This window comes from Indicator indicator, chromosome 14 (genome assembly GCF_027791375.1).
Source record: "Indicator indicator isolate 239-I01 chromosome 14, UM_Iind_1.1, whole genome shotgun sequence".
Lineage (NCBI taxonomy): Eukaryota > Metazoa > Chordata > Aves > Piciformes > Indicatoridae > Indicator > Indicator indicator.
Window position 1 is genome coordinate 16,324,928 of NC_072023.1, and position 72,089 is coordinate 16,397,016.

General features: G+C 38.1%; 1 protein-coding gene across 1 annotated transcript; it reads left to right on the forward strand.

Annotated features, from left to right (window-relative positions):
* Positions 1 to 24,868: 24,868 nt before the first annotated feature.
* SYT10 (synaptotagmin 10) lies at positions 24,869 to 55,449 on the forward strand. The gene is made up of 7 exons (XM_054386706.1): positions 24,869 to 25,019; positions 36,943 to 37,300; positions 43,329 to 43,893; positions 52,138 to 52,258; positions 52,617 to 52,788; positions 54,263 to 54,392; positions 55,378 to 55,449. The coding sequence occupies exons 1-7, from the start codon at positions 24,869 to 24,871 to the stop codon at positions 55,447 to 55,449; spliced, it is 1,569 nt and encodes a 522-aa protein (XP_054242681.1).
* The last annotated feature ends 16,640 nt before the right edge of the window (positions 55,450 to 72,089 follow it).

The window sequence follows — 72,089 nt, forward strand, 5'->3', positions numbered from 1 at the left end:
ATTCCAGCTTCATGCCCTTCTCAAATGATTCATTTTCACTTTATGGGGTTTTAAAAAGTTCTAGCTTCAGCTCTTTCTTGGCAAAACTTTTCTTTTAAGGATGCACAGCTAATATGGGAATGAATCTGTTTTTTGTCTAAATCAGCAAAGCTCCAGCATCGCAGTAGGCAGTATATTGACTTATGAGAGTTGGGCACATCCCATAGTCCCTGAAGTTGTCCTCATTGTATGACGTAAAGACAAATCAGAGTTAATGTGCTGTACATATGTCTGAAACCAAAATTTGTCCTATTATCATAGAATCATAGAATCAACCAGGTTGGAAGAGACCTCCAAGATCATCCAGTCCAACCAGTCACCCAGCAATATCCAATCAACTAGACCATGGCACTAAGTGCCTCATCCAGTCTGCTCTTGAATGTCTTCAGTGATGGCAACTCCACCACCTCCCTGGGCAGCCCATTCCAATGGGCAATCACTCTCTCTGTGAAGAACTTCCTCCTAATATCCAGCTTATACCTCCCCTGGCACAACTTGACATTATCCTGACATTCATCACCACTTAGTATGCCCTGTCCATCTTAGCATTGTTTCTCGATTTTATTAGGTCCAGCAAAATTTGTAATTAATGATTGGTTCCATTTGTTTTCTGGCACTGTATCCATCAAAGGAATATTTTTGGATTATACTTATTTCTCTACTTGTTTCCATCTCTGTGGTTTAGTGAGCCTGCATTACCTCCAGAACACTGATGACAAGACAGTAGGAAAAATGTCTTCAGCTTCTGGTGTTTTGTAGTCATGACTGCTTGTAATTCCCTGGAAGCTGTGTATGTGCACGCTCATGGGAAGAGCAAAATATCTGAGCATAAAATTATGTCAAAAATAATTTTTACATTCTTTTAAAATTTAATTCAGATTTTACATTTTTAAAAGCACAGTGGTATTTAAACAGGTTTAGAAATTAAGGGTTGATGCTTTCCTTACTCATACACAGCATGCTCTTGAAAAGAGAGCAACGCAGTTCCCCCTAGATGTTAGGGAAAGCAATATAAGCTTCTAGATAATATGTGAGACTAGAAGGAGTAGCTTATATTCTGTTCTCTTTCAGAGAAAGCAAATTAGCATTTCCAGTGAATGTACTCAATGCCTGAGGCCAGATCTTCAAGAGCTCTAAAGGAGTGATCCTTTGCCTCAGTTTCTGATGTATCAGTCTCTAACATCTTCTTGAAGCTTGGCTTCCCACAATTATGTAGCTAGAGTTTTTCTTTCCCAGGATTTTTAAAGTGTAACTATAACCTGAGGTTATTCATGCATTTTGCAAAACATGTCCTTCTCAGCAGCACTTGGAGGAAAGGTCCTACATAGCATGATCCTGAAGTGAACACTTTATTTATTTAGCAAGCCCATTGCCAAATTACATATTCACTTTGAATATTCCTATACAACTACATGTTTAAGGTACTTAAATACTTGTTAATTTGATATAGAAGCTGACAGTAACACATGATTTCTGTTGTACATGAGCTGGCAAAATACAGAATAAATGGGAATATTATAGAATTCATATGTTCTTTATATTGGATAACCTACATATCTATAGTATCATTCATTCCTGTTTGACACATTCACTCTTGAAGAACAAGCTAGTGAAACATGAGCATAAATATTAAAATGCAAATTATAACTGAGATTTATCTGTAACCCACATACTGATCACAAGTCTTTCAAGAAGACACTTGAAGAACCTCTCTGCATATCATCCATAAAACAAATGGTAGTTGAACATTTCATTTAAAAGAAGGCAATAAACACACACAGAGTCAATGCAATATAATGTAGGTTGATGAGATGCCCCAAGTGTTGAAGCTATAGAGAGAATAGGCATCTTAGCTTGGTATAAACTCCTGAGGCACCCACATCTTCAGGAAGAAGCTACAGCTGGTGAGAATGAAAGGGTCTTGCCTCAATAAATGGAAAGCATTTTCAAAGCATGTTAGGGAGTTAAGTGCTGTAGAGACTCCCTCATCTTTTTGCTGTAGTACAACAGAGTATCACTCCCATTTTTCACTCTCCATCTCTGTAGTGCCTTCTAGGAATAATATTAGGACAGCCACTACAAAAGATATCACATAAATGAAGTGGAGGTGGGTAAGAGTTGCACGATAAGGGGCCTTATTCTATGTTCACGACCTTGACTTCTCCAGAACATGACAATTTGTGTATGTAAAATGCTGAATTCTCAGTCTGTTTTGTGGGATGAAAATTCTCCAATGGAGAAATGAGAGAAAACATTGTTAGTTCAAATTCATAATTTCCATTCCTCTGCATGAAAATTACCTGTCAAGAGAATAATAAGGCCCTTCATTGTGCCTCTATCAGTATACAGTGCTGCCAGGTATTCAAGGGGGAAAACTGAGCAAGCTGACCTTATTTAAACTTCAGTCTGCCTGAATTCTGAAAAGCACTTACACCTGTAAAATGGCATTCAGTGGATAAAAAGGGAGAGGACTGAAGGGATGAAGTTTTCCTGTCTTTCCCTCTAAAGTGCCAGTTATTGCTCAGATTGCACTTTATTTACAGAGCCTGGCAAGCCATAACCTTGAATACCCAGATGCTTACCACACAGTTACAAAACCTTGCTTTGTAACTGACTAGGTAAAGGCACTTAGGCAAAATCCAGACTCAATTTAGCTTTACTAACGATTTGATTTAAAACTTTCCTCCACTGGTCCTGGCAAAATTATCAGTCCCCAAATAATGTTTCAGGGCTGAACACAAACATGACTCAAAGGTCCAAATCAACAGTTTTCAGAGCACTCCCCCTTCAGAACAACACTACTCTTCGATTATGCCAAGCAAATCTTCTACCAAATTCCTAACTGTTGTGTTTTAATCCTTTTACTTAGAAATTCAATGTGATGTTTCTGTGCTTCTTATGGAGAAATCGGGATTGAAAAGGAAAATGCTGACAGCTCTGTCTCCACTTATAACTGCTGTGTTGTTTGTGAAGTCGTGCCATTCAGCACGCTAGTTCAGGCGTGGATGCACTCTTCTGTATCAATAACAGAAGGGAAGAAAATAGTGATCTCCTAAGGGACAGGAATTAAACCTTTTGGAATGACATGATCTTAATACAATGCTGTTCACTGACTCAAACTGGCTGAGACTTAGCTCATCCATGGCCTTAAACATTAAATGAGGAATCTACACAAGGCAAAATATACACTTTCCTACTGATAAACCCTCACAGTCAAAAGAAATATTGGAACTGCCATTCATACCTAATCAGGATATCTTTAAAGTTTTTATAACTTTGGCTGCTATATCATTGTAATTTCTACAATGGTACTTAATGGAATGGTCCTTACTGTGATTAAGTTTATTTGTTATTAATAATATGAACGCTTCTTTTGTCTTCTCCCATGTTCAGTGTCTCTAAATCCTGATCACAGCAGATACAAGGGGTCATAAGATGAAATCTGTAAATACACTGAGTCAAAGGAATCATTCCAAGATAATAAAGGCAAAAAATAAAAGTAAAAATCTGGCCAAGTATATCAAAGGTAACCAAACATAAAATTCATTGCTTCATGAAAACACAGCAAACTACAAGGACCAGCAGACCTTCTTGAAAAGATAAATGAGTGGGTAACTGATCCAGAAACAAAACAAAATGAAAACAGCCTTTACCAGGAAACATTTCAAAAGTGCAGAACTACCCAGAGATAGAAAACATTACACAGAAATGACATCTTCCCTTCAAATGAAAAAAAAGTTTCATATGAACAATAGGAGCTAAAAAAGTAAAAAAATCCCAATCCTGGGTACAGGACAAGATATTAAACAGACCTTGGGAAGGAGATAGACTTTCTATGTCAGATAAAACATTAGTAAAATGAAAAATAATTTTGAAAAGATTAATTTCTAAACTTGAAAAATTAACTCAGTTTTACTGCATCCTTCTTAAGGTATAAAGAGACTGTTGCTTGAGAAAACCTGCAAGTAGTTAATTAAGGTTTTTTCCTATTGCAAATACAGCTAAAAAAAAAAAAAAGGATTCTTCTTCTGAAAAGAGTGGCTGATCCTCCCCATTTCCTTTACCCTCAAAATTAAACAAATGCAGCCGTTTTGTTTTGTTTGAAATGATTCAGGTGACGGTTGTTTTTGTAATCTTTTGAAGCCTGTATTTTCCCCCAAATTTTAACCCACTGTGGATTCTGCGCTTTGGGACATGGTCTATATGTCACTGTATATAAAACACAGTAGCAGATTGATGTGAACTCATAACTATGACACTTAGCAGATAAAATACTACTCAGCTGCCTATTATTCTCAGAACAAAAACAAATGGCACTCTAAAGATGCCTTCCTTCAGCTTGGAACTGTGAGGCAAGGAGTTCTATGTATAGACACATAAAACAAAGTCTACAAAATGCTGCTCTTCCTGTACTGGTTAGATTTGTAACTGGCTTTCCAAGATGATGTTCCTGACCTTTTGTGCCACTAAGCATAGACTAAAAAGACAGCAACAAAGTCACAGACTCCCCAGCAAATGCTGTTGGATTCCTGTAGCTGGAGATATGAAGATGCAGGCTCTCAAAGTCAATCATGACTCTGAAGTAATGCCCTTGCATACTAGTAGGCTGCACTTCAGAGGCTAATATGGTTAATGTGTCTTCCTAATTGTCTAGAAATAGTTGAATGGTCTTGCTCACAGTGCAGAAGGTGAGGAGTTGCCTTTGGATACTACTGATTGTCTCCCTGTGAGCAATTTTTCTGTTGCTGTGATGAAATTTTAAATCCCCAACACATAGATATCTTCTGGAGTACTTACAGATCATTTGTATCTTGTCTTTCCAGGTTCTTTGTTTCACCACAATCCTTCAGGGAGAAACCAAAGATCAGGTTCCTGACCATGTAATATTACTCACTGTGGTTTTTGTGTTGAACATTGCTCATGCACCTTTTTTTTTCTGAAGTGTTTTAAAGAGCTTTCATTAAATCAGTGAAAATTATTTGCTTGCTTCTCAATTTTGTTTATATTTTAATAGTCTATATTTTCCAGCTTTGTAGAAACAAAATAGTATAATAGAAGAATCACTTCTTTATTAAAAGTCAGTCTAATATGTTGTGCATATTTTGGATACAATCCTACCCCAAAGTCATTTGATTCTTGTATTTAATGCTATACAGAAGTTGTTAGGTCTGACTTTTCCTAACTCTGGTGTGACAGTATATTCTGTTCTGTTCTATACAGCAAAATTTAGATTTTATTGCAGTTCTTCCATAGGAACGTTTTTTAAAAGCTGTCAACTTCGTTAATCATTTTGCAGAAGCTATAGAGACAGAGCAGTCTTTTTTTTGTTGTTGTTTCAATAGATTGTGACAGACATTATTAATTACCATTTAGGCATAATCTTTTCATCAGCAATACTGCAGCAATTTAAAATCAAATGATAATATATAGCATATTATGTATGCCTGAACCTGGATTTTCAGGCAATCCTGACTGTTCATTTAATGGTAGATAGCCCCAAATGCAGTGGTTGTGCTTTCAAACCATCATCCAGTTGCAGCAGACATCAGTCAGTCCTGCACATAGGATCATGCATATGCATGGTGTGATTTCTCTGTGATGTCATTTAAATGGAGAATTTATAGACAGGTTATCCGCCTTATCTCCTTGCATGATTTATGCTACGTGTGCAAGACAGGTATCACTCAAAGCACAGTCTGACTACTGCTTCATATCTTTTTTTCCCTGGGAATGATCATTCCCAAAAACTCTAGACTGGTACTTGGAGAAAAACTGAGGGAGAAAAGTTTTCTAACTCATCTTCTTTTCCTGTCATGATGCATAGTCTGAGCATTTGTTATTTGCAGTTAGAAAGATTTAGCCCAGATATGCAGTTGGATCCTGCAGCTGCCAAAATGTCTAAGAATGCACCCTCAGTAGGTCTTCACACAGACATTACATAAAACTCATCTTTGCCTACTCTATTTTTATTTCTAAATACTTTCTACCTTCTAGGAGAGCTTCACTATGTTTATGTTTCTGAAGAAATGCTCCAAGCTCCTGAGTATGTTGACACTTCAGAAAGCATCAGAGAAGGCATTATTAATGCTAATAGAAGTCTCCACATAAAGTAGGAAGCAAGTTTTAAAGGCAGAATCTCTACAGACTTTCTTCTCCTGACTTTTGGAAATGTTAACCTCCTCACTAGCACTGCCCAGTTCAGTATATACTCTTGCATCTATAACATGGTTTTAACCATGAGGCTGCAAAGTATTTTTCCCTCTGCTTTTCTGCAGCTTGATCTGGACCTGGCACTTTGAATAACAAGTACCTCGCGTGGAAACACATACACCATTTTTCATTCATTTAAGCAGGGAGGTGATTCAAGACAGCCAGCATGGCTTCAGCATGGGCAAGTCCTGCCTGACCAACCTTTCCATGATGGGGCAACTACATCAGTGGACAAGGGAAGAAAACCAGGTGTCATCTGTCTGAAATTTTGTAGAGCCTTTGACACGGGCCCCCAGATGTTTATGACCTGTGGAAATATCCTAAAAGGCTTTATTTCAGAAAGTGTTATTTCAAGGCAAGCTTTATATAGAATTCTAAAAGACAAGATATTAAAAAAAAAATATTTAAAAAAAGTGTGTATGAGTAATGTACATATTCATTCATTACACAGGAATGTATGGAGTGTATTTTCTTGAGGTACATGTCAGCAAAAGGTTTGATCTGAACCCTGGGAAATAAAAGGTGTCAAATTTAATACATGACTGATTTGACACTGCATGGTAATTGTTCTGCTTTATGCTTACCACTCAGTGTCTGAATCTGTAGAATACAGATTGGGCAAAAAGATAGCAGTGCAGAAACCAAGGTTCTGCAATGGCTTTGTGCTGGTGAGTTACTGTACCTGTGCAGAGATCCAGCAACAAAACATTGTGTAGAGAAATTTGCAGGATACAATCTCTGTTGTTTTGCTAATACACTTTGTTTAAGAATTAAGAATCAAGATTTATCCATATAATGAATGTTGTTTGCACCTTTTGTAATTCCATATGCGACCAAAAAACTCAATGCTGTTGTGGCCTCCATCAAAGCTTGTGCATATTCTGAAACGTTTTTGTGGGTGCGAGCAGTGACAATTTCTCTGTGTTCCCACTTTTATTCATTTAGCTAAGCAAGTATGCTATCTTAATAGAAAAACTCACATAAGATAGTTTACAGCTGTGGCTGGATGAGAGCAATGACAGACAAACTCAAACAGGAAGAGACATTTTTAAAAATAGTATTTTCAACAATGTGAAATCCATTCTGATAGGAAAAAAATAGGTACAAGTCTAATCTCGGTATTTTATTGTATGGCTACAGTACATGGCATTATGCAAAAGGAAAAAAAATCCAGCAGCCATTAATATTTTATTTTTCAAGTAAAATTAATCACTTTTCCTGTGATTATTCACATAAATGTTTATTAAAACAGTCCAAACCTGTGTTTTCTCTTGCTGAAAAGACATGCAGATCAAATTAGTCCTGAGCAAAAAGTGTAAAAATGTTTCTAAGAAGATTAATTTGCTCATTTTTGTGTTTGTATTTTGAAGGAAGCTTTTTTTTTTTTCCAAAAACATATAAAACATTCAACTTTAAGGGACCATTGAAGAACACATTTTAAATCAACCAACACAACACAAAATTCAGCTATCAAATGCTCGTGATAAACTGCCTCTGCATAGTTTATGGAGCAAGAAATACTAATGAGAATTTTTAAGATGTCTGAAGTATATAGATCTTAGCCTGTTTTGGCTATGCCTATATTACAAATAGTACAGCACAGTAGGAGAGCCCCACGGGGTGAAACCATTGGTGCTGAAAACCCAGTACCCACATCATGCTTTTCAGGAGGTTTAAGCTGGCCCCCTGATGAATGAATGACTAATGAGTACTCATTAGTGGCCGCAGCACATTAAGCACACTCCTGGATCTCCTCTTCCAGGTTCATTTCTTTGGAAAGGAATCCAGTTCATAGCTTTGAAACTACCCTAAGATGCAAACCAAAGCACAAAGAAAGGACACGGCTGGAATTGCACTCCTGATCCGAAACAAAAACAAAGGTTGGACATGCCTTATATGAGCATTGCATATCGTCAGAATTTATAATGTAAGATACTTCTGTGCAAAATAAACCCCAAATGTCAATGTTTCTATTTAGTATTTAAATTGTTTAAGTAGTTCTAAGAATCACTGTGGTAGTCTAAAATACAAGCACATATGCATAAACTACTATATGCATATACATATTTCAAAGAGCATAACTGTGCTCTTTTCAGGCTACAGACTTCTTCAAACATAATACATACATTTATAAAATACATTTAAATGACTTTGTAATACAGTGATTTTTTTTTTCCCCTCAATAAAGCTGGAGCACAGACTAGCTTCATTTTATGAGAAAGAGCATGTTACTTTAATTTCACAATATGTATTTTCTGACATGGAGGAGAGTAACACAACGATCTTTCTTCTGGGATGATCTTTAAAGTCAATATCTAAATCACTAGGTTATACATTTCAGGAACATAAAACCCTTGAATTATGTCATACAGTGATGCAGGACTGGCTAAACCTTTAGAGTTAACAGTATGGTAGATTAGCTTCCTAGCATTTCACCTCCAGAGAAGTGCCTTCAGATTCTGGCACCAGTTAAGCTCAGAAATTAAATGAGTTTACAATTTTCCGGCTAATACCTAGTGGTTAGTCTCAAAGAACTGGTATCTTGTTCAGGATGATTACCAGCACCAGTTTAATAGAAACTTATCACCAGCACAGCAGGGGTAATGCAGAATTAGTGAGGTGTACTACATGGCAAAATAAATTCATAACACCTATAGCTGAAGTCAGTACTTCTAGTCACTGAGTCTCAAAATACTGCACTAATGATTCACCTTAGCATGACCATTTCTCGAGAAGTCATATTCAGTAAAGAGTTATCATGCAGATGGAATTTGTTTCACCTTCAGCAGATCAAATCTGAATCATCCTTTGGGAAAAGTATAAGAAAAATAATGTCCTCATGTAGCTCTTCTGTAGAAAAACAGTCTTAGCATTCCACATGAATAGACAATATATTTAAAGATATAAAATTATTATTTGAAGAAATAATTAGAAATCTGTGACTGGCATTTCTTTAGATATATGGATATAGACAGACATCCCCCTCCACCTATTTTCTAGGTTTAATCCAGACATAACAGATAATAGGTATTAATCTCCATGTAAGCATGGAAGCCTTTCCTCAACAAATACTCACTAAACCATATATTCATGGAACACTTGTGTGCATGAAAGTTATGGGCTCAGGTTAGTAAACATTAATTCACAATTATTCATTTTATCAACTACAGGTATATATTTTAAGTTCAGGTATTTCTTAGATAAAATTAAAAGCACAACCCCCCCATAACTTCTCTCTTCTATTTATAAGAAATTTTTATATTTATATAATGACTACATGAAAGCCATCAAAAGTTTTCATTCCTTAAATTTGTTACATCTCACATGCCCTTGGAAATGTATTGTAAATGACAAAGTTTGATTCTTTTCTCTAATGTTGTTTAAACTATTAGCATATTTACAGAAACTTATTTGAATCTACAGCATTTCTTTATGAAATATAATCAAATTGCTTATCCAGATCCACACAGCATTATTTATTTATTTTTTTAATAATAGTGCAACAGCCACATTCATTAGAGTTATACTGGTATAAAGGCCAGACAAAATCAGCAAGGAATCAGGACCCTATTTTCTTTATTAACAGATCACTTTTTGCTGTAAACAAAGCCTTAATATTTTCTACTTTGCATATTTTAAATTATCTGTACCAAAAAAAGGGAATAATGTCTATTGCCAGGACCTACACTCGCTATTCATTATGCCTGGAAAGAAAGGACAGGCTTAGTTCATTAAAAAAATTGTTAAATTTTTTATTAGATCCTAGCTAGTTAATCTGTGGAAATGAACAAACTGATTTGTCTCCAAATTTAATAGCTTTCTGACATCTTGCTGTGAAATGCATAAAAATGTGCACAAGGGATGACTCAAGTTTTGAAAAGTTTTATTTTTTCATACTGTTTATCATATGAAACAGATGTAAATACACAGTAGTCTTGTTTAAGGCACGGGAGGTTTCTTTTAATGAATATCTCACATTATGTTTACTGTCTTTTATACATTAGTTTGATCTATGATTTGATCTGAGTGCCCTCTACTGAAAAGTAAGATGAAGTGATTAATTATTTAGAACCTAAAGATGTAACACCTACAAAACACATTAGACAGCTATACATTATTAAAAGATATATGTACTGATATATTGAAAGGCTTTAGAGCAAAATGACTGTTTCAGAGATAAGGGCATTATGCATATGCATACATATATATAATAAAAGGCAGAGTTTGTTCCTTCTGCTTCCAATTTTCTGAAAAAATATTTTTCTTTTATCATCTAGGATTATATAACAGCACAAATCCAGTACATTTGTTGAGTAACAGACATCCCTTGAGAGCTTGCTTCAAACTCCTGGAAGTCATTTAGAATCTTCTCATCAGATGAAATATCTTTGGACTGGTCCTAACTAAGTAATGTATATTAATCAGTTACACAGACAGCTTCAGGACTCTTGTGATACTATAGGAAAATAATAAACTAAGAAAGCCAAAGCAGCAGGTGGTTGAAATTTGGACACTGAGAAACCAATTCTCAATGTGAATATGGATGTTATATGTGTATATATATTAAAAACGTGCACATATCTTTCTCTGTGACAGGTAAAATTAAATGTTCATCTTGAATGCTAATTGGATTCTTACTTCAACCATCTTCCCATCAACTAGGAACCATCACGACTCTCCTCAATTGACACTAAACAAAATTCAGAATGTAAAGTGCTGCATTATTGTATTTTTAAAGTGTTGAATGAAATATTATTTATAGTGTTTTAACCAGTACATTAAAAAAAAATTTAAAAGTCTAAAAAATTTAGACCTTTTTTTGTTCCAAAACTTTCATTGGGATAGTTTAGATGTGCATTCCATTTCCAGGGAAGTAATTTTTTATATGATCTAACATTGCTCCCAGCCAAAGGTCATACAGATTTTTGGTTCAGATGATTGAAAAAGCCAACAAGTTATGATGCTTCTTCATCATACTGGATAAGAGTGGAAGCTGTCTAGTTCCACCAACAAAAATTAATGAGCTATAGATCCCCTGTCAATACCATGTAACCCCACACTCTCTCCAACATGCTGCAATATATCACCAGCTCCCGAATCAAAACTAAGTGCCTCTGAACTTTATCAGCCAACTTCACTAATTTTCTCCCTACTCAATACACAGTGTCAATCTCAGCCTCCAGGTCTAGCCTGTTTTACTCTTTTAGTTCCTGTCTTAAAATTACCTTTTAAGCAAAGTTTGCTGCTTCTGAGTTTTGGGTTTTTTACTAGTCAGAGCAGACATAAATTTATGCATTCATATATTTCCCTAGTACCTACCTTTTCTTTGATTCCATCATTTCAAATGTTTTTCCTTAGTTTCCCTGAAGAACCTCTTCTGGTTGATAATTCTCATCACTCAAGCTGTTGACTGCCTACAGTTCATATTCATGCCAGTCTGTCTTCTGTTTTACACTTCCTTTTCCTTAGACGTGCTCACCACATATTATGTAAACATTGTGTACTGCAAGTTTTCCACATGTTTTATAATAGATTCATTAGATGTCAGTCTCTGTTACCTCTGCATGCTGATTTTTCCATGAAAACCACTTGCAGTTCGCATTTGACCATTACTTCCATGAAACATACCAATATAAATTGATTAGTTCACTAGGTCCCAGTCCTACTGTCCTCTCTAATGGGCTCACCTTACTATTTAGGCATTATTTAATGTTATCTCATTTATGAAAACCGCTACAAAGATAATTGCTATTTAGGTTTGTTCCTCACACAAAATGTGTGTAACATATACACAGGTATATTTGCAAGTGTGCAGACACACACATTTATTTTATTCTTCTATCAAGGCTGTTCCCATCCAACCTATTCCAGTTCATTCTTGAACAGATTTACCACTTCTTAGAGAGCACATCTATACTCATTATAAGTGATTCCACATAACCACACGGCAATACCAGCTGGATCCATTGATATGTTGCGTGGGTAAGATTCTCATCCTCAGTTCCAACGCTGCTGTCATTCAGGCAGCTTAGCAGACTAATGAATTTCTGGTTCTTTCTAATTTCTCTAACACACTGCCATGCAACACCTAGAATTGGTGGGTTCAGGGAAAACAACAGACTTCCAAAGAAGTAGTTCTCCTTAGTGAGCAAAGGTTGCAATTGCAAAGCCGTTATATAAACAGTGGGCTCTCTACACAGCTTGATGCTGCCAGTTGTACATGCTGCCCACATGGGCCTATGTACATGCAGGAAATGTATTACTTTTTGACTGTTAGGCTTATGAGACCTGCATGAATCAACTGTTCATTGCACAGACAGCTAGGCACTGCCAGGGAGCTTTAGAAAGTGGTCTCAGCCATGTTACCCAACCCTGCTCCTGTATGATAGCTCTACCAGAGCACACTTTCTCAAGCAACTTAGAGAGAAGAATGCCTGTTTCCTGGTGAGGAAAGGCACTATGCAAATACCAGTATCTATATCAGTACTTAAGAATCTAGTTGCTAGAATAATCTTATGGTCCACAATGGAGCCTCTGTGTGTTCTTTCATGTTCCAATCACATCCTACAGAACTCAGGCATGATCGCTCCAGAGGAAAGGAAATTAGGCAGGTAGAACATAAATTGTTTCAGTTCTTTCTCCCAAATCAGTTCCATTGCCACTCCATTTTCAGCCCTACCAGCAAACAATTATTCTGCCTTTCTATGGCAGTCTGCCAAAACAGACACTGTGTGCAAGTGGTCAGTGGAAGTATTCTGGCTTCCCAGATGAGTAGCTGCAGGAAAAGGTTGTGCAAGGGCATTTTAGGACTCTCTTGTCTTGTGATTTCCATCATGGATGATGTTGGTGCTTTCTGCAGGTGTCATTATTTTAGCAGACTGAAATTATAAATCACAGCATTGGACTTAATGTCTTGCAGAGGGTGTCATGTGTCTGTCTTAGCTGTCACTCCTTCGCAGTCACTGGAGAAGAACAGGTGTGCTAAGGGACAAATTTAGTTCATCTTAAGGTAGACAAGTAAGGGGGCTCAGATAAATCAAGGTACCATACCCACTTCTGCCCATAAGCTATAAATCTACAGTATAGATATCTAAAAGACTAATTCTACTCATAAATTATTCTACAGGTCTATTGCCATAGGTCTTAAGCACTTGTGAGCTGTAGTTTCAAGCATATCTTTATCTGATGGACTAGCACAATGGACTCACAATCTGTTCATGTATTTTTAAGAAGCTTTTAGAAGTTCATGTAAAAGCTTTTAAGTTTGTCCAAAAAGTTGCTTTTAATTTAATCTCATTTTGCTTTAAAACCTGCATTTGTAAAGTTCATAATTTCAAGAGTTTTCTTCCTAAGGGTAACATTCACTGTTAAGAAAGGAACACAAAGTACTCAGTGTTGACAATTATTTGGCAGTGATTCTACCCTAAAGCTGTGGCTTGATTTCTGACTCTTACAGTGAATGGGAGGATGCTGTAATTAGAGTACTCCAGATGTTTTTTCTCAGTCAGTTAATATGTGACTGACTCAAATGACCATTTTACTATTTTATCATGATATTTACTGCCTTTGAGTGTGTGTTGTAATTATATAGAAAAGCTTGCATTTTTAAGAGAAAAAAAAGTACCTGTGACATCTAATTCTAAAGAAAAAAAAAAGTAGGAGGGCAATTTTCCAGGTGTAGATTTTCTTAAGGGACTTTGAAATGGTAAAACATCCTCCATAACTCTGTAATGTTGCCTCTCAGATAGGTGTTTTGTGAATGAAATACATATTACAACACCTTCCTGTAAGGACAGGGACCAGGTATCAAGAAAAGCTGCCTGTGAACCTTAGGGAACCACATTTTAGAGACTCAGATGTACTAGCAAGAATGTCTGGCTCTGCTCCCACCACTTTAACTTCGGGGGTCACTATAATTTATTTATTTAAATACTGATGATATAGATATAGATACAGATATAGATATAGATATAGATATAGATATAGATATAGATATAGATATAGATATAGATATAGATATAGATATAGAGATGTAGATATAGATATAGATAGAGATAGAGATAGAGATATAGATATAGATGATACAGATATAGATGACATAGATGACATAGATAATATAGATATAGATATAAATATATACATATAATTAGATATAGATATCTCCTGGGTTTGGTGATGATAGGGTTAGTTTTCTTCACAAGAAGTTGGGACAGCCAATGGGGTATTTGATACCATACAATCCCCCAGGCTCACTATATAAGGGAGGGGCTGGCACTGGTGTAGCAGCAGTAGTTTGACACAGTGGGGTTTTTGGAGCATGGGTGTCAGGTGAGCATATCATATTTTACATTACTCAGTTTTCTATATTGCTTCATTATTATTATTATTATTATTATTATTATTGTTATTATTGTTATTATTATTATCATCATTCATTTGTTCTTTGTATTGTTCCCCTGTGCTCAGTAGTGGCAGGGCCACACCTCAAGTATTGTGTTGAGTTCTGAGCTCCTCACTATAGGAAGGACGCCAAAGTCTTGGAGCGTTTCCAGGGAAGGGCAACAAGGCTCGTGAAGGGTCTGGAGCACATAACCTGGTGCTGGGCTTGTTCAGTCTGGAGGAGGCTGAGAGGTGACTATATTGCTTTCTACAACTACCTGAAGGTAGAGGCTACAGTGAGGAGAGGGCCAGACTCTTCTTCTTCATAAAAAGCAACAGGACTAGAGGAAATGGTTATAAGGTGTGCCAGGGGAGGTTTAGGTTATATATTAGGAAATACTTCTTAACTGAAAGGGTTATCAAACATTGGAATGGTCTGCCCAGGGCAGTGGGGGAGTCACTATCCCTGGGGGTGTTGATGTGATGTGTGGATCTGGTGTTTAGGGACATGCTTTAGTGTTGATCCTTCGGTGCTGGGTCAAGAGTTGGACTGAATGATCTTTGAGGTCTCTTCCAACCATAATTTCTGTGTTTCTGAGATTCTGTTTTACTAAACTTTCCATATCTCAACCCATGGAGTTTTGCATTTTGCTCCCAATTTCCCTTTCCCATCCTAGCTGTGCAGGGGGGTGCTAAGTTGTGTGAGCAACAGTGTGGAGCTCAGCTTCAGCTGGGCTTAAAGCCATGACAATGCATGATGATGGAATGACAAGTTAGAAATCCTGACATGAAATATTAATAAGAATATTCATGATTCAGCCACCTTTGAAACACACAGATTTACATGTCTGTTACTCTGTTGCTATGTTACTGTTCTATATCCATATCCATTCCAACATCTGTGTCTACATCACAGGACTCATATATATGTGGTGGGTCCATGTGTTTAACATATTCAAATAAGCTGTAAAACTCCATTTTTTCCATAAACATAACATTTAAAAAAATAATAAATTATAGTGCACTTAAAATAAAGTAGACCTGATATAGCCTTTACAAATGTTAAAAACTGTGACCTCTGGGCAAGTTCTGCTGCTGTCAGTTTCCTCAGTGTTCCATAGAACATGACACTGGTAAATATTGCATTTTGAGATATGATAATGAAGTCAAGATGGATAACCAGAGTTTGGGATGGAGTAGAGGAAATCAGCATTCCTGGCGTTTATTTACACCATTTGCAAAACCTCAACTATTGTACAAGGAGGAGTCCACCAGGGCATCTGACTTCCTGCAGGCCAAGGGAGAGAGAGAAAGCAAATCTTCAGAGAGGTGGAGCATGCTTCTTCGAGTGCATCAGATTCCATAAGCAAGGCTTTGCATGATGCTAACACATTGTCTTTCAGCATCATTTCTGGATTATTCCCTTGACTGAAAAATAAACAGAGAGATGGAAAAACCGCCTTGAAAGGGCTGATTATGCAAAATTGAAGTTGTGTTAATTAGAATTACAAGAGATCAGTTCCTTTCTCTCACTGAAAGAAAATAAATAAATAAATAAATAAATAAATTTACATATTATTAGAGAATAGAAAACACCCTTCTAAACCTAAGGCAATTTAGGCCTAACATGACCTAGAAGGAAAACAGGCTCTCAGATTCAACACATGATATATCACTTTATGATTGGGCACATTGCTATGGTCCCATGGTCTGGACACCGTATTATGCAGCAATTGTTAAAGCATAAAAGACTTGGGCACAGCAGGGAGAATCTGATTAAGTATCAATTACCCAGAGGTACCACTTTGGTTGAAGATGGCCAAGGAGTACTGTGTTCCTGCTGCCACCACCAGACCTTCAAAGAACACTTCTCACTGCACAAGTAGCAAACATGGCTTGTAGGATGTGTGAGGCATCCTGTTAGGGCAGCTCTCCATTTTTTATCCCAGTAGAATAAGGGCACATGGCAAGAAGAGGAGAAAGACAGCAGGGCTAGATTTACATACAGATGAGTATTAAATGATATATTCTCACTATAAAAATAAGTTTTCTGAGTTCATTTTCCAGCATCTGCTGAGAACAAGAAAAGTGAATTATGAGCCACTGGTTAAAAGCTGAGAATTGAGCTCAGTTCTGACACAAATGGACAGAATTTCTGTTGTGAGTAAATGGCATTGTACCCACTTTAGTGAAAGGTGAACTGGCCATAACATATACACAGCTCCAAACTAGGTATGACACAGATAATGAAGAAATAATGGCAATAGAATAGAACAATGTCACAGGATAAAGGTCTCCTGCCACTCAACAAATGCTGAAATGAGGCTCATTTATCATGAATGAACGTTGAGGCAGAGCTGGTGTCTCTGAAAAGCATGAAGCGTTACTCTTTTGACAATGCTTAGTAGTAATTATTTGTTTCTATTATGTGGAACTAAATGATTGATACAGATGCAATAATTTTTTTTCAGTGGCTACTGATAAAGTAGACAAACAACTGTTCATAAACACTTGACCTATTTTATTCTAATTAGCTTAGACAGGAGATGTCTAATGTATTGCAGCAAAAGAATGTAGTCCTTCAAAACAAATGTTTTTGCATTACCACTGGGACCTAATCATACATTCACCAAACTGGGTTGCTGTGAGGGGGATACAACATAATAGGGAAACAAGTCCTTAATTCATTAGGCTTTTTAAATTAAATATTTTTTCAAGCAAAATCTGGGGCTGTTGTAAGAGGCACTCTACCATAAAATGATCAAGCACAGAGAAACAAAACCAGAACAAAAATTGGAATCACCAAACAAACTACTTGTGGGCTGGATTCAGGTAGGTGATAGCATTTAGAAATCCATAAGATGCATACTCATAGCCATCTCACTAGATGAATAGCCTGAATTCATTAGGAAAATATGCCTGTGTCTACTATTCTAGTAGAAAAACATCTATTTCACAAAGGCTTATGCGTAGCTTGTATTATAAAACAGATTATTTTGAGGAAGCTGACTTTGAGGCAAAACTTTCAAAAATCTGCTGAGAAAGAAAAAATATCATAATTCTATTATTCTGAGTTCTTTAAACCCACCCACTGTGGGCAAATCACAAGATTATTTCAGCACGACTTCTTATGTACAGCTGAAGAGACTTCTCTAATACAGTCATAAACTCATTCCTCAATAAGTGAAACCAGGAGAAAGAAGGGAAGATTACAGGAAGAAAAAAGGAAACAGAAATTGTTAGCATGCTACCATTCAGTACAATATGTTCTTTTAACAGACCACATCGCACACACACACTTGAACACATTGCCTCTTTGTGACCTTGTCTTTCTTCTGTTTCAAAAAAATAGGTGAAAAATGATAAAAATGACAGGCTGTGTGATGCAGGTGATATAGCCAGCTGTCACAGGGTAGAGACACAGAAGATCTTCAGGTGAGAAATAGCAGCTGCAAAAGGCTTAATAGCCTCAAGAAAAAAACCAAACTTATTTGGTAAAAAATAAAATAAAAAACTACAAGGGGAAACTCTACAGACTGCTTTTCTCACCTCTTCCAAGATGTAATTAGCCATCACACAGCAGGTTGTGTCATCCTGGAACCATCTCCTCATAGAGCACATCTTCAACCACAGTCTCACTGTCTCCATTTAGGACTGAAGAGTAGCCAAATGAGGTTTTTCTAAGCACCCTTTACTTCCACCTAATAATAATGACTTTTTGTGTATCAACTGCCAGGGCTCTGAGGGCACTACCAGGTCAGACCATCCCTGTCCATGCTCTGGTGCTCTGGCCACAGCTCAGGACCCTATTTCTTCCCCCTGGGGCCATCACCCTCTGCCCCAATGACACTGCAGCAGGGCAGTGTTCAACTTCCACAGCCCTGCCTGGCCATTTTCCCACCGGGCTGAGCCCACATCCTGGCCTATCTTCAGCCCATCTCTGGCCCCAGGGAGGTGCCGTATGCCCAGGACTAGGGCTGCACCCAATGCCCCACAGATGCCCTACTCCTGAATGGAGAGTGGGATGGGCCCTGTCTTTGAAGCTCTGTCCTGCTGCCCTACAGACAAGGAGCTACCATGGCTCCCAAGTCTGTGGCTGCCAGGCAGTTGCAGCCCCACAGCAGCACACTTGCTCATTTTGTGCTCATTAATCAATAAACGTTCACAGTTCCTTTTCACATAACAGGCTAAGCAGGCTTTAAAATTCTCACAGGGAGCAAATGATGTGCTACACCACACAGCCATTCCCATGGGACAACCAGGATGAGCTCTTGGAATCTGCTGGCTTCATAATTGTTTCACTACTCTTTCTGCTCAGCTGGCTACAGAAAAGACCATACAATATGCTATAACTTTGCAGTAAACAAAACAAAACAAAAGGTATTTCATTTAATTACCAGCTAGTAGCTGAAAAGCAAACAATTCACAGGATTCAGGACTGAGACAGCAAAAACTTCCCCAATGCATTGTATCACTTAGAAAGCACAATTTGAAATGGAACAACCAGTTTGCCCTCTGTCCCTGACTAATTATTCTCAAAGAAGGTATTAAATCTCCATAAATTATTTCATGCCATGCATCTTTTAAAAAACATTTCCACAAAACTGCACTTGTTACATGCTGCTGATTCCCAGCAGTTTCTTCAGCTGCCTATGCAGGTCCTGTAGGTCTCTCTTTGCTCAGACTTGTAGTCTTAAGTATCAGCTACATCAAATTATCAGGTACCAGGTAATTCCAGGAAATTACAAATACCATTTTTACCAGGTACTAATGAAAGCACAAAAGTTAGAAGGGTAAATTGAGAAGAATGATAGAGGGAAAAGAAAAAAACAACCAACTTTTTTGTATTACTTCTAAAGCTAAGATGGGGCTCCTATTCATAACTGTTCAAACTTGATAGAGGCAAGAGAATAAAGGATACCAGAATGAGTTACTGTCCTCATGTTACAGTTTGCAACTCAGAGGAATTAAGAGTCTCTCTCAAAGTCACAGGGACAGCCTAAGCCTATTGGAAAATATGGATGCACACCATGGCCCTTAACTGCTGTAGCCAGGATGAGGCAGTTCTGAATATTAAAAAAGCTGGAAGCTCACTCCCAACCTATTCAATATTCACTCTGATGACAAAACAATGACAAGCAGTTATCTTTTCATGTCACAAGAAGGAAGGATGTGATTTCATGCATTGGGTTCTCGTGCTAGCCTTTCACCGCATGAGCAGAGGCCAAATTCTGACCAAAATGAGCTCATCTTTGTTCAGTTAGGATGCATTCCCCTATCCAGATGATCTAATCTTTCACTCTGTTATTACAAGCACCTTTACATAGCTCATGGCACCCTTCCTCTCTAATTTGCAGGTTAGGAATGTTCCACTTTGACTGTCTCCTGGATTGCTGTATAACTATAATAATGCCTGTCACAGAGCTTTTTTTTTTTTTTTTTTCCTTTTTTTCTTTTTAACATTAGGAGTGAAAGGTACTTCTTACTCAAAATCAGAGGGTTAAAAATATGCAGCTGGAGTAAAACAATCTGTAATGTTTCAGGGTTTATTTTACTATTTAAAATGGGTTTAAAAGAAAAAAATATTTGTAACCTGTGTTTTCATTTTCTTCTACTCATAGCTTCCTAAAAGCTGGATGTTGAGATGTTTCTTTTCCACAGCTCTGTTGCTTTCTTGGTATCCTCATTTAATTCTAACTCAAGAGACCAAGACTAAACTCTCAGCTAAGGCAAAGATACAGCTATGGGTCCCATCTTGCTAAAAATACAATGAGTCCTTATGCAAAGATGTAAACAGGCATCGTGTGTAAGAAGCACAAGGGGGAGCTGTTCAAGACTACAAGAGCAAATCATGGTTTTTCCATGGTATACCTACAAAGCTTCCATTTGACCCTGCCCAGCAGTAGCATTGATCCCAGGTTCTGCTTGAAAGCATGGCTACAAATACAGTCTGACTAGATGGTGCAAACATCTTTAGTATTCTACACTGCAACTCTGTCTGAATTTCAGACAGAACTTCACTTCAGAAAGCAGTCAAAAGATGTATGAACTCTAAAGTATACTATGACTATTCTTACACCTGTAGCAGAAAGGGTACTTTTTCTTCTACTCACTAGACCAGACCATTCTTCTTCTGCAAATTAATAGGCCTTTGCTCATTTACACCAAATAGTTCATGGCATTCTAAAAGACACCTGAACTTTATCTGCCTTTAGGTTTCTCATATTAATTAAACCTCAAAAACCCTAACACTTGTTAAAGGATACATGTAGCAAAACCAGGCAATTTTCCTATGTTTTTTCCAGTCTAGAGTGCAGTACCTTAACCACTGGTTGGATATGAGAACGTGAATATATGCATTTAATGTGAAAAAAGGACATTTTCTTCCTTAGTCAACATCAATCAACAGAAAGCAGTCAAGTCAGTAGGAACCTGGTAATGACCAGTAATCATCATAGCAAGAGTGGATAAGGTCTGGTGTGATCCCAGCAGCAGGCACCCATGAGGCATGAATCCGCTGCATCCTAACAAATGACATGTGATGAGACAGCCTGAGAGCACTTCCAAAGGGGAAATAAAATAACTGGTCTTGTGGATAGAGGGCACACCATGCAACTGTGTATGAACTGAAAAATTGTCAGGCTATTGAAAATCCAAGCGGTGGGAGCTGAAACTGGAAAACAAGATTTATGGCCTTTCATATGCAGGCAAAATAGTTTTCCACTGAAAGAACCCTTTGGAGAAAAATGCCATGATTCCTAACCTGGACTCTTATTTTGGACTAACCTCCTCGACAGAAAAGTGAAGAATTTCCCTCATCAACAACTTCACCCCAAGAACAAAATACATTCTATTTTCATAGTGCTTAGGCCAAGAAATACTATTCTGTTGTTTTACACCCATGCTACTTACTGAAGAACAGGATTTAGATGGTGATACATTCAGTAAAAACACAGTGATGCTACTTACTATGGCTGGTATCTTCTGTATGCCTACATGAATTTTTTGTAGTAATCAGGACAGTTAAGAGAGTGTTGTAGTGTGGTGGGTTGAAATTTCCCTCCCACATTAATAACACCAGACTAGCTCAGTTTGGAAGGAAATGAGTTGTATTTACAAGCAAAAAAACCCTACAGCCTACAATGGAATGCAATGAATATATACAATATTTACAATATTTACAAATACGTACAATTAAGAGAACCACCACAAAACCCTCCTGGTCAAAACCAGGAAAACTGTCCCTCTGCTTCCCCCTTCCCTGCCTTCTCCAGACCCCCCTGGCAAAAGGAAGAAAAGACAAGAAGCAGAAAGGTTGTTAGAACTTAGCCTTCAAGGTCAGTATGCAGGTGTGTTATCCCCGAAGCAAAGCCAGAAGAGAAACACAGAAGCAGAATGCCCAGCAGAAAAACACCAGATAGACTGAACTTTGTTTGGAGTACTGAATCTTAGAGGTTTCTATCTCTCCAATGGAAGAGTTTAGAATAATCATTATTTTGCTTTCTTACATCCAATTGTGATTTATTTACATTCTTTTACTTTTCTGCTTGAACTCTGTGAAAAGAAATTAAAGGCATAGCCTTAAAACCACCACAGAGAGGTACCAGTTGGGCATCTCTCCAGATCTGAAAACCTCAGTCTTTGATTTTTTTTTTTTTAATTACTAATTTAGAATATACCTGTTTATGCTTTTCTGTATGTAGGTACTTACCAATATTATCAACAGTAAAGGTAATAAGATGTTATGAAGTTCTTGTGTGCAAAGGTGAACAATATATGTACCACAGTCTCAATAAATAAACAAGCAGGATGACAAACTGATTTATGTGTGAAACTTTGACTCTGTAACAGAATCATATAATAGAACTGTTTTGCTTGGAAGAGGCATTGAAGATCATCAAGTTCAACCATTATCCCATCAGTGCCAAGTCACCACTAAACTATGTCACTCAGCACCACATCTACATGTCTGTTAAATCCCTCCAGAGATGGTGACTCCACCACTTCCCCAGGTAGCCTTTGCAGAGGCAAAATATTTCACTTATGGACTGTGTGATACATCCATGGGCACAAAGAGAGTCTGTTGAAAGGATCTGAAATAGAACAGCTAAGATCTCAGCCTTTAAATGCAGTCCTTACTCTTGTTAACAATACAATTTGTTTAAGACCCTTCATTCATCAGACTGTGTATGTATCTCCTGCCAACTTCTGCTAGAGTTCTGAATATGCCTCAAAGATAAACAGACTGCTTAATTATTAGTTGGTGATGCATGACAGAATTTTGGAAACAGGACTGTAACTGTCACATGAACCATAAATATGTTAGTATTTTGAAGTTTGGAAATAAACATCAGTTGCCTTCACTGTAGCAAAAATATGTACATACCTTTTAATTGCTAGCAAGCCTAATCTCAAAAGATGATTATACAGATTTAGGCTCTTATGAAGGTTAAATGACTATTCAAATAACGCTACAGAGTTCTGTGTTCTGACTAGTTATAGTCTACACATTCTGGGATTTGTAGAACATTTTGCAGGAATAACAGAGAGCTTTGACAATGTTAGTCTCAGGAAATGCATGAAATAGGGAATGATTTCTTTAGTAGCATCTGGTATTTCCAAAATACCTGATGTACCTGTGGAAAGGCTTTATGGAACAGAATTTCTCTTGATGATGCAGCTTGTGTACAACAATCTATTATTTTCCTAAAGTACAAAAAATGCATGTGCATAAATTCATATGCATAAATGCATGGAACTTCAAAATGCTACAAGTATCCATACTATGTAAAGCACAGAATTTCATAATGAAAACTAGAATACATATTTCTGTATTATTTCATTATTTACAGTTCCTGATTGAATGTTATAAACTTTTCAAATGTTAATCTTTGCAGTTTGTTTGAGAGAATTATTAATTTTCCAGGTAACAGATACAAATTTTGAAATCTGGAGGGGAAAAAAAAAACAAACAACAAAAACCCATCAGTACACAAATTAACTTCTCATGCTTATGAAACCAAGACACCCCAGCAGCAGAACTACAGGCAGTAAACGGTCTTTCAGCTATGCCTAATTAGAATTAAGCATGGAAAGACACACATGTGCCATCAAAGTAGAAACATTTTTCGTCACAAATATAAAAATGTATCAGAATTTCAGTAAGTATATGGACAAATTAGCAGTTTAAATCTTCTTTGGCTATGCAAAACAATAACTGAAACAACCACTAGCAGTATAAACTGTACTGATCTTAGAAGTAAGCTCAAGCACAGACAGTAGTACCTGCTACTTTCTAATATAATAAAAATCCTAAACTTTAGACAACTTGCTGGGGAAAGAGACCGGACAATCATAAGGTCATTCTAACTCCTTTCATAAGTTAAAGAAACAGCTGAAGTCAACTATTTGGTAACTGTTGCTGGAAAGTGTAGCAGAGGTGAAGTTATCTGAGGTTGCTGGGTAGACCATATCGAAGGTTACTCTACCCAGGTCACCTATGATATAACGTTCCGGAATAAACGACAGGAGCAGTGGGGAATAGACTCGACTTCGTCCTCGTGGTGCGATGAGCAACGGAAGAGCTCCGCACGAGGCGCACCGCTGCCGCCGGGGCTCGGGGGTCGTGCTGTGAGGCGCGGGGCAGGCCTCTGACGGTCGGCACCAGCATAACCTCCGCACCACCACGCACCGCTCCGCTAGTCCCTGCGCAGCCCCTGACCAAGGCCACCACCTGCTCCGCCGCGCTCCGACCTGGGCCAGCATCTCGAGAATCGTCCCAGGCGCCACTGCCTTTCGCCTGGCCGTGCGGAGGGGAGGGCAAAGTTTTCCCGGGGGACGCGAGTTCCCCCCCATTCCCCCGCCACACGAACCCCACCGCGCTGGGCTGCCATTGGATGAGCTGCCTCCCGAAACCCTCTAGGCACAAAAGGCGTTGCTAAGTGGATGCTTATTCTTTTCCCCTCTTTTTATTTTTTCCCTCTCCTCACTCCCCCTCTCCTTTTTTTTTTTTTTTAGCCTAGTCCTCCTCCCCCCCCCCCCCCCCCCCCCAGCCCCCCACCTCCCTTTCACTACTTCATCGGTTCACTCGCGCGGCGCCTGCCGCTCCACTGCCGCCGCTGCTGCCGCCGCTGCTCCGCCCCGCTCCGCTCCCCGCGGGAGACTGCGCGGGTCGGGGCGCGGAGCCGTCCCGCGCCAGCCATGGCCTAGCGGGCGGCGGGCAGGCCGGCCGGGGCAGAAGATGAGTTTCTCCGCGGAGGACGGTGTGGGCAGTCTCTGCCACAAGGCGCTGCAGATCATCTCGGAGCTGTGTCTGGGCGGGCAGGTGGAGCGGGAGAAGTGCGCCGGCATCTTCCCCCTGGAGACCTCCCGACAGGGCATCGGCGGCACAGGTACCGCTACTGGCTCCGCCACCCCCGGCTCTGGCCGCCGCTCCGCCGCTCGTCCTGCCGCGCCCGTCCTGCCGCTACCACGGGGCGGGCAGCGCCGGTGTGGGCGGCTGGAGAGCGCAACTTTTTCTTTGCTTTCCCTGCCTGTGGAGGGGGCGGACGGGGGGCAGTCACATAACCCGCTTTAAAATCGTCTCCCTCTCTCAGCACGCAGAGGCTCCCGGGAAGCAGCGAGGGAAGAGCTGGGACCGCCGAATCGCCAGCCTGGGGTGGAAGCTAGAGCGCCAGGGGTGACGGGGCAAAAGTGGGGCAGCGGGCCGGGGTGTGGAGGTGGGGACGGGGAGCACTGATAGTTTCGAGGGGTGAGAAATCGCCGTCGACGTGCGGGCCCCGCTGTCGGCTGGAGCCGCACCGCCGGAGTGTGCTCCTTTACCCCGCAGCTCTCACGTTTGCCCCCCGCAGTTCCGCTGCAGCCAGGTTTTGCCCGTGATGAGAGTTTCTCTTTATGCAAATTCTGGTCCGGGATATTGCATGAGTTTGTGTGGCTATGTGTGCTGGGAGCGGAGGAGTGGGCTTTGTTTGATGCTCTTGTCCCGAGTGGATAGCATTTTCCGTGCGGCGGGCGTGCCACGCGGAATTTGCACTCGGTCGCCCTCTGTTTTCTTCCCAGCCGTCCTTCTGTGCTCGGCGTGTCGCGCCGGCAGCCCCGAGCCCATGGCTAGCAGCTCCGCGGCAACCGATTGCGCGGTGCGGCGCAGAGGAGGGCGAGGTGGCCGGGCGGAGGCCGGCGGAGGGCGGCAGCTGCCACGGTCCGGGGCTCACCCCGGGATAGGGGCACAGCTCGCTAAGCCGCGACTCAAAGCATGCCTGCGCTTTCAGAGAGGGATTTGAGACGTTTTACATCCCCTCTGTTAACTGCTGAGGGGGATCACTTTCTGTTAGCGAGTGGGAACCTGTTGAAGCACGATAGCCCTCCGGTCTGGTCTAGGACTCGTCCAGGGTGGGGAGAGGTGGGGGGGCGGGGAAGAGAAGTGGGGGAGAGGGAGAGGTAATGCAGGTTAATTTAAATATCCCGAAGCCATAAAACTTATCGGGGTCGAAACCGAGATTTAGACTCTTAACAGTGGTGTCTGTGGTCACTGATTTCTGAATTTTCAGGTTCTTTGAGAAGCGGCTCTGCACATTGGTGTTCCGTACTCTCTGGACCCCTTGCTTTCCATGGTACTTGTTTTTAGGATGGGGCTGGAAAATTAGTCCTAATTTCCGTGCTTCATTTCTACCAGAACCTATTCTGTTTGTCCATAAATGTAAATGGGCAGCTTGCATTATGGACAACAAATACCGAGTGTACATCACAAATTAACACCAAGTCATGAAAAGCATCAGGTCCTCAGCATGTGCTCCAGCAGTGCTGTAGTTACCACCACGGCTATTACTCCTTTTTTTTTTTTCCTCTTCTCTTCTCTTCTCTTCTCTTCTCTTCTCTTCTCTTCTCTTCTCTTCTCTTCTCTTCTCTTCTCTTCTCTTCTCTTCTCTTCTCTTCTCTTCTCTTCTCTTCTCTTCTCTTCTCTTCTCTTCTCTTCTCTTCTCTTCTCTTCTCTTCTCTTCTCTTCTCTTCTCTTCTCTTCCCTTCCCTTCTCTTCTCTTCCCTTCTCTTCCCTTCTCTTCCCTTCTCTTCTCTTCCCTTCTCTTCTCTTCTTTCTCTCCTTCTCATCCCTTCCCTTTCCCATTCCCCTGTTTTCCTTTCTCATGTCCACACATTTACTGCAATATCCAGGTTACTGGCAGCATTTCTGCACATTGTCTGAAATAGGACAATTCTTTCAGATCCCAGTACCAGCATGGTTCTTTAGGGTTTTGAGCTTTGAACTTGAGGCAAGCGCTGTAAGAGTAAGAAGATATTTGAGTTGTGACAAGGAGGGGGTGGCCCACCTTGACCCAGCCTGGCTAGAGCAGCAGGACATGGGTTACATGAGGGTCATAGTCTTCCACCAGCATGGATCATGGATTTGTTATGGTTTGTAAATGCCTACTGCCAAGTATGTTCCAATTGTGCGATGTAAATTGTCTTTGTCTGAATCATAGATGGTTGTGTAAAGATAAAATTACCCTAAGAAGCCTGGAAAATGTGGCTGTAAAAAGGTTAGTTTATCTGACTTACTGTGTTAGGTGTCATATAAAAACAAAGTTAATCTATAAACAGGTGGGATGTGAAGGATAGAACAATGTTCCATGAGGCAAATGGAGTTTTGCTGTTTAGAAAATTGGAATCTTCAACACTTGCCTCAATACCACATTCTAACAGGAGCTCCTTTTTAGGCATTTCTTCAAAGTCAGCTGTCACTCTGTTTTTTCATTTGTAAACTCTGACTAAGTTGCAATTATTTGAATTAGAAAAAAACTGATAATTGACAGTCCAGAGGCTTGAACCACTAGGTCCCACATCTCAGATAAGTTCCTAAATCTCACTTTTGCCTCCTTAAAAGGAAACCATGATTAGATGATGGGTGTCAGTCTTACTGGTATGCGCACTATATTAAACATTGTCTCATTAATAACACTGCTAAAGACCATATATTAGTACTTTATGTTTTAAGAAGAAGAAGAAGAGATACACTGTCATTGCTGATAATTGACAATATATTAATATGCAAACACTTGGATAGACAAGACATAAATACCACTCATATTACTTTTATGAACTGAAAGACTGTAAATATAGTTTCTAGACAAACAGAAATGTGGTCATTGAAAGGTGAATCATGCCATCTCTTGTGCTTTTCAAATGCATGTAGATAATGTTGTCCACAGTGTTGAATATCCATAGTTCCTGTCCATTAAAGGTAGAAATGTTGTTTTCCATCACCATTCTGTGAATGAAGCTATAAATGTTTGTAATTTTTGGATACATCTGTGTCTCATATATAGGTTCATAGCATCTGATATGAGAGTTCATATCATGTAGCCATACTCTTCTCTGGCTCAGTAAATTCTGCACAGTTCTGAGGTCATGCAGCTGTTACTGTATGGAGGAGAGGAGGAATGGCTAATTCAGCTTCATCACTTTTGCTCCATGTCCCAAATGATGGTATGAGAAACACTTTCCCAGGAATTAGCTCCTGCAATAAGCACTGAAGAATATGGAAAAGAAACTACTGTACTGAGAGTAAGAAGATACTTGAATTGCAAGAAGGACTTCTGGAAGATGTGGAGAAGATTAAAGGTTGTGAGAAGATTATTACAGAATAATATTTTATTATTGCATGTTGTTGTGTTACAGAATCACAGCTAAGCTTCCAATGAAAATCCAGAAAGCTGACAATGTAAAGAGAAAAGAAAAAATAATAATAGTTGTCTATATAAGGATAGCATATTCTGTCTTTAAATGGTGGGTTCATTCTATTTTCCTCATCTCAAAAAGAATCTGTCTAAAAGAGTCAGAAAGGCAGCATAAACAAAAATCACCCATGGGATATCATTAATGAAGTCTAAAAGATGAGGAGACTCATTTTGGAAAGGAAAGAAAAAATAGAACAAACATTTCAGACAGTTAAGAAGGAAAACAGACTATTTCTATTTAATAGAAGAATAAAAATATGGTCTGGAAGTTGAAAATGTGAGAAAAGGCAATGAACTGCGGCTATGTGGTAATGTTGATGGGTGTGATGATTACTTTCTGTTCAGCTAGACCAGGAAAAGCAGCCAAGCTTTGTAGAGGAATCAACTACTTGAGACAAAAGACTCACCACTCAGTCACAGTCTCAAAGCAAAATCTAAGACAATATTGACCTAGTGACCCAAGAAATTTAACTGGCACACAGAGAGCCTGAGTAGTAGCTTTTTTAACAGTATAAATGTCTAGATATGAGAAGGAAGCATAACAAGGAAAACAAACTAAAACTCAGATAAGATGAAGCTAGAGACACCATCAGAACAAAAAATGGAGAGTATGGCTTTGGAAAGGCAGAGTACAAAATAAAGCAAGAAAGCAGAAAAGAAAGCTATTCAGATTTGCTGCTAACAACAAAATATAAAAAAAATCCAAGCCAAAGCAAACAAACCTCCCAACTTCCATGTGTTTGATTCCTCTTATTATCAGGGAAATAAGAGTTTGAATATTCTTTGTGGACAAACAGGGTTACATAAAAGAAATAACTGATTATGCAATATTTTTTTCCTCTCAGTAACAACATCACCACCTTAAGACCCTCAATTACTGCTCACTGCTTGGGTCAAGAAGGGTAATCATATTCAGAGTAATGGAAAAATCAATTTATGGAACACATAGCAAAGAATCTTAGTGGGATAAATAATTTTGTGAATTTCTAAGAGCTTTAGACAATTAGTGAAGATCGACATCTGCTGTTATAATTTCTGCCCTGGTAATTAAAAGGGCTATTAATTCTGTCATCTCAGGGGAATGCTCAAGTGCAAAGACTGGGAAGCTTTATGGTAGTTTTAGGCAGTTAGATGACTGCGAGCTTTGTTCTGAAGTGTCTCGCATTTTTGGCAAAATGCTGAAATACATGTGCAGCTGGTTTGCTTTTGTTTTGTACCTTATTTCCAAAACAATTAAGATGTTTGTCAACTAATTGGAAGGGCTCAGCTCTAAAAGCCAAGTAAATTATTTTCTGGAAGTGTCACAAATTCATACATGCAGCTTAGCTATATCTGTATGTTGACTCAGATTATCTGGTTAATAAAGGACTCTAACTTTATCATCCCTCCTCCTTGTTTTCAAGGGAATGAAGCACACCAAAGTCCCAGTTGGGAGCATTTCTGAAAGTTAAGCCAAATGCACTGAGTGTAATGAGAGGAGCTTCAGCATGCTGCTCCAGAGACACATTTAAAATTTATTGTGTATCTTCTGTAAATGATAGGCACTTTTCTGCTGTCTCTGGCTTCTTTTTTTTTTTTTTTTTTTTTTTTTTTTTTTTCTGCTGGTCCTGCAAAACTTCACAATCTCCTTATCAGTTCTCATGGGAAACCACTGTTTATAACAGTGCTGAAAACCCTGTTGCTTCCCTTCCAAGAGGGCCTATTTTAGCCATTTGGACTGGGTAGACAGTGATGTTCACTCTTGTTCTTTTCCTAGTCAGACAATGAATTCTTTAGGTTGGTCATACAAAGAGCATCAACTTCTACAGGACTGTTTGTTATTCATCTAAATAGTCTACTCACTATTATTTTATCACCATAATAGTTTAACATGCAAAGTTTCTAACCCTGTTCCTGATTGACAGAGTACTATAGACGTATCCAGAGAGTAAGAAAACACTAGAGCATCCTGCCCATTGACATTCTGCAGTATAGTCTTACTACTGCTTGAAGAGCAATGTCTTGGATTATCCTGCTGTAGCTGGCTTGAGTCTCCTGTTTGCTGTCAGCTCTCAGGCTTCTGATGGTTTATTCAGTCCTGGTTCCTTTAAACATACACGTGAGCACACATGCAATTACACACACATAAGCTGTATAAGCTTAGGTATAAGCTGTAGGTATACTTACACTGCCTGCAGACTGGAGAGAGAAGAACAGATTTATCCAGTAATGTGCTTGAAAGTTCTTCTCAGCTGTGCCAAAGCAAGTTTGAAGGGAATCAGAAATGATCTGAACAAATGTGAAGATTACTGTAATCAGTGTAGGACTCATACAAGAAAGGAACATTTTTTTTCTTAAGAAGGTAACTGTTGTGTGAAACAATTGAGCCTTCTGTTACAGAGAAATGTGATAAACAATAAACATTTCAACAGTTAACAGACTGGAATTGTTTATGATACGGCTCATCACCTGGTCAGAACAAAGTTATTACCAGAGAGATACAGCTTGGTGGGAAAAAAGTGCAGGGTTACTGAAAAGTATCTTTTAAAACATGAATGTTAACAAGCTGTGAAAACCAGAAATGCACCTAATTCAGCAGCAAAAGGTAGAACAGGAGGAGCAAATATACCACAGGGACCACATTTATTTTACAAGTATGAAGGTATTCACAACCAACAAAGTGCTCAACGTGCAGACAGCAGTGATACGCAGTAAAAACAATTTGATGAAAGAATCTTCCTGCATACAAGCTTTGCAGAGAAATGCAGATGAAAAATAGGGAAACGTTTGTAGCAGCTGGCAAGCAAATGTGTAATGATAAAGATAAAGAGACACTGTTTTGCTGGGTCTCGACATATGTGTGAGATGTTCATTATATAATGCTGACAATTCAAAAATGACATTTGAGCTGCTTGAACTTTGTTACAGCTATGACATCCTTATGATTAGTGGCAATCCAGTAGACCTATGATGTCTTTTCATTTCATTTTCTTGTCCGAAAAACAGTAAGGAGGGTTTCTTGCAGATGCTCACAGAGACAGCCCCACAAGTGTGAGAGCAGCATGAAACCAAGCCTAAAGCTCTTTGTTTTGGTTTTTTTTTTCTGTTTAATGGAAAGCAAGGCAGGCAGTCATGGGTTGAGCAGAGATGGGAATTACCTCCTGTTGAGATTAAGTGAGAGTTAAGAAGTAGAAAAGGAGGTAGGCCAGAAAAAGTCTTGGAAGTGGAGATAAATAATTTACATTTGATGTGTAAAAGAGGAGAGGGCAGTGTTCAGTGCAGGCAAAACACGATGATGCAGTCAGGCAAAATGAAAGCTATCTTCTCTAGTTACATACAGTACACAAATTATGTGTTGAGGCTCTTGAATACACAGCTGTTGTGCAAGTTCCTTCTGATTTCTGGAAAACAGAAGGTCATGTGGGCAAGGAGAATAGAATAGAATAGAATAGAATAGAATAGAATAGAATTAGAATAGAATAGAATAGAATAGAATAGAATAGAATAGAATAGAATAGAATAGAATAGAATAGAATAGAATAGAATAGAATAGAATAGAATAGAATAGAATAGAATAGAATAGAATAGAATAGAATAGAATAGAATCAAGAAGGTTGGAAGAGACCTCAAGGATCATCGAGTCCAACCTGTCACCCTAAACCTCATGACTATCTAAACCATGGCACCAAGTGCCACGTCCAATCCCCTCTTGAACACCTCCAGGGATGGTGACTCCACCACCTCCCTGGGCAGCACATTCCAATGGCCAACCACTCTCTCTGTGAAGAACTTTCTCCTCACCTCCAGCCTAAACCTCCCCTGGCGCAGCTTGAGACTGAGAAGGCAAATAAGATACTGGTAAACACCCCGTATCTGCTGTATGTCTTGTAATCTAAAGTCCCATACATAGGGTTTGAAATGGCAAAAGAGATTGTTCCATTTGTGGTTGGACAGATGGAGATTCTCAGATACATTAGTAGATCATATCATTTACATAAAATGATTTTAATGAAAGATGAATAATTTGATGTGCTGTAATCATGTAGTAAATCACAGTGATATCTGATTTCATGTGATTCCCTTACTGTCAAGAAACATGCCACCACAGAGCATTAAGAAGTGATATTCCAGACTCTAGATAGTGATGGCTGTTTTGAACAAATTCAGACTGAATAAACAGCCTTAGGAGAGAACACATTCATAACAAGGCTAGAGTCAAAGGATTTGAGGAAGGGTACATTTCTCCATGAGAACAGAAGAGGTCACACGTAGACTTTTAAGTGAAAGACTGGTTTTTGCTGTTTGAAATTTAAGTGGGGTGTTTTGACATGTTCAGGTTGTGAGAGAAAATACGAGAGTCTGCACCTGCCACTTTCTGAGGCATGCTAAAGTATTATATCCTGATCTGCAGGGATTTGAGTAAGACAGGGCTAGTTGCAGAAGACTTACCAATGTTGAGTACAAATGAAGACCAGCAACTTTTTATTATTCTTCAAAATCCCCCAAGAAGAACTGAACAGAAGAAATGACGGGCTGGACTCACTAGTTCATACGCAGTGCGGATAAGGCAAATGTGTGGACTATAATTTGTACAAGTGTTTGTAGAATTAGCTCCTTTGTCTTGAGACTTAAGATGTCTTGTGTAATTATTATAGGGCTACAAAATATTTTCTGTAAAGATTTGGGATTGACTTAGAATTTGAAATAGTTTAAAAGAAATACAGAAAAAAATCTTAGAGAAGGTACAGGAGTACATCTTCAAAGGAGACACAAGTTGTCTGAAGGCTTGAAAAATGTTTTGCAGTGATAAATGTGAAATAGAATTGGCTAGAAATGCTTTGGTGGAATGTTTTTGAGCTGATAGTATCTATTCATCAAATTGAAGCTCTGCTGGAAGGGATCAATTTTCATATTTCTGGTTTTGAAATGTTTCCAGCACTTTCAAGGTTGTTAAAACATCCTGTTTCAACATTTTATAAATAGAAAAAAAATTACAGTTTTCAGTTCTAAAGGCCTTTCTTTCAAAGTGTAACTTAATTATGCCAGCCATCTCTAAACTGGGCTGGAAATATTGCAAATGACCCAAAATTGAATTGCTGTTTTATTTCCTTTTTCTTACTTATTTATTTTTAATTTATTTTTTATTATTACTTCTGATAGATCATCAACATTTTCAAGAGTTCTACTTTTTGTCAGACTTTGAGAATGGACAAAAAAAAAAAAAAAGTTGTCCACCTGGTTCAATTTATCAAAAATGATCCTTCAGTGGGGCATATCTCTGTGTTAATATATTAGTTTAACTTATGGCAACATGTTTCATTTGCATGGCAAAGTTTTATTCGTGGGGATGGCTTCTGTGAGAAGCTGCTAGAAGCTTCACCTATGTCTACCAGAGCCAGTGCTAACCACCTTCAAGATGGTCCCACTGCTGAGTCCAAAGGCAACAGTGGTAGCACCTCTGAGATAACTTATTTAAGAGGGGGGGAAAAAGTCCTACAAAACTGCAGTCAGAGTCAAAATATGTAATAGAAACAACTCTGCAGACACGAAGGTCAGTAAAGAAGGAGGGCAAGGAAGCACTCCAGGTGCCGTAGTGCAGATTCCACTGCAGCCTGTGGTGAAGATAGTCATGAGGCAGCTGTCCCCCTGCATCCCACAGAGGTTAATGATGGAGCAGATAGCCACCTGTAGCCTGTGCAGGACCCCATGCCAGAGCAGATGGATGTCTCCAGACAAGACTATGACCTTGTGGGAAGCCTGCACTGGAGCATGCTCCTAGCAGGACATCTGGAGAGAGGAGTCCCTGCTGCTGCAGGTTTTCTGACAGGCCTTGTGACCCTCTGTGGGATCCACACTGAAGGGCTGCACCTGGCAGAAGGAATCCACACTCAGGGGTTTGTACAGTTCATGAAGAACTGCAGTCTGGGGGAAGGACTCACGTTGAAGTTTATGGGGGACTGTTTCCCGTGGGAGAGACTCCATGCTGGAGTAGGGGAAGAGCGTGAGAGTAGAAGAGTCCTTCTGGGGAGGAAGGAGCAGCAGAAACAATGTGTGATAAACTGATCACAACCCCAGTTCCCCATCCCCCCCTGTGCTGCTGGAGGGGAGGAGAAAGAGAAAATGGGAGTAAAACTGAGCCTAAGAAGAAAAAAGGGGTGGGTGGTAGGTTGTTTTTAAGATTTGCATTTATTTTATACTATCCTACTCTGTTTTGGTGGGTAATAAATTAAAGGACTTTTTTTCCCCAAGATGAGTCTGTTTTGTCTGTGATGGTAATTAGTGAGCAATCTCTCCCTGTCCTTATCTCAACCCATGAGCCTTTTGTTCTATTTTCTCTCCCCTGTCCAGCTGAGGCATCCAGTCAGAGTCAACCCACCACAGACCATTCTCTGGCAATAAGGCCAACTCCATCCTACTATAAGTCTGTCATCTGTTGAAACAGAAGGGCCACATCCAAACCACCTATTAAGAATTATCATTGACTTACTCTAATTCCTTATCCATGCCCAGGAATTAGCTGGGAGAATAGTACAGTTTAAAACCATTCCAGGAACTGGTAGAGGCAATGGGGTTTCAAGTCCTGGGTTTGTTTCCTGGAACAGTTAATTTTATTTGTATTTTGTACAATCATGTTTAATCTCTCATACAACGACACAAATGAAACAGCTGTAAATTAGCAATTACAAAAGCACAAATCAGAGATACAAATTTGCAACAATGTGGTTAACCATTGAAACAAGCTGTAAACTAAAGATCTCTTAATGTCTCCTCTTGTCAAGATAGGACAGAACATGGACAAAGCAAGTGAAAGTTAACTGGGCTCAGAAGGGTTATGAGGGGAAACAGCAGACTAAAGTAAACAGCCTAATAATCTCTACTGGGAATAATTTTGCTACCAAGTTAATATCCAAAGTTGTTGTTTACTTCTTGTGTTACATTATTAGGTATTATAATGCATCCATTCATTCTGTGGAAGCATCTTCAGTCAGAATTTGCCATATGAATGTTTCATTAAGCTGACTTGCATATTCCAAGGGTGACAATCTGACATTTAACTACAAGCAGAAAAGGAGCACACCTCTCTCAAGACTGGCAGGAAGTGGTCAAGGAGACACACTCCTGTTCAAGGTGGGGCAGCAGCTTGTGCCAAAGTCTTTAATTCAAGAAGCACAACCTCTGCCAATTGCCCCATGACGCTGACCAGGGGTAAGGTTGGACAGAACCATATCTTTCAAATCTCAGGACTACAAATATTTCCTATTTGCTTTTGCTATTCTCAGGGATTTTCCATGTTGAATGGGCATTAAGTTCAGTGGGGTTTACTGAGAGCTATAGCCAGATATTTTATATTAATAAAGAATGTTCCCAAATTTTCAACTGAAGTCTTCATCTTTCAAAGGGACTTTTGAGGTACATACTGTTCCATGGAGCTAATACATATCTAGAGGACTACTTTTCTTCCTGGAATCCTCTAGAAAAAAATATGTTGCACTCTTGTTGCACTTTTCCACTGCTTCACTTTAGTAGTCTGGAGCCCAGAGCTATGGATATAAAATATTGACTGTTAAATTGTCAAAACTTCTTGTAACAAGCAACAACAGCCACTACTTGAGGGACATTTAAGCAGAGTTTATTGGGTACTTTTAAAGCATATAAAAAGCTGTTTTCAAAAAGAAGGAGAGGGGTTTTTTAGTTGTGTTTTATAGTATTACAAAATACTGGAAAAATCAAACTGAAACGTGTCACATGGAATGCAGTTCCTAAATAGGACTCAATTGGCATTTATGATGATCCACTATCTCCTAAAATACAAGTCTGTTCACAGAATTTTGTTGGTATGAAATCTGTTCTCCTATCTTTGTGCTACTGGATATGCTAAATCTCTGTGGCAGAAAAAGTCAAATACAGGGCAGAAGGAGTAGCTAAGCGTACAATATGGTCTCTGTACAACTCAGAGCATTATATAGAGTACCCTGAAACTAGCTGCATTTTCAGAACAGAATTTTGCACACTGATGCATATGTGATGCCTTGGTCTAACATAGTCTTGCTCCACAGCTTAAAGTTTAATCCTAGAAATGTCTTTTTATGTCAGGTTATATCCTGTCCTTCTTTATGCCACTTAAAGTTTAGGCTTTAACATATTCCTGAAGCAGTGAGCACACAGAGTCTAGCAAATCAGGAATAATTTTGTGTACCAGTTTCTACATACACTCATGGGAAGTATTGACTGTTATTTGACATTTTCAGCAACATGGGTTCCAGAGCAGACACTGACAACAATGGTTACAAGTATTTTGGAACCATTTGGATAGTCCTTTAATTCCTGAAAATTTTGACTGACTGGAGCTAGTAATGCAGGTACTGGCTCCTGACTTGAATAGTTAATGCAGTATTTGTGAAACAGTTATTACAAAATGATAACATTTTAAAGGTACAGGCTTAGGTACCAGAAAGGGAAAAAGGACATTAAATAGGGCTTTAAAGCTCTACAGAAGATAATTATCAAAATACTTCTATTTCCTCAGCTGTGCAATTTTTAATCTTTTTTTTTTTTTTCCCCTCCATGTTTGTCTGTCATGATGATCTTTGTTTCTAATTCCTTGCAGACATTTCAGTCAGTCTGTTAGCAGTAGTCGTCAGCTTCTGTGGGCTCGCCTTGCTGGTAGTCTCGCTTTTTGTCTTTTGGAAGTTGTGTTGGCCCTGCTGGAGAAGCAAACCTCTCACTTCCAATGCCAGTAATGTCCCTCAGAGCAACTCCAGTGCTCCTACAGAGGTTTTTGAGAACAGTGAGAAAAAGGAAGTTAAAGAAAATGAGAAACCTACAACAAAGGTACTTGAAGCTGCATTGAAAATTAGCCACACTTCACCTGATATACCAGCAGAGGTCCAGAATGCATTGAAAGAGCATCTGATCAGACATGCACGCATGCAGAGGCAGATCACTGAGCCCACATCGTCATCAAGGTAAGTCAGAGGCACTCATGTTTGTCTCACATTTCATGGGAACAGGCAGAGCCAGAATGCACTGCTGAAAATTTCCAGGATCCTGGACTACACACTGATTACTTAGCAGTTATGGGTGAAACAGCAATCATGGGAAAGGAAAGCCTCATTGCCCTTTGAACAGAGTATTTGGAAACATATGGTGTACTTTACTTACACCACTGTCGTAACATAAGATCAAATCTACCTCTTCTAATACTTTGTCAATATTTATGTTGCTGCTTAAAGCATTTCAGTATTAGGGTTTGTGTGTAGGAAAATCTATTTCAATGGTTTATAAAGTGTAAAAAGTATAAAGCTTATAACATACTGTAAGCCTAGCTTTCCACTGAGCTATTTTTGTAGATACAGCAGTTGCTTTTGTAGATGAAAGTTTCCCTCTCCACTAAATGAATGACAGATTTGTTGCTGATGACACATTTCTTTTAAGACATCGTTTGTGACTTATAAAGGAATTAAAATCCTAGTCTAAGAATGTAGATTCTTATAGACTAATCTTCAAGTAAAAAAGATTCTATATAGACCTTTAAATAAATGACAAGCACCTCATATTCCTGAAGTTACTGATTTTCTATTAAAGTGGAGGACACAAATTATGTTTTGTCTTAGGTACTGCTTTATATTGAAAAGCAGTGAAGATAATGTGCAGTGACCTATACTTTCAAACCATGTTTTCTTCATAGTCTGTCAGCGAATTTAAGACATGGAAAACAAACAGTAAACTGCAAAGATCACTTTTTACATTAAAAAAAGTTTTATAAACAAAGAGTGGGAAAATGAAGACTGAAGGGGGAAAATGAAGACTAAAGGAGAAACCTGAAGTATTGTGGAATGCCGTAAGTTAGGATAAAAATACTGTAGAGAAAGTAGCTTCCCCTCAATAAACCTTTAGTTACCAAAGCCAAAAAAATTCAATAATAAAAAAAAAATATAAGCTACATTCACAATAGTTATTGGAGGCAGAAGACTGGAGAAGACATGTGCTTTATACTTTGCTGGTCTTGAGTGAGTCCCTATGACAATGTTTTGCCAGCTTAGCGCACTCATTGCGATGGTGAGTGCTGCAGCGCTATTTCCTAGCTATTCCAGCAGTGTGGAATAGACAACACATAACCACAGGAGGCTGCTAAAAATGAGAACACTCCAACCAGGAGAGGCCTACCTAACTTCAGCAGCTGAACCATCTCCTGAATGATGAGCTTGTACAGCTGGCTTCAAGCCACATTGCCCTGGTTGTGTCTAGCTCCAGTTACCATATCCATCTGCTAAGAGAGTAAGCACAGTATCTCCAAGCCACTTTGAGGAACATTTCCAAAGTACTGGGAGGACAACATGGAGGTTTTAACTTGGAAGTTTTATATTAAACACAGAGGAACCAAAACTGATACAGCTTAGCATGACTAGGATATTACACAACCTGCTGCTGCCTAATAGTATATTAGTTGGAAGAGTTTTTATCCGTTACAGATAAATCGTAGGTAATCAAATTGTCTGACTTTCTGCACAGACGGAAAGCATAGCTGGCTAGCAAATGGACTCAAATAGTCCCTGTAGTACTACAGAGGAAGAAAGAAGTTCATGGGATATGATCCAATGCTACCTCAGGCTGTGAAAATATTCCCACAGACCTCTAGAGTGATTTGGACTGGGATCTAAATGCATATCAAATATGTACGAAACCAAGGAGAGTTTTACAGCAGTAAAACTTAACCATCAATCCTACTCTTTCTACATATGTTGGTAACTTTATCAGGGAGCTTTTTAGCTGCTTTTTTTTTTTTTTTTAATTCTCTCTAGATTTTCAGAGTTAAATCTCTCCTGAGAGGGACATTTTCATTTGTTTTGAGCAACCCTGATTGTCCTACCTTAGCCAATTAATAGCAGAGTATTTGGAGGCATCACCTTGCTTTTCAGTTTGCTGAAAAACTCCACACCCTTGGCACAAGACATGTTTAGAGTAAGATTTTTTTTTTAATTATCCAGAAATTATCCTTCTGTGTTTTTAAATGTATTTTTTTCTATACCTCTGCCTGCCTTAAGGGAGCCTTAACCTTCTAATTATTAATTAGAATAAATAATTAACCTGTATTAATTATTACGCCAAGAATGTTGTGTGCCCATATTACTTATTAGCTCTAAGAATATCATGTGTGAGATGAACACTGGACATTTAGAACAGCTTTCTGGACTGATCCTCCATTGTATTGCAGAATGTTTGATCACAAGATGACTAAAACCTAACTCTATTGTGATTCATTGGGGATTTCTAAATAAAGGGAAGCAAATAACAGAGAGGTAGCATAACATTCTCTTGCACTGTTTTCAGTGCAGCACTACTTCAGTGTATTCATGAGTCCAGAGTGATCCAAATGCACTAATTCCTAACTGTATTCCATTGACAAAAGATCTAAGAGAAATATTTGTTCTCTGGGTTGTCTACTCTACACTGATCTCACTGATCTGAGCTGGGGCAAATCGAAGGGTTGCAGCCAGTTCTATGATAGGTTCATGCAGCCATCAGATCTTAATAAAACACATGGAATCACATGAAGTTGGAACTGAAGCATAAGGTTTTTAGGAGCCATTCAGTGCAGTAATAAAGTGTGCCTGATCACCTTGATAGACTGTAGATTTAACATGGAGATATATTAGCATAGGGAAATAATGTATTTCTACTTAACTAGAACTATATAATTTTCATAGTTCCTGGTAATATGAGAAAACATCCTTCTTAAAAAGGAAAAAAAACAAAATCAAAACTCTTTAGTCCTTGTTCCTGGTTAACCAGTAAATTACAATAAAAGGAGTTCTGTATCAGTGATGTTCATTTACAAACATTTTTGCTCTGTGTTAGTAAGAACTACTCTTGCTAGCATTTTGTGAAAGTATTCTCTAATGTAGTTCAGTAACTTCTATGCTATTCCTTTTTTCAAATGTTCAACTGTGTTTTCAAAAGACATGCTTTTTGCTCTTTAGCATTAGGTGGGAGAGGAGCTTTTCAGGTCTGCAAAGACTAAGTCAGTTCACAAGAGGCACAAAGGCAAAAGTGACATGCTTGGGAATGTTGTTAAGGAAAAACAGGCAGGTCTATTGAATTGAGTGGCTGCAAGGAGGAAACAGCAGCCTCTGTTCTCTCTAAACAGCACAACTACTGATGTCCTTTCCTATATTTGGTCCAAAACTTTGGCCTAATGGCATCTGTGAAAGCCAGGCCAAATCCACCCCTCCTAAATCTCAATTTATATCATAAATCAGAATCCTGTCTTTCTCTTTTGCTGTACATGTGGCAAGCTTACTGAGTTAAAAATAAGCTTCATACTATCATTATTCCTATCCAAGCACAATTTTCTGTGATACATTTTACATACATACATACTGTCACTCAAAATGCTGTTGTTCCAAGTAATGGAAGGCATGTCTGTTCCAGGAGTGCTATGTGTAAGAGCCAGCAGAGGTTGAAGGATCTGTTTTTGCACACATTGGTAGCTTCACAATATTTTCACAACCAGATTGCCTGACATTCTTGTACTTCATTATCACAGTCATTAATTCCTTTGTTATCGCAGAACAAAAGAAGGTAAATATGTTGCCATGACAACAATGAAGCATCTTAATAATTAACAGACCAATTAGCTGTCTTGGTGAAATGCTGTGACTCAGAACAGATCCTAGGCACTCTGTAATTAGGACTTACTAGAGCAAAAGCACTGCTGGTTGTGATGGGGAGCAGCCATCCAGCTGCACCCTTTTGCTTAGTGACATCTTGCAACAATGACTACATTCACCAGAGGATGGCATAAAGTTTGAAAACTTGAAAGTGTGTTAGTCCCTTAGAAATCATGGGTATGAGGCTTTATGTGTAACTTTTACAACTCTTAACCCAGATCTTCATCATGCAGGAGAAGCCGAGGAAAAGAGAATGTGTTATGTATCCACTTTCACTCCAACTGGGATAAGAGATGGTCGGCTTCACTGTTTCCCCCTGCATAGGCAGTGTTCTTCACTGCTTGTCTATGGCAGGATTCGAACATGATTATCTGGGCATCTCAGTATAACAGCTGCAGGTGTGAGGAGCACTCAAGAAGGCCCCCCTGCACAGATTTAATTAGCAGAGATCGAAGTAGCAGTAACACAGATTTTCCTGGATTTCATTACGAATTAAAGACACTAAAGAGCTAGTGCCTAAATTGCTGCATGCCCAAATATTTAGTGCCATTACATTTTAGGTGGGGTTCACTCCCTTCCCTGTGTTTAGCACACCAATGTGGTTGTACTTCTCAAAGGACAAAAGCATAAGGCCAGCCCTGAAATTCCCTGAGGACAATATTGTATTTTTCTGACTAGTTAAGGCCTTTACACTGCTTATTCATTCCAGGGTGGACACTGCATACTCCAGATTCAGGAATTTTATCATTTAAGAGAAAAGAAAACATTTCACCTTGTCTGAAAACAACAACAGAGATAGTGTTATGAGAGGGTGTATTGTCCATCTAAATTTGAGATCAAAACACCTGGATTTTTTGGAGCTGCTTCAAATCTACTCTATGAAGTTCTTCTTTGCCTGTTCTTGTATTACATTAGGAATGCTGCTTGCTCCTAGCAGCACTGAAACAGCCGAAAGAGAAAGTGTTATTGTCTATTATTTAATGGCTGCAGATTACCCTCTTGTATCTTTGCTCAGATGAACTGTGGTAGTTTTGTGCTTCATGCCTCCTGCAACCACTCCACTTAGAGCAAAAATACAAATAATATCTATGAAATAAGTCCTGGTTGCTTTCAAATGGACAATTTACATTTCTGATTTAAAGAAAGAAACACAGCTGTGACAGCTCTTGTTTTCAGAACACAACACCACAGGGAAACCAAGCAATAAGGCAAGGCTGCATTTGGCATTAATAAGGAATTGATTGCAAAAGGCAGAGGAAATTCTGACAATTAAATTGTTTGGTTTTTTAATGGCAACTATGTGTGCTCACAGGAGGAGGTATTGAGCTTTTCCAGTACAGATTGTTGGGGTAGTGAAGTACCAAGGAAATGTGAAAATGTCTCAGAAGCAAACTGCTCAGTGTGGTCAAAATGGTATCTGATGATGACTTTGTATGAAGCTTTCTGACCAGTGTTTTTATACTACTCTGAGGCAGTATGGCATGCCAGTCTTACTAGGAAAGGTACAAATTTCCATTGATGGTCATGAGTCAAGATAAGCCCTAAAACACATACACTTGTGCAGCACTGTTCAGAATTACAAGGATTTAAACATACTGTTTCTTGCTGGGAATACAGGCATCAGCTTTCTAATACACTACACAGCAAAGTGTGAGAAGAGAAATTTAAAAAAAAAAAATACAGAAAAATGATGACCAAAATGTTAAAATGTGTGGCATCCAGAACAAAATGTTCGCAGTGTGATTGGAGAAAGCCTGTAGTTCAGTGTAGCAAATGCCAAGCAGGTGTATATAAAGTGCTATAGCATGGCAAAGCACTGTTCTGAAAACCTCCAGACACAGCTCTGCATGGTGTTTTCAGGCACCCTTCAGAGTGATCAGTGTGAAGCCTGGTAAGTATTTAATTGGAAAACCACCAAAAACCTTCAAAACTCAGGAAGTAATCATGATGATTCTGCAAGTGATTTTTGTTTCTGCTTGACTATACTTTACACTGGCCCTAGCACAATGGGATCATGCAGTGCTGAAACTGTCAACTTGTTCTGAAAGATCCTTAATTCAGTTTCAGCTAGCCTGAAAACAAGGTGATAAATGCATGTATTGCTAGGACACTGAGTGCCTCTCAGGCCAAGAAGTCGATTCTGAACAATCGTTTCCTCTCAAGGAAGTTTCAATAGTTGCAAAATATTTAGGGTGCATTACTTAAAAATCAGTTTAAAGAAAGAAACTCTTACTAATTTGGTCTTCTTGTATTTTCTACTTATTAATAGCCAGGTCTTTTCCCAGAGATAACTATGACTCGTTTTGTGTGTGTATGTGTGCAGGCACAATTCTTTCAGGAGGCACTTGCCGAGGCAGATGCAAGTGTCCAGTGTTGATTTTAACATGGGGACAGATCCAATTTTGCAAAGGGGAGAGACAACGACCAGCATTGGCAGGATAAAACCAGAACTCTACAAACAGAAGTCTGTGGATTCTGATGGACAACAAGAAGATGTGAAAACATGTGGAAAACTTAATTTCACTCTCCGATACGATTATGAGAATGATCTTCTGGCTGTCACAATTGTCAAAGCCTTGGATCTGCCTGCTAAAGACTTCACAGGAACGTCTGACCCCTACGTTAAGATTTATCTGCTTCCAGATAGAAAAAAGAAGTTTCAGACACGAGTTCACAGAAAGACATTAAATCCTGTCTTTGATGAAACCTTTCAGTTTCCTGTAGCCTATGATCAACTCAGCAACAGGAAATTGCATTTCAGTGTTTATGATTTTGACAGATTTTCTAGACATGACATGATTGGGGAAGTTATTCTTGATAACCTTTTTGAAGTCTCAGATCTCTCCAGGGAAGCCAATGTATGGAAAGACATCCACTGTGCCACCACAGTAAGTAATGTATTACAAAAGCATCAATGTGTGATATTTTTGTTTCCCTTTTATAATTTGTGGCAGAACATCCTGTTTAGCAGGAGTCTGGGGGGGGGAGGGAAGAAAAAAAAAAAGAAATAAAAAAAAAAAGTTACCAATATATTGCTTTGAGTGGACAGAATAAGATGCTTAGGAAACTGTAAAAATTAACTACTAAAAATTCTTCTGGGAGCATACCATCACTCTTGTAGTACATTATGCAAATATAAATAAGGTTTATTGTTTAAATAGTACGTCACAAAAGCCACTGCTTAGCAAGAACAATTAAAATTTTCCAGTTACCCAAATACCCTGTCCTGCAGAATGACCGTCTATTAAGAAACAGGGCCCATCCTAATCTTGCTTTCATAGGTTCAGATTTTCATAATTTGGGAATCTTGTGAAGGAAGAGAGAGAGGCTAAAAATGCTCAAAGTCAAAAAATGTTCTTTGCTGGTTCCCTGGTGCTTAGGGTCTCTGGTAGATATACTTGTGCTGCTGCTGGTTACTAACAAAACTCAGGCACAAGCTAATAGACATCTGAGTTAAAATGGTTGCTGGTCTTGGTGCTGAATTCTAATTCAAGCTTCCTGCTCACTAAGGTTAGTACATGGAGTTACAGTGCTTGATTCATTCTCCTGGTGTTTTACTATATACGAAGCTTAGAAGAAAACATGAAGGTTTTGGATTCTGGCTTTTCAGCTGGTATAGTTTACAGTACTCTGTGTGTTTGAATAAGTTGTTTCCACTTAAACCATTAACAATAAACACAGTAAATGGACATGTCTTCTATTATTGGATGACTGCATCAGATTTCACAGGGCTTACACTGTTCTCTGAATGATACCTAAGAAACTGAGGGAAAATGAAGTCCTCTTACTGTATGTGCAATGTGCTGCCTTGTGTTTTACTTCAGCTGTTTCATGCAGACTAAAAACTGGTCAGTGATAAAGATTTCAAGTTCTGCCACTTCAGAAACTGTAAGTGGAGGGAGCCAATCCTGCACAGGAATAAATAGTGCATAAGATGTTAACCAGTGGGGAAATGGAGTTAGGCACCAGATCTAAAGTTTACCAAAGTCGCTAATTGCCAATTAAGTAACTAACTAATGCTTGTCAGAGTCACTTTGACTTAGATTAAGCTGGGGAAAAAAAGATCTATCTGGTTGTACAATTAGTGGAAAATAACTGTACTCCAGGCAAGTATGCTTTGCTGTTCATAAAGGTTTTTTTTAAATAAACTTGCTGTCTCATTTTGTACTTACACAGTAAAGCATAGAAACCAAGATGCCATTCTGCAAATATGTTTCTCTCATGCTTCTTCCTCCTTCACCTCTGCTCTGTTTCATTGTATGTGCTGTGAAGTTTTTCAGCCTCTTGTTCAGACAATGGTTTGCTTATGGTTTGGATAAATGATAGATGGTAGAAAAAGGTAGAAGTGATAGATCAAAGGACTGACCCAAAATTTTAAACATGTGGCAGAAGTAGCCTCTCCTCAATTTTGAGTCTTTTACATCTCATCCATAGTCAAGAATTTTCTATTCAGAAGGTAGAGTGAGGGTAAAAATAATTTCTATTACTTGTTTGGAAAGAATGTAATTTTATAGCACAAAGCCTTGAACACCTACTGGACCTATTTATCAAGAAAATAAACTGGGATATTTTACCAGAGAAGAAAGTTACCACAGGTGATTTTCAGCTATGCAAAGACTCTTTGTAAACACAATTTTAAAAATATTTGCTTGGACATCCATAGAGAGTTTTCCTTTGGTACAGGAAATAAACAGTTTGGGGAAAATTATCCTGGACGCTTTCACTTAGTAATTTTTGCTATAAAACAATGACTTGGGGTATCTACAGTTTGAATACCTTTTTTTTTTCCCTCATAATGGTAATTTAAAAGTGTGTTATAGAAGTTATATCTGCCACCAACTCTGCTCCTTCCACTCCCATCTTTATTGTTCTTATTTTCAGCCATTGATATTTATTTTGTAGATTATGGGGTTTTTCAGTTAATTTTTCATTCATATCTTTGTTTCTTTGTTACATGTTATGTTGAAAATCTACAGCTATTGTATAATATGTACCATGTACCTGTTGTAAGTACTAAAGAATTTTAATTTCTTAATATTAAATTATCAAGGTAAATTTGGCGTAAAATCAGTTGTGGAAAAGAATTATCCTGGATAGTTGATGATATTTATATCCCAAGATTTTGCTTATACATTAGTGATTGAGTTTTCAATAAATAATCTATCATTTACTTCTGTTTGATTAATTAAAAAATTTAAACTTCAGGCAGGTTGTTGTTTATTATATCATAATATTGTCATTCTTAATACACTTGAGAAACTGAATTTGTAACATCGCAGGCAAGGAAATAATATTGAATGGATTGTTTAGTGAACATACATAGATTCAGGTTTTGCAAAGTTCTTGTGAGATTTTCCATACATTTCTGAGGTTTTGCTACTACCACAATATACTGCACGCTTTTAAAAATGAAACTCCTTTATTGGAATTGCTAACAAGCGCATAAGTGCAAATACTTAGTGTGGTAAAATCATTCACACAAAAAGATCACCTCTTGTGATCTAACTCTATCTGGATGTGAAAGATTATTGACTTCCTATTGTGCTTTTTAAAATGATTGATTGCTTTAGAAATCTCTGCCTCGAAAGTCATTGCTTAAAAAAAATTGGCAAGGGATTGCCACAAACATTTTTTCCATAGGTACTTTGTGAGCTGTTAGTGAAACTGTGCAACTGGGTAAAAAAATATGGCTCAGAATTTAGGTGAAAGCCATTTCCAGAACAGTGGTAGTCCCTTAGGGATGTGAGTCTTAGAACTGTCATATACTTGTAGCCTCTTGAATTATCTCATGTAAATAGTTGGAACTTGATTTTCATTTATTTTTCTGACACCAGGCATTTCAGCGTTGCAGTTTTATCATTTGTGAAGTGAAATACAAATGAACGTTTTAAAAGGACACAGACTTAATGTTGATGCCCACGATGTGTGGCTGCTGTTTCTAAAGCACATGGAATAGAAGTGAATATCATTGTTGGGAAAAAAAAAAAAAGAGATATGCTTAGAATAACTTTTCAAATAAGTGGGACAGCATCATTTCTCTCAGTTCATTTGTCTCAAACACCTGCCAGAGTAGGATGTCACACAGATAATCTTGCTGTTGCCTCCTGTTATGGAAAGAGATTCTTCTGACTTCTTGATCAAACAAGAATGAAACCCACCTCTGCAGTTCACCCAGAGCAACTCCAAGGCATTATCTTTCCTTAGTTTCCTCCACAGTTTTCTGTTTTGTAAATGGACAAAAAATAGCATTCTAGGTCTTACTGAGTAGGTCATATTATGAGGATTGTCATATTTCATAGTGTTCAAAAAGCAGCACTGTCAGGAAAATTTTCATCACCAGCCATGTAGTGGACTGTAGCCTACAGTTAGCCATCCTTATCACAATGGCTTTAAACTATTAGTGTTTCTGGAAATGTACATAAAAGCTTTAACTCAATGCTAAACAGATGTGAAAGAGTAAAGGCTTGTCAGTACAGAAGCATTTATCATCTCTATGATGGGAACAGCTCCTTTAAAGCTGAACTGGCATTGGTCATTTCTACTCAGGGCTGGTGATACAAAGGATTCACATGATCAATTAAAAAGACAGTTTCAAACCATCACACCTGCTGCTGAGTAGTTGACAGAATACTCTGAGTCTGTCTTTAGAGGAAACATGTTGAGGTTTTTCATTTAGGACTGCTTCAGGTCTGCATGATAACTAGGAAAGATAATGGAGAGAGGGTGGGTTGCTGTCAAGTTACTGAAAGCAGGGAAGGTTTCTATAGCTATTCAATATTTCTTTTCATTTGAAATGACAAAGTATTTGAATATTCTGTTTTGCTAGGGGTAAACTGCTACTTTCAGTCTACTTTAAGAAATATTAAATGGATGAAGACTATGGTTTAATATCTCTTTGTCCAAGTGGTACCATGGTAGGTGTGCTAAGGTTGACTGACTTGCTGAGCCCTACATGCTCTAAGTTTCTTACTGCAAGTAGTCTTTTTGCAGTACTGCTTCAGAAGACCATTTTTATATTGGAACCTACGTTTGGTTTGGTTTTGAGCTAGTAGAAGCCACAGTTAGTTCACAGAGGTACATCTGTTCTCAGCTGTTCTGAAGCTTCAAGAACGCCTGGCAAGATGGAACTACCTTACCCCCTGGTGTACAAGACAGATGGTTATGTACAGAGAGTGATAAATGAAGTACCCAGGATGCTTCCCAGGGTGCTGCTGAGAGCATTCAGCCTGCTGGACCCAGAGCGCTATCTCAGGGATTCCTCTCTGTGCAATCAGGACTGCAATCAGCAGCTCCACTTACATAGAGCAATCAGGGAGTCAGATAAAAACAAGCATTAGGCCTCCACAAGCAGAAGATGCTGTCATCATAGAGCAGCAGGCCCTACTGCTTCCATATTGTGTTCCACAGAAGGCAAGAACAGGCACAAACCTCACCAATTCATTTCCCAGGACAGCAGATCAATCAATGAGTGGTGCTGGAAAGAAGAAAAAACCCTGGATTTTATATGCAAAGAATAAGAGGAGAGAAAAATAAATATTAGCTGTAAGGACAAGGTTTCAAAAGTAAAATTCTCTTGAGAGCTGGTAGAACTAGCTCTCCATTTCAATTTCATGTAGCAATTTCTGTGACAGCAGAAATACCAACAAATCATAGATGCATGTATGAGAAGACAGACAAACGGATAGATTTCTGTATTGCTCATTCCTGTCTTTCTTTTAGCCCTTGATCTGTGCCTCAAAACCAGGAGTGTCTTAATACATTTTTATCTGTCTGAGGGGATAGGTTTTCCTCTTCTTTCCACCCAACCCCAACATCTGTTGTTATGTTCTGTTTTATTTTATCTCTGATTCTTGAAGATTGAGGTCAATAGTTTTTATTGGAAAGAATAAATATATATATATATATATAATATGTTTCTAAACAGAACAAGGAAAAGGGAGATAAATCTGTCCTTTGGGGGAATTACCTTCCTGCAGTATTCATGCAAGCCAAAGATACAGTTGTGCCAATGCATTCTACTTTAAATTTGCACACTGTACTGAAGAGCAATTTTCAGTGTGGCTAAAGGAAGCAGCTCAAGGTCTAGGAATGTAACTTTCTGAATTATTTGTAGTACATATACTTACCCAAAATACAGCAGGAAGCTGAAGAGAAAAATATTTGCAAATCTGTTTGGAAATGAAGTACAAAAATTCATGCTTCCCTTAGTGTTTTTGCTATGCTATTCACACGTGGAATTTTTAAAACACCATTTAAATTGCAATTAAAAGGAAAGTAATTCTAGACACACTCTCAAGTTGTGCCAGGGGAGGTACAGGCTGGATATTAGGAGGAAGTTCTTCACAGAGAGAGTGATTGCCCATTGGGATGTGCTGCCTAGGGAGGTGGTGGAGTCACCATTGCTGGAGATGTTCAAGAGCAGACTGGATGAGGCACTCAGTGCCATGGTCTAGTTGATTGCTTAGGGCTGGGTGATAGGTTGGACTGCATGATCTTGGAGGTCTCTTCCAACCTCGTTGATTCTATGATTCTAGACATTTAGACTCAAATTAAGAATGAAGCTGATTACTTACTGTGGATTATTATCATCTGAATGATGAAAGTAACAACAAGGAAGTTTTTGAGGGAATGTAACCCCTAATACAGTGCTGATTGTTCAAACACTTCTTATTTTAACCATGGAAATTAATGACACTCTAGTATCACTAAAATTGTATACATTTTTTAGTTCCAGTAACATTTACATAGCTAATGATTCCTTAGCTGCTCTTCTAAGAATTTGTTCAAATTGCAAAACTTGAAAAACTAGGAGAAAAGAAGAAGAAATAAACATCAATTTTAAAATGGCCTGTAGTTCATTAGACACAAATGACACCTTATTTCAAATATCAGATCTCTCGTCCTGCCAACATAGGAAACCAGTTAAATCTTGGACTATAGGAGGGAGACTCGAGAAGTTCTTACACTGTCATTACAGTCTGAATATAGTTTTTTCTATGGGGTGGTGATATGTGAGAAGAAACTACCCTGAATACAGAATTCTATCTAATTTCTCCCTGAATTCCTAACTAGAAGATGTCTCTTCTGTGGAATATAATGGAAACAACTGGTAAAATTAATTAAAGTAAGATACAGCAACTCTTTCTACAGCAATGGCAGTTCTAAAAATTCAGTCAAGCTAACTGATATTTCCCTACAAAGGCTTCAAGATTCTCCTCACTCCCTTGTTTATCTGTGAGCAGAGAGCATAGCCTTTGCATAAATGCTGCTACTTCTACCTTCATAAGTGTAAAAACGAGAGCACTGGTGTCCAGTTTGTCTGAAAGAATAAGGACCTCTTTTAATATGAGTTTGCCAACCCTGAACTGATTCCCAAGAGCCCATAAAGCAGGAAATACAGACAGATCTTTAGTAACCTGATGGGAAAAAAAATGATTAGCACATCCATTCAGATGTGGTTGCTTGTGTGGGATGAGAATTTCACTATTTGAAGAATGTGTCTTCTGTAGCTAAAAAGAAACATGTTCATCTCAATAGTTGACATATGCATTTGAGATCATTGTTTTCTTTGGTTTATTTTGCTCTAGCATCACTGTACCAGAAAATGGATTGGATGGTGAGGTAAACTGGGAGCTATAAAAATAACTGAAGCTGGTGTAGTGCTTGCTACTGTTCCAGTTCCTTGCTTCTGTATGATGGCTTCTGTACACAAAAGGGAAATAAATTAAAAAGAGATATGCAGTACCAACAAAGGTGGGGGGAGGGGGAAGGTGTTGGTTTTGGTTGTTGGGTTTTGTTGTTTTCGTTTTTGCGGTTTGTTTTTTTGGTGGTTTTTTTTTTTTTTTTTACATTAGTGCAGCTGTTCTTGATGCTCTTTTTTCTATACCCATTATTGGAAGTCAGTGGGAGAGAATCATTACAAGCATCTGTAAAGCTACTGTTAATTGAAATATAAGCTTAGTTAAAGAAGAAAAAGAACAACTCAAAATAGGCCTAGGAAAGAGATAAAATTTCACGAGAGTTATTTAAGTATTATGCAATTCTGAGTGAATATATGACACATATAAGACAATCTGAAGCATAGATAAAAATTTGCATGAGCAGTAGCCACTGAGTCCAAGCTTGTATATTCTGAGTTGTATTTTGTTTGAGGTGAACTGTAATGCAAATGTGATGGTTGAGGGCAGTCTCTGCCTAGGATTCCTCAGATTTTCTTGTACTGAAAGGTTCTTATCAGATTACTTGTGTGATCTTAATTATTTAACATATTCTAAAGTGAGAAAAATACTAATTTTTTCAGCAATGTGATTCTGAAGTAGTTGAAATCCTATTTTTAAATTTCAATTAAAATCAATTCAGGGCATTTAAAAATGTTGCTCTTGATAATCAATGCATTAGACAAAGACTGGCATGAGCAGTTTAAATGCTGAACCTTACTTTGTTCATTGTTTAGGTCTGAAGCTGTGTTTTCAGCTCCAAGTTCATGAGCCTTTAGTGTTCAAGTTAACAGTAACAACGTATGGGAGGGCATGATCATATCCTGGATATAGTGCATAAACTTAATCTTAGTCCTTCAAAAATTCATAACACTTGGGCTTCACCCAGTCTGATTAATTTCCAAAGAATATTCATTGTAATGACATGTACTAATATCTTAATCTTTACTTGCCCTATGATTTGTAGAGGTCCTAACCAAATAGAGTCTCTTCACTGAAGTATGAAGAAAGACTACCTACCACAGCAGATACTCAGAGTAGAAACTGAGTAAAAGTACAAGGACTTTCTATTCCTTACTAACCAAGAAGACACTGTCTACAAAACTGTCAGCAAACACCAGATGCCACCAAATTCAACACAAACACATTAGGAATCTGGAAATTTTTGGCTCTGCTTTCAATTTAATTTCACAGCTTAGTAATTCTAGGTCATGTCACTAGAGTACTATTCTGTTGGTACTTTTTCTCTATTTCATAGAAACAATTTTTTAAAATTGTGACCTCTTCAAAATCATCTGAGGGTGCAAAAGAAGTCTCTCCACTTTAAAAAATATACTCTAAATTTTTGCATGATCTGAACTGAATTGTTGACAGTGTGATCACATTTCTAACAATTGCCTTTCTTTTTTCCCCCAGGAAAGCATAGATTTGGGTGAGATCATGTTTTCCCTTTGTTATTTGCCTACTGCTGGGAGAATGACACTAACTGTCATAAAATGTAGGAATCTGAAAGCAATGGATATAACTGGTGCATCAGGTGAATTTACTTCTTTTTTAAATAACAAGGCAGAGTCTGTTAAGGGAGGGGACAAATAGGAACTCCTTGGGTTTTGTGTGTTTGACATGGTTGTGAAATGGAAGTGCCAGGACAATGAGTATAGATTGTGTTCAGATCTGCTGGCTACCTTTGGCCTGGGAGTCAGTATGATTGTTCAGAATGTCTGTATCTTTCCTTTGCATTGACAGCATGTTGAAAACAGTGTTTCCCAGGGGCACTAAAATCTTGATCATTTTTTGTCTTATCAATACAACATTGCTACAAAAAGCTTTGCTCCCACACCTCACATTTGAATGCCCGATGTCCAAATGCACACAACTGATTATCTGTTGCTCAGATCCCTATGTCAAAGTGTCACTGATGTGTGAGGGTCGAAGACTGAAAAAGCGGAAAACAACCACAAAGAAGAACACACTCAATCCTGTTTATAATGAGGCTATCATCTTTGATATCCCTCCAGAGAATGTGGACCAGGTCAGCCTCTCCATTGCGGTGATGGATTATGATCGGTAAGCGCAGTTTGCTTTCTGACCACTAACCTTCAGTGAGAAGTTTATTGCAAGCAACTGCCTTCTACCTCCTCTAGCATTCAAGTAAGCTCAGCGTCACAAATGGCCCTTTGGGTCATTTTTTCCTGAAGAGGTTTAAAGCTTCCACACCTTTTAGAGCTCAGGACGTTTTATCTGTGTCATAAATAACTGTGATGGAGGAGAAACCATAGCTCAATCTTTGTACAGGCCCCTAGCATTGGCATACATTTCTGTCCTTATTTGGTGGCTGAACTATGTAAAAGCTTCATAGACCAGGTATGCCTCCCAGTTAAACAAAGGCCCTCATACCTCTAATTTCTTTTCAAATGGCAGGGGTGTGAAATCAAAGAAAATTTGGATTACTAAAAAGTAATTTGATTCTAATTACTTTATCTGATCAAGTTATAATTCATTATTTGATTGCATCAATACATAAGCTTTGTAACCATTCTGTTCAGTCCTTGCTGATAACACATCTGAGCTTCAGTTATCTATGTCCTTACTGAGAGCTGACAGGAAGAGACTCCTGCTTAGAACATCTCAAGGACTGTGGGTTAAACTAGACAGTGACTGACAGAATTATGCTCGAGCCAAGTCTACTTCATTCAAGTGCTATTAGTAATGAGCTCTTGAGAATGCAGGGCAAATAAATGGTGAAAGACCAAATTAGTAACATGAATCTTGAGATTGTTTTTCCTTGCCATTCCAATTTCTGATCATCCTCCAATATCTGTCAGGACGTGAAAGTCAGATTTCTCAGTCAGATGTGAAAGGAGCACTGCAGTGCCGTTAGGGAGAGAAGAGTACAGCAACTTGTACACTTTCAGTCCTCTTCAGCTGCTCCGTTCAAAGTGTTTGCTAAGAGGAAGTGAGGAAACATTGTTCTAAGGTACATATGCGCAAGGCGCAGGTTGTTATTTTCCAGAACCCCTCAACAAGCCTATGGCTCTGCCAGGGCTTTGAAGTATTGAGCCCCTTAAGGCTATGCCTCTTGCCTTTCACATTTTTAACTGAAGTTCCCATGACAAAAGTAAGAAGTGGCAAATATGCTGTGAAATGATGTCTGAAGGAATTGTAGCAGGAAATGTATTCCCCATTTTCTTTCATCATATTCTACAAAATTTAAGCATACTTTCCTTCTATATCGTTTGGTGCATTATGGTCCTTCTCTATCCTTGTGTCTTTTGGACTGTAAACTTTTAATGATAAGGGTTATGTCCTCATTGCTATTTTTATAGCTGCTAGAAGCACTCTGTGAGTGTCTGGAGGTTTTTGATGCTACCATTACAGAATTTAATATTACTATACTCCACTAAAACTAATATCTGTAATAAAAAATGTGAGAACCTTGACCATGTATTCTATGCTGTACTAAACCAGTAAACAAAATTATACATCAGAAGTTATTAAAACTATTTTTATTTTTTAAAAAATCTGCCTCTGCAATTCTCAGAGTAGGGCACAATGAGGTCATCGGGGTATGTCGGACAGGAATTGATGCTGAAGGGCTTGGAAGAGATCATTGGAATGAAATGTTGGCTTATCCACGCAAACCAATAACTCACTGGCACCCACTATTAGAGGTAAGAAGTAGCAAAATTTTCTCCTCAGTTTATTGAATATTTTTGCCTCTTTCATGCTTACGTGCTTCTGAGAATCGTGAAAATCAATGCAGCATCTATGGAGCAGCTATAAGATCCTCAACACAACCTCGATCAATTAGCATGGGTTTACTGAAATGGGCCATTTCAAAAGTGATGCACTGATGGTATTGTAAGAGTAAATTAAAACATTTAAAACTTCCAGAGATGATGATAAGACATTTACATCCACTTAGAAGACATCATTTGCAAGTATTTCAAAAGCAATCATTTCCTATTCAAAAAATTTTTTACGTGAACAGTTACATTGCTAAAACATTAATCTGAAACTGGCCTACTAATTAGGCTAAATTGAGGCAACATACCAGCAGCTACCTCCAGTGTTACTCAGACACTTATTGGATGCTTATTCAAATGCATGGGAGATTGTATCCACAAGCCCCCGGTCTTGGACCTCCTTTTCAACCTGCTAGGACACATCGTAACTATTTTCTGCATGCTAAATGCTGATGGCTTTGAATTTGGAAAGATTCATACTGAAGCCTCAAGAAGCAGTAGACCCTATTTGGGGACACAAGAGGACACACTTTTTTAGCCCTGTCCAAAAGGAATCTCTATAGAAAAATGAGTAACTGTCTGAGGCATCACAGGTTTCCCCCTGGCATGGCATGTACAGTGACAGAAAAAGCCCAACAAGGCTTCAGTAGAACACCTTAAAAAGAGTGTGAGGAGAAGGAAACTGAGTCAATGCAGCAGAGAAGCCTTTTTTTAGAGGTTTGTGCTGTATACATCGGGGGCACTTTTAGGAGATCACTTTAGGAATTTCCATTATTAGCTCTGTCAAAGACTATGATCCAGAAAGAATTTAGATTTGGATTTGTCTTTGAAGGAGTCTCTCCTACCTCTGAAGTGAGTGTGATGCAGAGACAATATGATGTAATTTTTAAATCTGACTCTTTTCTTGCAGTTACCAGGACGAGCAACCAGTTTTGATAGCCAGGGATCTTGTTCATCACCAAAACCACCGCTTACACCCTAAGGAACGAGAGTGGTCTCATCATGTGCAGTGTCCAAAGCTTGCTTGTAGCGCACATCCATACAAACAGAAGGTTTGGCTTCCGCAGATGAACAGCATCCATAATTTTTTCATTAAAATACATTTTTTCTTTTATAAGTCTTATATTACAGTTTGTAATTTCTTAACATACAAATGAAATTGACTTGAGCCAAATATAACCCTTCCTCATACAAATTCATTCATCTGTTTTCTCACTGGCATATATCCAGCATCATATCCAAACAGTGTTTTGATATGACCTATATCTTTGCATAGACAAAGAAGTCAGAAAAAAAAATCCTTTAAGCAATTCAAAACCACTGCAGCTTGTAACACCTAATTCTTTTGAGAGAGCAAATAACCATGTATAGCTCATGAATTTAATTTCTTCTAAATTGCACTAAATCCCCTATGACTTCTCAAGATAATTCCTCAAAATGAATGTTGCACAAGATAACAACCGTTGTTGTGTTTTGAATATTTGGAAAATCAGTTCATCCCTTGAGCAGGGAGGAAGGGCTGATCAAAAGCACACTGAAGCCAATGAGAAGGACACTAGTGGCTTCACTGGGTTTTAGTTCAGCCTTTATGGAACAGGTCTGACTACTGGATCTATGCAGTTATAATCTTCCATCAGTCAAGATGACGGCTGCCCCTACAGGAACGCTTTAGTTTGTCCAGCAAAAACAACCAGGCACTTGTGTCCAAGCAGCTGTACCCAGTGGCTGTTTTGCTTCAGCTACCTGCTGGCTGATGAAGAGCTAGCTTGGATGTCTCTGCATGGCACTGAACAGTGCATGTATGGGTATTGTGGAAAGCTAATGTGTCTTCAATGAAATGTGTGGATGTTAATGCAGCTCCAGAAGGAGGCAGGTGTCTCCTGATGAGGTGCATCCAATCTTTTTGAAGCAGCTCGTTTGCTACTCTGAAGTAAAGGAATTGATTTATTGTATTTTAAATGTTACAAAAAAAAAAAAAAGAGCAAAAACTGCAACTACACAGAACGTTTTTCTGATTCTCGATTTATTGTGACAGTATTATATTTCTTTGAAGTTATTTTGTGTAATTGCATAGCTCATATGGAATAGTTTCTGGTCCCTGGCTGGATGCCTCTAGAATTATATGCTAAATATGAATTCGATAAATTCAATATACATTTTGTGTCGATATACAGAGAGAGAAATTGAAATACAACAATTTTCTAAACTAGTATACTCATTTATTGGAATACACAGTGACAGCAAATGGAATAAAAAGTATTGTCTGAAGTGAGCTGCTTTAAAGACTGGAAGAGAACCAAATATTATTTTGCAGATTTAACTGTTTTTTAACACTGCAGTTTACCTCAGTCAAACAGATTATTTTTTTCGTTCTATTTCTGAAGAGCATGGCAAGGACTGCATGATTGGGACTGAGATTTTGAAAGCTGAACTGTACCTAGAAAAAAAGCTGAAGTGATGGCCTTTTTTTGTATCTTTGTAAAGAAAACTGAGAATATAGTATTTTTCCAAAGTACTTTTTTACAGGAAAAAAAGTGTCATATATGAGAAAAATGCCAATGGAAGATTGATTTTCAGTAATGGAAGAATCTGTGAGAATTAATCTGGTTACAAAGGGGAAAGATAGTATAGACAGACTCTGAAGAACCATATTGGCCTGGTTAGGTCAGCCTGGTTGACACAGAGTATGTTTATGAAAATCCACTCCCTCCATTCTGCTAACTAATCTCTAACAGAGTCAAATATGCCTTGAAGTGTTTTATATGCTCCAGGGAAATTAGGAAGGCTGTTATTAATATTACAGGTGTTTCTAACACCGAAAAAAAAGAGGAGGCAGATTTTGTATTTTGCGTTGTTTCTAACAACACAGCAAGCAAGCAAGTAAATCAATAAATCTTTAAGACATACTTTAGAACTTAAAAAACCCAAACCAAACAAAACCAACTCCAGTTCAGTTTTTGAATGTCTGTTCCAGGTTGCTATTCATGGCCTCTAGACAGAAATAGTTTTGCCACAAGAAAGCTGATAATGCTGAGCACAGTTCCTCCCTGTTCAAGACTGTATTTTCATCACCATAAATACAGCGCAGCCTTGCAGAATTTCATTCCTGTCAGCTGTGGGTAGTTTTTTAACAGGAGAACAGGCTTGCTTCTGTGGGTTATCATTGTTATCCTTGTGAGATTCTGTGGCATACATAAATTCCATCATGATTTTGTAAGGTTGATACAGGAAGAGATACATATACATGGTGGAGACTGAAAAAACTATTTTGTATATACATTTATCTTAATATAAATTATATCGACAGTGGCCTTTGTGGCCTAGAAAATACTTTTTGTAATGTGGGTACTGTAACAGTTAAATATTCTTTGCACTTTTTTTGCACCTAATATCCAAAAAGCTAACAATTTCATGATGAAATGTAGCATAAGCGTTCAGCAATGAGCAATGTCATTTTAACTATTGTTCTCTATGAGTATCCTGTGTATGTCAGGTTTTGTTTTCTTAAATTTAAGTTGTCAAACACCAAAGGAATAATAGCTTAGTTTGTGCTCTCTTATTGTGTTATTTATGGTATTGTTAAATAACAATAGTGGACAGCTTCTGTGTCTAAACTTGATTTATGGGTGCTCTGCATCTACGAGAAATTGGACTGAAAAATTATCATGATATCTAGCTTCAAAAATAATTTCCTAATGAATTCTTTCAAGTCTGTTGTCAGTGATTAATTGAATTATGCAAACGATAATATATTCTTTTTTTCCCACTGCTCTCTTAATTACCTTACACAACAGAGTATATATTTAGTATAACCAACCCGTTGACTTTAGAGCCTGGTTCACAAGTTACTCTCTGAGTATACTCACAGATGCACCCAGTAAAAGGTTAGCACAGATTCAGTCAATGAATAGACTGCTCTATATACCTATTAAGAAATTTCAAATATTTTAATTTGGAGAAGTTGTAAATTTTCTGCTCCCATCCCGAACATTTTGATTTTTCCACTTATCCACATTCCTGCCATACCACAAACATTAACCTAATCTGAGCAAAATCAAATCTGACAAATGGTTGGTGTAAAACATACTTTAGCAATCTTACAAGAGTTTGGGAAACTCATGTTCCTAAAAGCCTGTGTCATTTTTACTGAAATGATTTACTGGAAATAGCAGCAGTACTTAATAAGAATTGTATTTTTGCACTGCAGAGCTTTTTTATAGTTTCACAACAGTAAACTACAGAACTGTACAGAGAAAGTGCATGATGGATTAAGTGGTTCCAGGGGAGCTGTTAAATTTTTGTATTTATTTTCAATAATGCACTGTAAAGTGAAAAAGCCCCCACACAAATGTATCTAGTGAACCATTCTAGTCTTTTGGGTAAATATTCTTTTCAAGCAATTGTTTCCCTTCCCCTCATTAAATAAGTTTTCAGGGACCATTGAATTTGCTCTAAGCAACCATAAAATTGTTATTAGGTCTATGCAAAATGTTAAGCAGGACCCCAAGCCACAGGTAGATTTAGGATTCTAGTGGCACTGCAGGCAGTAACACAGGTGTCCATATGCTCAACAAGATGTAAGTCACATATTGCACTCCATGAGCTCAACTTTAGATCATTGTATTGTATATTTCTGCTGGTATGGCCCTTCCCCTCACTCTCCCAGCAAGTAATCATCTCTTTCACCACCATCTTTTGTCTAGATTGGGCTTCTGTTCAAGCAGTAGAGCCCTGACCCTTAAACTTTTGTCTGCAGTGCTGCAAGTTGACTCCTGGCCTTAAAAAAGAGTAGTAATACTAAACCTGTGGGGTCTTGACCAAAATGTGTAGGATAGCTGAATCACTCATCTTCAGGCTACAAAGAGCTAGCTGTCAAGGAAGTAACTTCTCTTCTTTGCACTTCCTTATGATAATTCAGAAATTACTAATCATGAGAAATTACTATGCTGAGGGATATGTATATTGATCAGGGACAGAGAAAGTGGCTAAAACTAATATGATAACCCAAAACTTAGTGTATCAGGACAAAAGATTTCCTGCAAGATTTCTTCTTCAATGTATGGAATTGATTTGACTTCTTATGTTTAAGTAACAAAGCTATACATTTTTTTTCTTTAAGCATCATAACCACATTCAATATTTTTAAGAAATATTTGAGCAAACATGAAACCTTTTCATTTATCTGATTTTTTATTTATTAAGGGAAAAAAGCAATTACTTCCTAATTTCTTTCTATGGGTGCATTTTTGGAGCAATATTAAGAAAACTCTAAGTTTCCAAAACGAGACTTATTTGATTCATCCCTTTCTGCTGTTTCTCAGTTTTGTAGTTTGTTTCAATGTAATCCTTTTGAAAGTTTTTAACATGTGATGTACAACAAGTACATGATAGTCTACTTCCAAGATTATTTTATTATATCTTTTTAATCAATTATCTGCTTGTATCTTACCGACTTTTATACGTACTAACTTTTTATTACAATCCATTACTTTAGCAAGTTTTACACATCTGAAATAATTTTACTGTATTTAAAAGTCTGTAAACACTTAGAAGGGTGTGTAATTATTTTACAACTCAGTGATAGAGTTCTGCTCTTGCTGAAAGCAACATTTTTCAGAAATCCATAAATGTGCCTGCAAAATGTGAAAACCACCTTGTTAGAGCATGCAAAAACCTAGATTTGCACATACAAGTATTTGCACTTACAAAATGTACAATTATCATTTAGCACTTCTATTTCAACGGAATGTCCACATTTAATCAGAAATATCACAAAATCACAGAGTCAGGGTTGTAAGGGACCCCAAGGATCATCTAGTTCCAACCCCCCTGCCATGGGCAGGGACACTTTCCACTAGATCTGGTTGCCCAGAACCACATCCAGCCTGGCCTTAAAAACATCCAGGGATGTTTCAGTTCCTGCTAAATATTGGATAAATCTATACTGAGTGACAGTTCCTTGACCTGACAAGTCCAAATCAGTTTATTTGTAGAAATTAATATGCCTGCAACTTCTGTAATCTTTAAAATATGACTCTATGTTAATTAGACAGTGAGGTGATTTTTGGACAAAGCTCATCCAGTATATGTTAGACCACCCAAAATTTGGGCAAAATATAGTGTATATATGACAAGAATATTTTTATATATGTATATATCTCTCCATATTTTGGTAGGAATTTTTGCCTCTTGTTCACACTGCAACTGAGACTAAGTTTAACCCTTTCCTCAAGATTCACTTTCACTTAGTTTATAAGGCCTGCCAGTCTAATCTGAGCTATCTGGTGTCAGAAAATAGCTAAATCATGAGACTGAACAGACTGCAGAGCTAAGACAGACAAAAGAAAATGTGTCAGTAGACACACAGGTATTCAATGTAAGTGCAAACACTGAAATTAAAAGCTTCCTTTACTGTACTATGAAGCAGGAATAAAGAGGAATAAAGAATCAACATTAGGAGTTAACTGAGGTGCTGATCACAGCCATTTGCCATCTTCAAGGCAAATACTACCTTAACTTCAGTAAGTGTCTTTTCTTTACTCTGCCAAATGAATAAATAAGTCCTGCACAATTCCCTTTCACCTTAGCCCCAGCTGGAAACTCATTTTTTTAACAGCACACAGGAAACCGAGAGATGGTTCTCTTAACAAAAAGTGAAGCTGCAGGTGGGATTTAAATATCACAGAGGAATCTGGCCATGAAAATGGAACTAACACCTTCAATCTTGTGCTGAGTGCTAGGGGATGTTTGATGATATCAAGTGCTCAGACCTGTGATTTTAATTTTTTATCTGATAGTACCTCTACAATGTTAATGTTGCTGGAAACCTTTTATTTACTGGCCTAGAGAGGAAACTGCCTCTGGTATCACTGTGTAAGACTTTGCCACCCAAGTACAGACCACGACATTTATGTTACATGGGATTCTGTTCCCTGCAAGGGCAAAAAATCATGTTCAATTTGTGAAGAAAATTTGGCAAGAAAAAAATCACTTAAAGCTTTGAACTGTACCCTCAAAATGACTCTTCATTGACATCTTAGTGATCCAAGGGAGGGCATTTTGTATAGTACTCTTTATAGAATCATAGAATTGTTAGGGCTGGAAGGGACCTCAAGGATCATCTAGTTCCAACCCCCCTGCCATGGACAGGGACTCCTCACACTAGATCAGGTTGCTCAGAGCCACATCCAGCCTGGCCTTAAAAACCTCAAGGTATGGGGCTTCTACCACCTATTGCTCAGCCCATGTTGGTGGACCATGTTAGCTCTACAGCAGACCTTCAGTATCAACACTGTCAAAATAGAACTAATAAATAAAAATGCAGGTTATCTAGGTTATCAAAGTACCAACTCTCTCTCTAGTGGTAAACACCTATCAACTCCCTAATACATAATTCAAGACCTTGTGCTCTGAAAGCTGGATCTGCAGGAAGTCACATAGCTGCTGTGATGAAAGTAGAGATGCTCTGCAATAATTTATGAATACAGTGTGTTGACTTGGCTATTGATCTTGAATGAAGTGAGTTCAATAAGTAGGCATTAGGGGAAAAAAAAAGAACAAGTAAAAAATGTTTGGCAAGGAAGTACCTCTTAAAAGATAGTGAGGTTTACAAAATGTTAGTGTCCATCCTGGTGGCCCAGGAAAAATACCTTTCATCTAAAATACCTTTCATCTAAAATGAAAGCAGTCATAGGGGAAAAAAAAAAACAACAACAACAAAAAAAAAACAACATGGAAAAGATTGAAGGATATGTTTCAAAAAAGACAAGATTTCTGTGAGCAGGATGGGATGCAATATGCTGCTGTAGTTGACAGAGAAATAGGGGTAGGTTGCTCTCCCATTAAATGATGGGAAAGTAGCTGGCAGGACAGGTATGCATATAGACTGTTATTTGCAAATCCATTTATGTAAAATATTTAAGTATGCCTATGTAATCTTAAATATCTAAATAGCATTCTGCAATGGATTCTGGAAATCCATTCAGACTGTCTGGACTAGTCCAGTTACTAGACACAGTGTCCTGGGTCCTACATATTTATAGGAGAATCCTGAAATCCTTCCTCTTACCTGGATAGGTAAAGTCAGGATACCTGACATGTAAAGAGACAGACCAAGGAAAGGATGAGAGCACAGATATCTCCTGACAACTTCAGAGCTCACAAAGAGTTTTAGCACTCAGTTATTACCAAGGGTACAACAAGGGTGCTAGTAGCATATTTTCATGACAGGAACCCACCTACCCTGCATACAGTTTTCCTCTCCTTCAAAATATAGGCACAGGAATGTTTTGGAGAGATTGTTCTTTAAAATAGTTTGGGATCTTTTCACACCTTAGAAATTCAAACCCCTGCAGAAAATGAAACTCTAGAACAAGCCAAAGTTGCTTTCCTCTGTAGGTATATATTTAATATATGATGTCTCGACAGTTCTTTGAATTAGGAGGATTGACTATGTTTTCTATCATAAAACAGTATTTTTCTAGAGGTACAGAATTCCTACTTGCCTAGTCCTTGTGCAGCTCATAGTAGTAGACATGTTCTAACAAATGCTTGTGGACATAACAGACATTTTAAGCACTTAAGATTAACATCTGTGTGTTGGGACAGCTTCTAGGCTAGTTTCAAGAGAAATGAGATGTTTTTGTGAACTAGTTGCATTTCTCTAAGTACAATCTTCAATAGGATAAAGAGTTGTTTTTTTCAATATACAATGAGTAGAGACTGATAATTGCATCATAAGTGAAGACTGAACAAGAAGATATCTAAAATCTAATACCTAAAAGGCATCTGAGCCATGAGAGAACATGAGAGAAAAACCTACTGGGCCTGTAAAGAGCTTTCTAGGAAAAAAGCTGTTAAAAAGTGGAAAATATAAAGAAGGGGTGAGTTGAGATTATTTTCAGTAGTCAGAAATGTATGTATAGCAGACACTTCCAAAGAATAGGACTTTTTGATGTAGTTCCCCTGCCTGACATCTTGTGCTGCCATTTGCAAACTCACAAGGGTGGTGGGAGCCATGCTGCAGAATTTGTGTCTGTTCTTAAAACATAAACATCCCTCCCAGATCCTTATCCCAGAGGATTCAGAGTACAAAGAGCACTGGTAGTTGTTCATGGCACATCAGTGGCCTGCAGTCAGATGCATTCCTCTCAAGATGCTCTAATGGTCTCCTGTTTATTTGCACCTGGCACAGGTTGGAAAATCTCCAATAGATGAAAAATCATTTTTATATAATGCCACCTCTTCTCATTTTCAGAGTTTCTGACAATCAGTACATGAATTACTAATAGGAAACACCTCTGAAGGTGCTGCTGCGATACAGAAGGTAATGGCTTTGTTTTCAAATCAAGCCTAAACTACTGTGACACAAGAGTGGACAAGTCATTGAGCTGTTGCAGGTGCTAATTCTCCAATGACTCACAAAACTGAAGTCATAATTATGCTGTATTTCTCTCTTAATACCCCACAGGTCTTTGTGTATGAAAAGGAACTGACGTTCCAGATAAAACCCATTTCCTCCTGTTCTTCCTATTCATGGAGGTTCAGCTGAATAATGAATTCTTATTCCTTTGTCCTAAATTGACACATGGTACTGGGTGTACTGTAATTGTTTCACCCTGGGAGTGGCTGCCTCTTATTGAAAAATCATTGTGATCAATAGAGGACCATTACTTCTCTCACCATGGCTTTCTGAGGCTTAATTGAATAATAATAGTTATGAGGGAAATTGCTGCATAGCTGAATGAGATATGGAATTGCCAGATACAATTATTATTGGCCAGTGTATGCATGTGTGTATGGGTGCATTTTTCTTCTTTATGTAAACAGAGATTTGGCTACCATGGAAAATGAAAAAGGAGATTTCTTAGACTCTCCAAAGAGAACTTTACACTCTTATATTTATTCCTTTCGAGCTTTATTTAAGTGTTTAAGGATCTTCATTATCCTTGCAGCATGAGAACTTGAATTTTCTCAGGTTGTCAGTCCACCAAGGTAACTTTGTGCCAGAGAATTAAAATCACTAATGAAAAAGCTTTATTGTATCCAGCAACTGAATCTGCACATCTAGACCTTTTCTATATTATTTTGAAAGGGAACCTGCCATTATAGAGCTAAAACTACTTGCCAGTAGCAGACAGGAAATTATATTTCATAGCCAAGTTTTAGAGAAGCTCTGTGGATGATACTTTAAAATATTGAGTCTGATTCCACATACCCTCCAGAAAAAGGACAGCCTAGGAAGTCAAAGAGTAGTCCTATGTAAAGAGGGCTTGATAACAAACAACATGTGTTGAGAAGAGAGGTTTCATTCAAATTATTCCAAGGCATCTGTTAGAATTTTTTACCTTGTTTTCTGAACTGTTGATAAAAATGATTTTTTTTTCTGAAGACAAAACTTTATAATTTAATCTCTAACATGGCAAAAAGTGGTACTAAAGTACCTATCTACTCATGCACTGAAAATAATGCTGATGCAAAAGAAAAAATGAAAAGCCTTTTAGCAAAAATATTTGTGGCAGCAAAATATACACATGCTGACAAAAATACATTTTACTTTTTCCACTATAATTTTCTTTTCCTAAATAAAATTGGCATATTTTGCCTCCCTTTTATGGACTATGTCAAGAAGAATACCAAATTGGAAATGCATCTAATGTAACTTTAGCAATTCTTGAAATAAGATAGCACAGAAAAAGATGTTCAATTCAACCTTTTAAGGTGTAGTTTTAAGAATACACACTTCTATATTTTGCAATGCTACTAAAGCTTACTGAAAAATATGTATTACCTTACTTCCAATATACAAGAATTATAGCATGCTTTCCAAAGGAGCTTTCATTTAGGTCTGTCACTTATTATTTTATCTGGAATTGTTCCTGTAGCAATTAAAATAAAATATTTCCTTTTAACATCATGGTAACAGATCATTAAATATATCCAGTAAAATTAGTCTGTAGGTCTTTTTAGGATGTAGTTTCATTTCAAAACATTACATACCTGACCAGCCCACAGATGAAATCTAGCAGGAGCACTGCTATTGGTTTTGGCTGTCTTTGTATCATGATGCATGTGATGGTGTATCATAGCATATTACTAAACTAAACCAGTAAGCAATCTCCAGGCAAGCAGAATGAATTCTCATATTCATCATGGATGTTTGTGACTTGCTGACAATTCAGACTATACCAAAAGTCTTCAGTGCATCTCTAAGATATGAACTATTATTGTAAATGCTAATTTTATGAATGCAAATTATAATAATTAAAAAAAAGAGAGAGCCACAGATGCCTAATTTGGTAAGTAAATATGTCTGGTCTCTGTAGTCAGGCATGGAGGTCAGGTGTATCTTTGCCAGAATTTTCCTTCTCAGTAGTGGCCTACAGTTTTCCACATGATTCCATTTTGTTACTGAAGGTCAGAGGGTGTCTGTATACAGACTAACCATTTACTATGTAACATTTAGATAGTCGTGTTGCACATCAGATACAAAGCACTTCTTGTCGTTCTATATTTCTATGAAAAAAAAGTTGAACAAAATTTACTTTTGTTAAATAGAAAACTACGTCTTAAGAAAAGGGAAATATATATAGATTTAATATTGATTCTTCTTTCTTTTTCTTCCAACTATGAGTCTAAATTCTTTCTATTTTTCTGTATTTAGGTAAGTAGTCTCAACAGTAATCTCAACATAGGACTTAAATGCACATGGGTGCCTGTGGTGGGATATGGCTAGCTCTCTACCCTACATGTAGGCACTGTTGGTGTCCTGATATGGAGAGGTGCCTCTGACTTGTGTGACTCTATGCTAGAAGCACACTTCAGCACCCTCCACACTAGTGTAGCTGTGCTTGCTGGGATTAGAGCAGTCCAAGTCAAATTGCTTTTCTTCATAGTCCTGCTCTGCCTAGTCCTCACCATCTCAGGCAACAAGACTGAAGCTCTGGCTCCTCTGTGTGCCAGCCAGCTGATCCTCTAGCCACTCGCAAGGACGGTCCCCAAAAGCTGCTTCTTTCTTCTCATTAGTTTGTAGTTTGCACTGTGTTCAAACTGTGTTGCACTAGTTTCACTTGCACTAGTTGCACTTGAGAACTAAATCCGGGAAAGAAGAATGCAGAAACCAGCCACATCTTCAGAACGTTACATTTCTCTAGCATGTGTTTTTTCTGGGGAAAGCATTCTCTACAGTGTATGCTTCAAAAGGTAGGAAGTTAAATTGGAGTTCCTGGCCACTGGAAACACGATAGAAAAACAACCAACCAAGAACCCCTCCCTCCCCCCCAAAAAAAATCCCCACCAACCCCCACCAAAACAAACAAACAAAAAAAAAAAAAAAAAAAAAACACAAACAAACAAACAAACAAAACCAAAAAGAGGACAAAAAAAAGCAAACACCAACTGAAATCTCACCTAATATTTAAACACTTAGGATTTCAAAATACTAAGAGAAAGCATCCAATGCAATCCCTGTCAGAACAAGCATGTTTGCTGTGACAATGGAGGGCTCTGGTCTAGGCCCTAGTTGGCCCAAGCTCTAACAGAACTCCCTACCTTTAAAATAATCTTTATTAGATCAGAAATGTTGCCAAGTCTATGTAGCTTTCAAAGAACTGAAGAGTTCTTCTAAGGTTTTGTCTCTTCTTGCTATGTGGTGTTGGCTGACTAAGATCTAATGTTAAATACCTGACTGTTTTAGTACTCTTTATTCAGTGTTCATGCTGTGACCTTTTAAATGAAGTCTGTGATTTGATACTTTGGCACTGTTCAAGTCAATATCCTTGGCTTCTGCATTATAGAGACAAGAAAACAAAACTTTTGGAACTTGTGTTACTGGCTTTTTGTACGCGCTAAATGGCCATTTGTGAAACTTGACAGCATAAAATTGTACTACTGATAGCAAAGGGGGGGTTTTGCACTAGCCTTTGAGACTCGTAACACAGCTCAGTATTTTTACAATGTGTTCTCTAGAAAGTGTGAATCTATCTGTCAGTTCTGGAAAAAAAAACATGTAACAATGAAACCTCAAAAGATGTCATGAAGTGTACAGTTTGTGATAATTTTATATTACGAATACAAGAAAAAGAACTAATTTGAAATAATTTTATTCTGATTGTTTCGTATGTATTTTGAACAAGAAATAAAGTGATTAAAATTATTCACTATTTTGTCTTTCTTTCAAAAGAAACTGTTCAAAAGTAAAATAGAGATCAGTAGGTTATAATTACAGAGATTATCTTTCCCTATTTATTCTCTTCCCTTTTTCATGTCAAAATTCCTGTGCACCTATGGCATATTCTCATTTGGCATGATGCCTTAAGATCAGCTCCAAAAGGGAAAAAATTTCATTACCATGAGTGGGAAGAGCAGCCATCTTAACCTTTTGGTCCCAGGTTGAGTACCCACGCCTAATCCAATCATCATTACAGAATGTTGTCTTCAGCAATCTGTTACTTCAAAATTCTACATCATGAAGAAGTGTTAAGACCTTTTTTTGCCTTCAGCTTTTCAGGGTTGAAAATAGAATATCTTTGAATGAACAAAAGTTAAATAAAACCAGTTCCATTATTAACCAGCACTTTGTATAATGCATTTCACATTATCTCCCATTTCCTTCTATGATAGTATTTATGGTAATCTAAAAAGCCATTATATCATATTTTGAATAATGGGTTAATTATAGAGTTTATCAAAATATTTGAGATTATTGAAGTATTTCACTTAGAAGACATAAGCATAATTTCCTCATTACCTCATCATTTAGATCAAAGAGTCAAGAACTTTCCCACCATGAAAATGGGGAGAAAAAAAAAAAAAAAAGCAGGATTTAATTAGTATTTAAGTTGAATTGGTGCTAATGAAAACACATTATAAAGCAGTGATGATACAGGGCACACAGACTCAAGCATGTCAGATACCTTATTGTCATTTAATAGGACAGTCCCCTTTAAAGGAGAAATGCTAAGATGTAAGTGCTCAGTTTCAGTTAGATATGATCTTTTTGTTTGTTTTTTTCCGCTACTTGCTTAATTCCATCTGATAAAAACTGGGGTTTGGGGGGAAAGATCCACTGTAATACATCTCCTGCAACAGAGAACATTGTCTAGAGAAAAACACTATCCAAGTTCAACATACAAGCAATTACCCCTTGGCCAGCTTCTGTAATTCTCCTGAAATGAAATTAGATGCATAATATTGAGGCTACAATCCTGTGTCTGATCTCTGCTGGCTGAACATTAATCTATCCTAAGTCAAATTTTTGCTAAGATATTAAATGCAGTTCTGATCTCTACTTCAATTCAGGGACTTGGTTTACATCCACGATTGAAAGACTCAGTTTTCTTTGAGAAAGTACTTGTCTTTATCTAGCAACTGTAATCTCATTCCACTTTTTCCTTGTCTTTAGTCTTAACATGCCCTCTTTAATATATAAAATGCCCAATTTCATTAGAGGGATAGGTTCTGATGGCTATGAGTGGTACAGTTTGTTTTGGAAAATCAGCTGCAGTTCACATAGAAGCAATACTCCTTTCTCTAATACTTCATTACAGTCTGTGCAATATTACTTCCTCTTAAAGTTCTAATTCTTCTACTGCAGTCATTCCTGAACATTTCTGCATTCCATACAGTAACCAAATTCATTATCCCTCAGAGGAGCTGGAAAACATCCAGCTTAATATGGTGCAAGAACCAGAAGAGAAACCCAAAGCAGATTTCTGAGGAAAAAAGGAGAAGAAAGTAGGACAAACAAAGCTCTGAGAGATTTAGCCTTCCTTTTAGTTCTGCTCCACTCATGAAGCACTAAATGGGCATTTTCCAGGGCAGTGTGGTGCCCTTTCCTCAGCTCCCCAGCACAGGCTGAGTAAGGAGGGCTATCAGGCTGGTGGTACAGGTGTCTTGCCCTTCTGCAGTGCCACATGTCCAGCCTGGCCCCAGTATGGAGCTCAGGTTGTGCTGCATGGTGGGAGGCTTTCCTCCAGTCCCTCTTCTGCTCTTGCAAGTGAAAGGGCTTATGACACAGCATGATATGTTGCTTCCAGACTTTCATGTATTTTTCAGACAACATTATAATTTGGAGAAACTTTTGGTGGCTTTCCACCTTGCCTCAGAAATACACTAAGCCAGTTACATCCTGTTTAATTGAGGAGAGAGGAATGGCTCCTGTAAAAAGCCACACTGTTCTGCCCTAAATCCCATTGAAAAACAAGCATTACATAATTTCACAAATTATTAACTACTTTTACACATTCTTGTTCTATCTCAGCCAGTGCATTCTGTTACCAAAGTATTAAAAGACAACATCAGTGATCAGAATTAAATCCATATCTCCTGTCTTCTAGGCCACAAAACTACTAGATGGATTTCTACTTTCCATGGAATGTATGAGAATCTCCAAAAGAAAATTTTGTTGTGCATATGAAGGCAGAAAAAGAATTTTTTTATATATGTATATGTATAATATATATATATATATATACACATATATATATATCTTTCTTATCCTCCTAAAACACATTGGTTCAGATAAGAAAACAGAAATATTATTTTCTTACAATGCTGCCTACTATGTCACTCTGAAGGTTGAAAAAAGGCCCTCCTGCTGCTATTGTTGTTCATAACAGAATCTGTTGTTTAACTCAAATGACAGACCCATGTATTTTTAGAACAAAAGATTCTGCATGAACTCCACTCTCTGTGTTGCTTGTATGCAGCTCAGTTGATCACAGTGATGGTTATAATCGTACTAAACATCATTTTAAAAGCTTTAAGTCTGTGGCAGTGTAAAGACAGAAATCTTTATTACGTATCACATTCTGGAGGTGGTATTTTGGGAGGTGTCATTTGCACATGGACTGATTTTGCTAACATGCCCACCATGCTTAAATTGTCCAATTACTCTCCCTTTTGGAATTTTAAATCACAACAATCACAGCCTAAGCTCTTCTGCTGCAATGGTGAGCATACTCACTGTCCCTCAGGTGCTTTTTCTGCCTTCTCCAGCACACATATTTTTATGTCCTCAGGCTTCACACTATAACTATTTAAAAACCAGCTGTTGTCTTTGTGTCAGTGCCATATATAGAATCATAGAACGGCTGGAGTTGGAAGTGACCTTAAAGATCATCTCTTTCCAACTCCCCCCCCCTTGCCATGGGGAGGGACACCTCCCACTAGACCAGGTTGCTCAAAGACTCATCCAGCCTTGATTTAAACACTTCCAGGGATGAGGCATTCAAAACTTCTCTGGGCAACCCTTCCAGTGTCCCACCACCCTCATATACTTCTGTCTTAAATTTCAGCCCTTCTAACTGGTAAGGCAGGCATGGTAAACACCTGGCTGGAGAGCATTTCCTCCACACAGGGAACTGGTGGCTTAGGGATTTTTCTGTGCAAAAAGTCATCAGAAGCGTTTCACAGAAGGAAGTTGTAACAAAACTTTGTTTTGGAGTTGTAGCTAAAAAGTGGATGTGAATGTCCTAGGAAATGGATGTCTGTCCTTTTTCCCTGAAACTTTACTTCTGAACTGTTGATCTTTAATCTGATAAAACAAATCCACTAAGGTTAAAGGTTGGGAATTGAACCTGTCACACAAGCATGTAACACACAAGTGCCAAGCATCAGAAAAAAGCATTCCCTCCTATTCTTCCTAAGCTCCATGAAATCACTTATGTATTCAAAATTACTATTCAGTGCAACAGGAAAGGGAATAACTCTCACTGTGTCACAAACATTTTATTTGGCAGTAGGAACTGCTTTAGGTGGGGCAGAAATGTTTTTTAAAGAGATCAGAATAAATTTAACCACAATTCAGGATGTTTCAGAGAAGCAGCCTTTGAGGTGAGAGAGGGAAGAAATCCAGGATAAGTAAGTAAAAGAAAACAAAATGTATTGTTAAACTACACAGTATTTGGTTGCTCCCAGCTGACTGCCATTAGTTCTCTTGTCCTGATCACAAAGTGACTTTGCATAAATATCTCTAGTAGTAAAACAAACGTCGGTTAGGCAGATAGAAGCATTTCTCTGAACAGCAGTAGAATCCAGTTTTTAAATCTTTCAGATGAGAGAAGGAAAGCTGCCTCACACTATCCATCCATGGTCACAAGGAGTCTTAGCTAGCTGTTTGTGATAACCTGCCCACAATGTGGTAATATAAGCAATTTTTGCTACCCATTTGATTGCATAAAGGACTCAGGAGCTCATATAAACTCTGATAGTCTTCCAAATGTAGTGGATTATGTATCATTTTGACTGACATTGTCTGGAAATATTTATCTGTGTGCTTGCCTGCCAGCAATAATTGGACTTAAATATCTTCATTGAGTTCTAATTGAACTTGGATATTTAAGTTATTTTACACAGACAAATACAGGCTGCATACTCGAGTAAAATTATATCAAGCATAGCTTTCAGAAATCCAATTGTAAATCTGTAAGTGCATGCTGTATGAATGACTGTGTAAGCATATTATGAAATTAAATTATTTTAAAGTGTTGCTTTTTTTTTTTTCCTCCTACCTCAGGAATAGTACATGTGGCTAGGAAGCTCCCATCTAGATTTTTCCTGTTTAGCAAGGAATATAAGCTTCTATATTGTTTCAGCTAGGGACTCTTCTGATTCAGCCATGTC

Excerpts from the sequence above, each read along its gene's own strand:
- SYT10 (XM_054386706.1), top strand. The coding sequence starts at position 24,869 with ATGAGTTTCTCCGCGGAGGACGGTGTGGGCAGTCTCTGCCACAAGGCG. Across the intron at positions 43,894-52,137 it reads ACATCCACTGTGCCACCACA|GAAAGCATAGATTTGGGTGA; the intron begins GTAAGTAATGTA and ends TTTTTCCCCCAG. Across the intron at positions 54,393-55,377 it reads ACTGGCACCCACTATTAGAG|TTACCAGGACGAGCAACCAG; the intron begins GTAAGAAGTAGC and ends CTTTTCTTGCAG.